Raw genomic sequence first — 72,089 nt, forward strand, 5'->3', positions numbered from 1 at the left:
ACATAGTTAATTTTCTTTTTTAAATGCCTTAAAACAGAGAGTCTATTTGACTGTAATCAAGTGACAGAGCCACGTATATCTGTGTATCATCTAAATAACTATGGCAATCAGTGTTGTTGTTCTGTAGGAATTGGCCAAGAGGGAGCATATAACAATCAGAAAGGGGTCTGAGACCTGATCCCTGGAGGATTCTGTATGTCATAGCCACCCTGTCAGATTCTTAGCTGCTAATCACGACAAAGTAACTCTGGCCTTCTAGGACCTGAACCAATTAAGAGCTGTTCCAGAAGGTCCCACCCAATTTTCCAACTTGTCCAGAAGTATTCTGTGACTCACACACTGTAAAAAGTGGCTTGTCAGATCTACTTAAAATCCGTCTCACATCTAAGGAAGACGGGAGACATGTGTAATTGTGTAATACAGAAGGACCCAGACTTCTCTTTTTTAAGAGTGGCTTAATGGCAGCTATTTCTAGTGATTTGGGGAAAATGCCTGATAGACGTGAGCCATTAGCTGTTTGCTGCAAATCAAATGCTACATCACTGACATGATTTAAGGTGTCAAAATGTTTCCTTTAGAGATTTTCGGTCAGTTGTATCAAATTGTGTCAATCATCAGGATATTTCTAGGTAGTCATGGAGACGGCATAGTTCCATTATTTGATGGTGTTCATCAGAGAACATGGTGTTGGTCAGTAAGTAGTTTTGTCGGTATTTTTAATGGAAAAAAGCAAATTCATTACATTTCTCTCTGTCTATTTTGGCATGTCAGTAACTCAGTTTTAATCATGTCAAACGGTTAGGTTTGTGGTGTGACAACACTTAGGGGCACCTTGTACCTTTTCTGGAGACTTGGAGAAAACGTATGTCTGAAGTTTCCTAAGATGAACAAAGGAGCTCAGCGTGTTAAATCATATTTATACCTCAGTGAAGCAGAAAATCAATGAGTTTTAGAACAGGGGTTCCCAAACTTTTGCAACTTGTAGCCCACACAAACAACCACAAAAGTTACAGCACACAAGATTTAACCGATCATGTAACTTTTTTTCTGACTCACCTAATAAGAGCTGCCTGTTTGGCAGCTACTGAGTGCTGGATTCCAGGCTGAGAAGAAGAAAGATTCAGACAAGAGTTCTAGCTCAATTTGACAGGTTTATATACATATTCGCTATGTTTAGGCTCCGGATGGTGATGTAAATTCAAGGCTTCATTTGAAAAGACCTCTGAGCAAACAGCACAGAGCGGTAGCAGCAGTTTTCTTTTTTTTTTTGATGAAAAAGATGTATTTCTTTAATGCAGTACCTTACTTAAATTTACATTCATCCCATTTTTAAAATATATTGCGTAAACAACAATGCCGTTTTCTTTTTAATGGTTTATTATGGCCAATCTTTAACGGATAAATTCTTGATACATTGTCTACATTGTATTTATGCCATTATACTCTTGGCATATGAATTAGTTATTAATCTTTATTATCCAGCAACTACTTTGAACCAAATATGTAGTTAAGGCTTGTAGTTACAAGAGAAGAATGGAATTTTGGACCTACTAGCATATACTTTGGGTTTAAGTGGTCAAGATAATGTTAAGCTAGGCTTTCAAACATCCCAGGAAAATATTTTATGCATGGTTTTATTCTAAAAGCATGTGTTACTGACTTATGTTTCTGATGGCATTATGACAGGACTCGTGGGTGCGTGTGGGATCTCAGTTCTTTGCAATCTTTTGAGAGTTTACTTGTTCGTTGAAGCGCAGAGGTAAGAATCTTTGGTGTTCTATGACAAAACAAATCAAAATACAAGCTAAAGCCTTTTTTTAAAAAATCATGCCAAATTTGTTGATGGCAACAATTGTTACCAGTAATTGTCATATTAATGTCTTCATAACACTCTTCTTGTTTTGCAGTATTGCTGACAGCAAAGATGACATTAAAAAAAAGAGTAGTCATGGTGGTCTTATACAAAAATTACAGTTCTGGATCCTGACAGTGATTCTCGGCTTTGTGGGCTCTCGAGTTGCATCACTAGTGGTTCTTGAGTTCTGCCTTCGAGCAGTGTCATCACGACTAACAGCTCCATCCGTAAGACACAATATAAATATGATTATCTAATGATCTGCTGAAATGTGCTGTCAGCACACATTATCCTCTAGAAAAAATATATTTTTCCACTGTTCTTCTAGGACAAACTGGGCGACTCTTTACTACAGTTACTCGTCCAGTGCCAGTTCTCTTTAGGATGTGCATTCAACTGTAGTCTTCATTTTCTCCACGAGGAGGCACCACAAGCCTGGCTAAGTCTCCTCCTTGCTGCAGGCCTGAGCTGGTTTTTGGCCAGCCAGTGTTCTAGACTATGGCATCATGTAAAGGCGATGTACCCAATACACAGCACTCAGCGCTACTGTGGCGTCTGTATTGGGCTCCTGACTACTGGCACCTCCATCTTACCCTTCCTTTGCAGTGCCTTAATCCTGACCTTTAGTGTGGCTAGTATTGCTGCTATATCAAGCATCAACCAACACTTTCTGTCAACTACTGAAGCCTTGAGGTTCTGGACACCTCTTACAATCTGCTACACTCTTCTGATCATCTATATGAATGGTGAGAAGTATTGGCTGGAGTAGGACTTATTACTCAAGTATCAAACTCCTATTTTAGTAGCTGGAGAAGAAATGTAAAGTGTTTGTATCGTCTCAGCTATAAAATTCTGTTATTATTTCAGATGAACAGCACCGGCAGCCGAGCGGTCAGGCCCTTCTGAACATGGTGATAGTGCGGCTAGGGGGCCTACTAGTTTTAATGCTTACTGTAGGAAGATGGGCAGATGTGCTCCACATCCTGGTGTGCTTCATCGGTGAAGCTGCCTGTCTGTTACCAGCTCAGGACCTACTGGACAGTGCATTTAAGGTGAGTGGGACTGTCTCGGTATGTTGTAATCATCACGCTGATTCTTGACGGTAACACAAACTTCCTAATATAGTTTTTTTTCTCCAGTATTTTAATTATACTTTTAATTTTGTGCTTGAAGCTATGCAAATACTTCATGTATCCAACATGTATCCATGCAGGACGTTGCAGATGTTTCCAGACGTTCTGTGATGAAAACTGAAAACCAGAGAAGACAAAAGAAATTGGACTGAGCCTTAAAGACTCACCAATTACTGTGTGAAATGGACTTTGGAAGAGAAGACAAGAAAAGTTTTCAGACTCCAAAAAGAGACTGTTGTTCAGGGGGAAAGGAAACTTCTAAAATACCCAGTGTTCATGCCTACAATCAAAAACTGTTCAAAGTAAATAACAGCAGTAAAAGTAACTTTTCATTACTTGTAAAAAGTTGACTACATATCATAGTTGTCGGAACAAAACCACACGTCTCCAACGTAATAGCTTTACAGGAGAAAGGAAAAAGCCTTCTAAATGCAAGTTTAAGTAAAAATGCTGTTTTTCAAGGATATTGGACCATTTCTGTCGCTCAACTCATGATGAACTTTTTACATAATGTGAAGTGTGTTCGAATAATGTAAAATAGTTAAATAAATAGTAAACAACAAAAATGGAGATACAAGGTTTTGTCCCAACAGTGACAACGGGCTTCATTCACCAACTGTTCTTAAGAAGTAACCCATTTACATGGTTTTAACAAAATCTGTGACATTTACCAGTGTTTTCTTTTTTGAGATTTGTTCTAAGGTATTAACAGAATCCATGCACATCAAACAGTTATGTGGCTTAAGAACACGCCAAGTGACACAGACCTGGGACCTTTATCAAGAACAAATCTAGATAGCTTAGGACGATACTGGTGAGTAAGGCCCAATGTCCTCACGCCTGTCTATTGACATATACTCATCCACCGCTGGCCTGTTCGACTTTAATGGCTTTTTTGTTAGAATGGATAAAATAGTGCACGTAGCTAAAAAAGACTGCATTCAAATATACAAATATATGCAAATATTACGCACATTTTTCTGAGTACATCATGTGAGACCTTATGAACAGTACCCCATTATTTTTATGATGAATATATTTTACTCTGTCTTTCTAGAGGTAGTGAACGAGCACGTAGTTTTAGAGAATATCCATTCTGTCAACGTTAGCCTAAATTTTCATCTCGGAAACAGGTTAAGAGTCTGAGACTAAACCCAGTCAAGCAGCTTGCAGGGTGGGACTCCGCTCTTTCAGAAAGACTGAACTGCGAGAAAAACGCTCTTATAACAGCAAACTGTCTACGCAAAATGGGACATGGGCTCAAAATATGTAGTGTGGTCAATTCACCAGACTTCAGGCACGAACAAAATGCAGCACAATAGCGGGAACAGATGTTGGACATTTTTATTTATGAGTTCACGCAAAGCAGCGTGAAGAGCACGACACGTCTTTCCGTAAACACAAAATGGCTGCTGTCTGCGGCCGATTGTTCTCTTATCGTGAACGCTACGGGAGATCATGTTCAAAATGGCGTCATATTTCAGACAACAACTGGTTCGCCTTGGACAATACGCCATTTGAACAGAGCCGGGTTACCCAATAGCCCTAACAACCGAAAATAATCTGCAGGCTTTTATGATCCACCTTTGCTTCTGCACAACTCCTTCACCACAGAAGACGCAGCCACACAAATCGGAGCGGAAAGCGCAGCCATAGCTCTCGGCTCGAGCCCACCTTAGGATACGAGTTTATGTAGCTAGCTGGGCTGATCTTACACTGAAATTTGGTATTCTGAAGTGGACCCCGGAGCTGAGCTGGCCATTATCCTCAGTGACTTTTCTCAGACGAAGCTGATTTACTAGTCACTCACCAGCTTCTTGTTCCAATTTCGCCCGTTCCACCTTAACTGGTGCAGCAGTTAAATTCTGGCGCCATTTAAGGTGGAACGGGAATAATCGAATTCGTTTTTCTCCATGTAGTTTCTCCGTCTGCTGATGAATTTAAGGGAAAGCGAGACTTATCTGTTGTCCAACACAATCCAGGTCAAAATTATACAACTGCTGATCTAGTTGTTGTCTATCCTGATAAAACCAAAAACAGCAGCCCAAAAAGCGGCAGCAGACTACGTTTGTATTTCCAGTGAGAACATTTGGATGTTATCCAGTCCCAAAAGCCACTGTGTTCAAGGAAATAACAGCTTTATTTGTTTTCTTCCGTGAAGGGCTTTTGTAGATCCAAATAATCCTCAACATAAAGTCCTGTGGTGGTTTTTGTTTGTATTCTGTGTAATCTGTGCTGTTTGTGGCTTGTTCAACTCGCCTTTCCAGATCATGTTTTCCAGAATTTTCCTCCGCTCCGCAGCGCGCTAATCGCTCTTTGTCAAGTCCCGCCGTGGGCGTGCCGCGCGCATGCGCACTCCATCCACTGCGGTCCTGGGTTTTTGCCGCATGTTGACGCATGCGCACTTCAGTTCGCGTCTGAGCCTGCGTTTATTAGCAGTTCATTACAGCTTGTGCGTTATTGGCAACAGCGTCCAGCGAAAAACACGCAACCGAAATCCACTGTAATCCATACTTGTTATTGCTTGCTTGCTTTAATAGCAGTAATAGTCAAGTAACCCTTTTACAAGCAATATTTATTTATTAAAGGCAAAGAGCCATATGAGTAGCATAATCATGTTCACAATAATATTAATAATCATCTATGACTCAGTTGCCATCTCTGCAGGGGCAAGATATAAAAGCTGCATGTTTTGCATTTTCTCAACAGTGTAATTTCCTTAAAAATATATTTTAACGTCACCTGAATCTGTAGTGTTTTTTGTTAAACCACATTACGACTACTAAATTATAAAGTACCAGACTGTAGACATCATATCACGTCATTTTAAAACCATGCTTTTTTTTTCATTGTTTATTCTCAGCACAGCAGCTGCCGTTAACATTATGTGAACATCTCCTGATGAGTGGTTCAATAGAAATAGTTACATATTTCTTAGAAGAAAAATCTCATTGCATGAACTTTATGATTTATGAATATTTTCCTGCTCCTGTTAAGCATTTTGGACATACGTGCTTTGGGCAGCGACAATATGTTGGTTTACTGTTTGTGACTCATCTTTTAAACTAATATGTAATGCAGAGTGATTGTATTTTGGTGAAAAAAGGGTTTTAAAAGCAGTTATATGTCTTTTAGTGACATATTTCACATCCAGCAGTCAGTAAAACCAAAATAATCACATTCCAGAGGGCATAGGCTGCTAAATAAGATGTCTTAAGGTTGCATAATAAGCTTGCTTACAAACAGATGCTTCCTGCAATGTGAGGCTAGATAACTTAGATAAGATGCCCTTTTCACGTTCACTACCTATTCTAGGCTTTTTTTGCATGAACTGAATGTAATTTGAATGGCACAAAGAAGCTGCTTGTTATCAGTAGATGAAAGGTTTGTATTGTTAACCAGTAATAACAATGCAGACACATCAGTCGCAGCTCCAAAGCATGCTTCATATTCCCACTATTATGTCGTGGAACAGCTCTGTCTGAGTTGGTATAGGAGGATATAGGACGTGTGCTGAAAAATGGTGCCTTGAAATGATAGGATTCAAACATGTCCAGTGACTGCACATGAAAAAAAAAACATTCTTAACCACGATAAATTAGGATATAGTGTACTGATGTAGGATATTTTATGCATGTACGACCTCTTGATATATGTGAACCATGTCATTTCAAAGCAGTTTTCAGTATACTTCCTATAGGTTCCTATACTCATTTTAATCGTGACATATTTTTCACTGTATGTACAGAATTAAGCAAATACTCATGCCAATTTTGGAAGCTGGCGTGCATGCTCCATCGTTGTCCTGCAGTTATTGAGAGCAGGTTACCTTCAGATCACTCCTATAAATAAACAGTCCAATAAATATAGAGGGTCCAATGCTGGCGGTAACAAACTGGTCTTTGTTTACACCATCTGGTTACCAAATGAGCTCCTGTTTTAAAGAGAACATATAGTTTGTACATATTTAAGTGAAGAAGGGCAAAACGCCACGGTTTAGACAAAAACCCTACGCAGCCCAGAGCGTTATTATTACATGTGGTGGCCAGCAGCCTCAGCCTGCAGCCTTTTTTCTCTTGTGGCTGCAAACAGTGCGCGTCCTCGTCCAAGAAAAACCAGAGCGCGCTCCTCGACAGCAGTGCATGCACAGGATCTCCCAGTTTCCGAGAGCAAGCTGCTCCAGTAGTAGTGGTGGTGTCGAGTCGCAGGGAAGGCTCAGTGGTCAGCTTTCAACACATCTTCTTCTTTAGCAACTCTCCCTCACGCATACACACACACACACACACACAGTCGGGTCGGATTTATCCTAATAAAATTATCTGTATGATTGGGAGACACAAACGCGCAGTATGGTCCGGGAAACCAGACACTTATGGGTGGGGAATTTACCTGAAAATGTACGAGAAGAAAAAATTATCGAGCACTTCAAACGGTGAGTTATATTTTTTTGCACTTATTTCTGCAAATCTGAGACCGTACTGGCTATGTGTGCTTCAGCCGTAGGGTAACGTTTATACTAAAAAAAACAGCTTCACAGCGCTTCAACGACAGAAATCTGTTATGCAACTCCGTATACTAACTGCTACATTAGGTCCATCTTATGAAGCTCATTCTTGCTGGCTGGCTGCGGTTAGCTTTTGAGAAACCGTCTGCTAGCAAGCTAATTAGCATGCTCGGCTCATGACTGAAATAAACACGTTTTCAGGCAGTGAAAAATGTCAGCAGCGCTGCTAGCAAAATCGCCATGTCTGAGTATGACTAGCCAGCCAGCCTGGTCAGAACCCAGTAACACTGGCTAAAAACATTTTCAGTTTAGCCGCCAAGCTAACAAGCACCTTTATTTCTTTAACGACAGAAGCGCGTGATAACAAGAATGTAGCTGGCCCGCGTAGCCCGTTTAACGTGTTTTTGTGCCTCCCATATGTCAAATTTAATATGTCAAGTCGGGCAAGTCAGCAATGCCTAATGCAGCACTAACAACAGGCATGCTTAGCTAACGTTAGCTAGCTCTCATGCTTCAGTTGTGGCAGCATGGAGACAGTTTACGTGGGTTAGCTAGTCATAACGGGGTCACTACGATGTTGTTGAAAACGGTTTTAAGGCTTGCTAGTCTGCTAAACAGAAACTGTGGAAATGATACGGGTTAATCTGCCTAATAGTGAAGAGATAGCTAGCTGGATAGCTAGTCTAGTTGCAGCAATGTCGTGGCTGTAAACTGTAGGGCTACTAGATTTAACCTTACAGTTCATCTAACTGAGCACCGCGTTCAGTCGAACACAAGCCCAGCACAAGTGTAGCCAAACTGTGTCTTAGTGGTCATTTATGAAGAACAGGTTCATGATATGCTGCTAACGTTACATGTTAAAATACTGTGTATCATCTTGACAGAATCTTTTAGATTCCCAAGAATGTATGGTGCACCCCGTCTTCTTAGGCTTTATGCTTACAGGCTGTAATGGTTTTATGCTTACTTAAGGTTTTAAGGTGACTGCACCTCTACCAGTGTTGAGATTGCTCAGTACCTCTTGAGCATTAGTAGTTTTCAGAAAGGCAGATGTGGCAAATTAAGATTAATATAGTCCAGATTGACTTAAATGTCTTGCTCCACAGTCTCAGTCACTTTCAGACAACTGCATGAACATAATAATGTGGCACAATGATCCCACAAGAAGAAACAAAACAATTCAGTAATCACGCAACATTGATCTCTGCTGATGTTTGGGAACATAATGTTGTGTTTGTGCACAGTCACAGACATTCTGGTGCAGCAATGTCCTGCACATGCATTTAAACTGGGAATTCTACTGGTTTTTCAAAGTTTATGCATAATTAAGTCATTATGATGTAAACAAAGTCATTCAGAGTGGTTTGATGTGAAATCCTCCATTCTAGAAAAAATGACAGAGTCAGAATTGTTCACAGTGGTGGTGAATGGAGTCAGATATCTGAAGCATTTAGTAACATAAAAAGATTACGAATTAGTTGCCTGAGTCTGAGACTTTATTTTACGATGTTTTTAAGAACAAGTTTTGGTCTAAAATGCTTATTTATTATCCGTTCATTGTGGATGTGCAGCGTGTTGTAAGACAAAATAGTACCCAGAGAAAGCTTATGTGTTAGATGCGCTACCGTTTAACCATTATTATTATTATTACTTAGAAATCTCAGAAAACAAATGTAGGTAAACTGGTATCTCTGAATGACTTTCTGGCTTTCAGAGAATAATGCTGCGCTACCTGGCCTTGCCATATACTCATCTTCTAGTTTATTCCCCTAGCTTCATGTAACGTGAGAAATTATCAAGTAAAAACAGCTGGAGACTGGGTATTGTCTAATATAAGCAAGCAAATGTAAGCCACACATTGGGTTCAGAGTATTATTGATTAAATATATGCATCCAGAGCCTACAGATAGTAGAGTATACCTGTCATTTTCACCCCACTGTGCAACCAGGCGTTCTTATATAAGAGATTCATTTGAGCATTGATGTGATAGCAAGGCGTTTCATTTAAAACGTTGCAACTCTTCTCCACATTCATAAGTGAAGGGCTCTCTCCATACACTGTATGTACAAAAGTATTTAGACATCTCCTCTGATTAGTCATATCAGCTACTTTAAGGTGCCCCCATTGCTGACACAACCATTCAATTGTGTACACACAGCTTGTGTAATCTCCAGAAGAAGGCATTGTGAATAGAATGGGATTCCTGGAGAAGCTCTGTGTGAGTCTAAGGTCACAATGCTAAGTGTCAGCTAGAGACGTATAAAGCCCCCAGCATTGGGCTACGGAGCAGTGGGCTTGCCTTCTCTGGAATGATGAAGCTCCATCCAATACCTTTGGCGTGAGTTGGTGTGGCGTTTGTGATCCAGAACTATTTATCCAACATTAGTACCTGATCTCAGTGATGCTCTTATGACTGAATGCAATCAGATCCTCCCAGCAATGTTCCAACATTTATTGTAAAGCCTTCTCAGAAAAGTAGAGGCTGTTATTGCAGCAAAAGGGGGCAGATTCCTTATTAATACCCTTAATTTTAGAAGAAACATTAAGTGAGCAGGCGTTTTCAACCTGACAGCTGAGATAGGCTCAAGCTCCCCCCACGACCCAGAAGGAGAAGCGGCTTAGAAAGATGTGTGTGTGTGTGTGTGTTTCAACCTTTTGGCCTTGTGGTGTATATATAGTGTCAGCATGGTATAAATATCACTGGTTAGGTCCCGGAAGCGAAAGGGATAACCTTATGCAAATAGATGAATCTCGGTTTGAAGGTCTGCTGGTTCCTCGATCTCACTCTGAGACGTTCAAAATGTTTTTTTTTCTTTCTTTTTTTCTCTTAATTTTCCACAAACACAGACCTTGGTTTATGACAAGCTCTTCGGTCATAAACATCGGCATTTATAGAGCATTATTTTAGCTCAAATCTTGAAAAGAGTTTGTTTAGTTCTATAACTGTATGTGAGACAGTTTGAAAAACCATATGCTTGCAGCACATCGTCCAGCTTCCTGTTTTGTGGCTTTTAGGCTGATGATCAGTGTGTAGCATCAACTATCCTATGTGTCTGCATATCATACTACTATCAGTCACTGTCTCTCCTTCCTGAGACAGCTTTCCCCTGTTTGTTTGCTGTTCTGTCAAACTTTAAATGCCTGCAGGCAGCTGCAGCTTACAGCTGTGTGATGCATGAAGTTAGGCAAGTATGAAAATGTGAACATAAACAAACTGAACAGAGAGTAGCTTGATCCTAAAATGACACTGTCATAGATGTGCTAAAAGGACTACTATTATTATCACTAAGGGATGCACAGATCATTAATTTTTATGGGGGGATACCCCATTTATTTACAGCCAGGTTGGCTGATTTGAATTAGCCTTTGCTCACACTGTATGGGATAAATGAACATTAGTCAAACGTGCAATATAAACTACATTATTTGCTCTTATCACAGGCAAAAAAAATCAAGGCTATTTCCCCCATTTTAATTCAGTTATCTGTTGCTTAAATAACTTGAATCAAACAAAAGTCTACATCAAAACTAGGAGGCAACGGCTATGTAGCATATGTCAGGCATAAATGTGCTGCAACGGTTTGGTAGAGGTACAGTAGCAGGATTCAAATACAGCGCGAGAGCACTTACCTGCTTCCCATTATTTACGTCATAAATAAATGGCCAGTTGCAAAACACATGTGCACACCTCAAAAAGTTCTCCATCCTGAACTACAAACCTGGTAAAATGCATCAAACAGTAGGATTGTTCTCAGACCCAGTGTTGCGATTTTAGTGTGTGGTAGTAATGGCTACTGTCACAACAAACAGTTAATAACTGAACAAAAAAAAAATCAAATAAAAATGTTTTTGTTCTTGTTTGTCTAAATTAAAATAAATATATATTTATTTCTTTTTGTAGCCTTCATAGAAAAAACTGTTGAGGTAACGCTGATTGTTTCTTGTTTTTTTTTGCTTGCCGTTCTGATAAATGTAGCTGTTTTTGTATTTCTTTTCTTTTGATTTTACATCACAGTGAATGGTGGTTTTGAAATGTTGTATTTTGCTGCTTTCCCAAAGGAAAGGTTTGTTTGTTTTCTGATTACACATCCAAATAAAGGTCTGTGCTGGCATTACATCCAGTCAGACACAATGGTTTAGGAATAATGATTGCTTGTCAAATCGTCATCATGCATCATTTTATGTAAAAATCGTGCAGCTCTAGGGCAGTGCATTTGTTTTTTTCTTTTGCACTGGCCAATATTATGATAAAACTGAACAAATAGTACATTGTGCAGCCCTACATTACACACACCTGTTCATCCTCTTTCACTTCCCTGTACATCTTTAGAAATTAGGTAGTCAAGAACAGTACTGTTAGTATGAAAATGAAGAGGTAAAATAGAATTAATTACACAATTTTTGGCCTTTTTTGTTTTTTTCCCTGTGACATTTTGTGTCAGCATGCACAGAGAAAGATCAGAGTGATGTGAGTCATTCTTTTTTTGACTCTTGAAGTCCAAAAGAGCAACTTTACATTTTCACTGCAAACTGATTGCAGAAGCAGGGACATCTATGATGTCTTAGCGTTGCCCAGTTTCCAGATTGGTCATTTTTTCTTACTAGCCCTGATTTGTCACAGTGGAAGAGTATCATTGAAAATAGAAGTTCTTTTTTACGTTGGGCTATTGTATTATTTCATGAGGATGCAGTGTGTGTGGAAACATGAAAAGCAGGCAGTATTTTCTAAAATGTCAGTGAAGATCGCTGAACACACACATAGCTCTACCCAGTTATTTCAGGAGCATCTTTGAAATTTGTAATTCAAAAAGATTTTTAAGGTTTTAAAAATATTATATTGGTAACTTATTTTTAAAATAAATTTGTAACCAGGACCTGATTGACAACTACAATGTTTCTCAGAACTCACTGTGTCGGTCAGTTTTGCATGTCAGGAAGAGGCTTTAACCAGAAGTCCTAATCATGATGACCTAAACAATAAACATACTGTGTGCACATTACATTAAGCACCTTATCTACCAAACATCTAGCAGTTTCACAGGACAAACACCCCCTCAATTGAAAGACAGACCATTTTATATGAACAGTCAACCATTTGTATATATCAGTTAATCAACTAGTGATCAGTTAATCAGCTTAAATGTGGCCTGAAAATGTGAAATGCTCTAAAAAGAACGTATCTGGCATTGTTCTTATAAACTAAGGGAGGTACTTTTCACCAAGCGCTAAGTTGCCACCATATGAAAAGTATGCTCAATAGGCAATTGGTGAGCTGCTGCCCTCTTTAAGTCATTGGACATCACCTTGAAAATATAAATGAAAAATTGGAAATCTTTGTTTACCAATAAGCCCACTGATATTATGATTAATAACACCTTTATTAGAGAAATAATAACTGTTTTATTTTCAGTTGTTATTCTTTTCAATCCAATTCAAACAGACGTGCAGCAATTTTGAAATAAACTTTTAATTTATGGTTCTGATAAATAATTAACAAATGAACATTTTAGTGCTCAGTAACAGCGGCCAGTATTTTAGGCCATTGTGTAATATTTAAAGTGCTTAAAAAAAGAGAGAGAAACAATTTTGTGTGTGTTCTCATAAAATATCAAAACCCTAAACCCAGGGGTTTCTCACATTATTCATCCTTAATCTATAGCTCATGTGAGCTTTTTATTGACAGACTTTTAATTCTCTGGTATCACTTGGAAACATGGATGAAAGGGAAATTTTGCTATAAACTGTATAAGAAATCTGTAATAGAAATCATGACATTTTGGTGCGACAGAGCAGTGCCAGGTTCAGTGAAATACATATATGCTTATGCCTTTTCTTTTCTTTTAATAGATATGGACGTGTGGAGAGCGTTAAGGTCCTTCCAAAGCGTGGATCAGAGGGTGGAGTCGCAGCCTTTGTGGACTTTGTGGACATTAAGAGTGCTCAGAAGGCTCACAATTCTATCAACAAGATGGGGGACAGGGATCTGCGGACCGATTACAATGAGCCAGGGACTATCCCGACGGCTGCTCGAGGTCTGGACGATAGCCTGTCCATAGCCACTCGCGGGCGGGACGTTTCGGGGTTCACAAGGGGGGCGGGGGCCCCAGTGTATGGGACCCCTGCATCGCTCCACAGCAGAGAGGGACGCTATGAACGCAGACTAGACGGGTAAGTGGACATTTCTCTGAAGGCTAGGGGACCATTTGTTTCTTATAACTCATCTCTCCCTTCCAAGCATTTTTTCACATTAATATTAATTAAAAGACAGGGCCCAGAAATTAAATTAATATTCTGGAAAGAATACATGTAGCAATCACTACTGACTGTAGAGCTTTAATGCTCATAGACATTTGTAGGCAGCTTGTAGCCCTTTAAGCATGTTAAACATGCTTACAAATGCATACTAAGTATGTGGTGTTTAGTGTACCTCTCAAAAAGGATTCTCTCCGAGTCATAAGCCTCTCAGTTGGATATCACAGTGAAGAGAATCAAGGGCATGTTTCGGATATCGTAATATCCCGGGATTTCTGGAAGCGAGGGGAGAGTCCACTTTGTCTTGCTCTTACCTGGGATTGCCCTGATCTGGAGTACAGTACTGCCCATGGTGGATTAATGTCTTACTATTTTTGTTTTTTTTTACTATATCACGATTATTGTGGTGTTCAGTTATGACATGTTAATTGGTAATTGGATTAAAGGGGAAAAAAAAAGAAAAAAATGGGTAAGCGATTTCCTTTTCTCTGGACTCTCTGGATGGTATTCACTGGATGGTTATTCACAATGGATTAATGCTGACAAGCACAAGGATATTCTATCGCTGCAGAGGTATTGTTTTTTTGTTTTTTTTTTTTTCCTTTGGAATCGTGTGTGGTATTAGATTTCTGCCATTAATTACTTGGGAGACTTCTGCCATTGATCATCATGGCAGAAACTGACAGAAACAGTGAGCAAACCTCTTTATTTCCTCATTATTTATTTTTAGACCATTTTCATTTTATTTCTGCTTTGTTATTTTTTGCTGATAATCTTCAAATAATGAAGGAGTATTGGATTTAAAGGAGAGTACAGCCCAGTCAACAGAAGATGGAGAATAAAGCATTTTTGGATCAGATTTGAAGATGAAGGTGTGGTTCTGCACTGGGGCTGAAGATAACAGTTTTCACGTCGGATATCAGACATTTCACTGGATTACCAATCTCATTCTGGATCTAGAGCGACACATGACTTTGGATACAATGCTCACAGGAACAGAAGTCTAACAAAACAAGGATGCTTTCCTGCATCACCCAGTGGACTGGTCCTTCTGGTAGTGGATTATATTTACATATATGCAAGCTACTAGTGGGAAATTACCATGGGATTAGTGAATCCAACTGCCATCTTTTCAGAAATGGACTTGGATTATTACACTTTTTGAGACACTTTTGCTATGCTGGCTCTCAGAGGATTTCTGCAAAGTGGACCTTTGTTTCCAGCTTTTGGATTTACTTACTGGAGTGAGAAATTAAGGACCTAGGTGTGTTTTACTATTACTATTTTTTGGACTTTGACATCTTAAAGAAAAAGAAATTTGATCTCCTGGAGTTCAAAAAGAGCATTTTTTGTTGAAATACCAAAGATTCAGCCTTAGTTTCAGCCAACAGAGGTGAAGAATCAGAATTTTCACCAATGTCAGTATTTTTTTCCAGAGCCAAAGTGGATTTATTCATTTTTTTGGACTTTCACTGGACTTAATGTGGACATATACCTCATTCTTTTTTGCCTCCATATGTCTTTCCTAACTGTGACTATATTTTTGGAGTATATCTGGATCCGCTACTAAGCCAGCCCCAAGAATTGGATTACTCCTTCAGTTTTTTTTCCTACCATTTTTAAAAACATTCTACATTTTTAACCTTTTTTTTTGCTCACAAAGTTCTGTCTCCCTAAATTGTATTTGGAATTGTAGGTCGGGTTACCGCTGTCTGAAAAGGTTGGTATGTTCTGCCCTGTGTATATTAGCCGTTCTCTAACCCCTAGTTTGATCCCCCTGTCTTTCTTTTCATCTCCCACTAACGATTATAGCTGTTAAAACAGGCTGTTTTGATAGCTAATGGCAACTCACTTTGCTGTCCCTTTCCTTACTCTCACTCTGTCACACTCCCTGGCTCTTTGCCTTTCTGCTCTCCCCTTTGCAAATCTTCAGATACATGTATACCAAGAATAAGAAGTTAATGTCCAGATGTTCAGCTTGTTAAATAGTTAGCTTGAATATAGTTATTACACATTAGACATATGTATATGAACAGAGAAGAGGGCAAATGAGCTGTGGAGTGTTAATTGGTGCAATGTGTCACCTATGTTTGTGAGTTTGTGCTTTTTTTTTTTCTTTCTTTTTTTTAATTACAAGAGTGAACTTTGTTCTCCAAGGGCTGCTCACAGACAAGTTACACAGTGAGGTCAAATGTCATGTCCAAATCAATTAAATGTTTGAGGCAAGCAACTTTAAGATTCAGTTTACAATATGATTTTAGGCATTTACTGTTTATAGGTGTTATAAATCTTTATTCAAACTGAACAGTTCACTTCACACATGTACACCTTTGTGTACAGAAACAATGCTTATGAATGTTAAGCAAAGCAAATGACACGTAGCATGTAAAAGTTCAAAATTAGGATTGGTTTTCTTTTCTAAAATTCACATCTTAATATGTCAGGTTGCCTGTGTTTCAGACTGCAACATAATTGAAAGCATGTTTTCTGCATGCATGTTTAACTAAAAGCTGTTATGCTTGCCGCAAAGAGTCTAAAGCACAGCCTGTATTGCTTAGTAGAGTGCCAAACAAGGGCTGTTTTTTAAAAGTTATTCCTGTTAACTTGGTATTAGGCTGCTAAAATATTGAAATTTGAATGTTTACAAACATTTGAGATGTAATAATCATCGGATGCATTAAGTCTAGCATTTTCTGAAAAATAAAATTACGGAGATTAATTTGTTTTTCAAGATTTTTCAAAAGTAAATCAGTTTAAATGCAGTTGATAGGAGATGCATAATAATAACATTTATTAGTAGCCCAGTGTTGCCTAAGTGTTATGCTCTTCTGGAGTTCAGTAAATCCATCATCAAATACTGGTTTGAAATATTAGTCACATCTAAATATTTGTCCAGTGTACATATCGGTAGATACCAGTATGATTCTGAAATCATTGTGCATCACTACAGTTCACAGGGGTAAAGTGTCCTGAAACTGGATGCAGTGGAAACTTTATAAACGTAATATATTTTTCTAGATACCCAAAACAAAACAAATAATATGCATTTAGAAATATATAGAAATTATATAGAAACCTTACTGCAGACAGTATACAGGAGAGTTACACCAGTTGTTCCAAATATCTGTGATTGACTGACTAAGATGTAAGCAAAGTCATTCAGAGTGGTGAAATGTGAAATGATCTGTTCGAGAAACAGAGGTCGAATTGCTTACTGTAGTGGTGATAGTAACCAGACATCTGAAGCATTTATCTTACAGAAAATTATTACATGAAATGTTCATGAATGTGTTGCCTGATGCCTGAGACTTTAAGTGAAATTCATAGCAGAGATGTACATGACATTGTGAGGCAAAGATAATACCCAAAGATTTTTTTAGATTTGTTGTTAACATATTATTGTAAACATTATATAACACTCAGAAGACATGTAGGTTCAGTGATCATTTTGTATGGTAAATAAAATGCCTATATTTGCACTGTAGACATTGCAATCCCTTGTTCATGTCATCACTAATATCAGTTTCTCTGCAACCATTTCAGATTAAACCACTCTTAATGACTTCTACATCAATAATGTGATGAAAATGGAATTACTACAACTTTGGTTGTGATATTAAATGACCTTTACTACTTCATTATACAGGATGAGAGTGCTATGTACCTCTCCCTCTAAATTACTGGATATATTCTAAATATCCAATAAATAATGGCAATGTAAAAAAGGTCATATTATCATAAAGCTCTAGAACAACTACCGCACTAAAATACAGCGTTTGCAACATTACCTTTACAAGTACATTGTTATAAGATAGTTCAGAGATTAACCCTTTACATGGTCAGGGCCCACTGGCGGGCACAAAATTTCATCACACACTTCTATAACCTAAGAATAGCTCAGCCAGTTTGTCCTGAATTGTAGTTACTGAATTATAAGTCTTCATTTGTAATAAGCCTGGGATGTTGATGAGTTAAACAGTTTCTCAGTCTGATCTGGTTTTAGGTTATATAAAACCAGCACAAGTAAACCATTATAATGTTGTGCATCTAGAGCTTATAGCCAATAATATTCCTTTATAATGCCAGGAATGTGCCATCCAAAAATAAGATTATTACTATAATTCGATAATGAATAACAGTGAGTAGTAACCAGTTCTTACTACAATATCAGTTCCCTTTTAGTTTTCAGTCATTGTTGGCAATATTAATGTTTTTTGTTTTTCTCTCAGAACCATTTTTCGGTTAAAAAATATTCACACCATTTTCCACCGATTCGTTCTGTTCTACAGTTCTCAAATCTTCTCCAGTATCTACTTGCAGCAAAATCTTCAATTCAGCCATGCGCCATGTGCTTGGCTCTGTTATAGATCTGTTTAATTCTTGCTTGCAGAACTGACGATTACACATGAAATTGCCTAGCAGAGCTAATTGTTATTTCCTTTAATACACAATCCTAGTCTCCTCAAGCCAATGTTGAAACAAAGCCACAATACATTTGCCAACATGTTTATGACTTAAACTGTCAAAACATTTTTAACAGACATTCAGGAGCAGTAAACTTTGGACTCTTTTCTCATGTATATACATTTTTATGTTGATCTGATACACCCCAGTTCAGCTTACTTGGAGGAAGACTTAGTCATAGAAAAGCCTAAATCATAAACAATCTGATCAAGTAATTATATTTTTGAAATAGCATAATATTACCCATATTAATATATGCACAAATGTAGAAATTATTTTAGTTTTATATTATGTGTGAAGCATCACTAATGAGCTCATGCTAATGACGTCAGTGGTGCTACTGTTGTGTATATATATATATATATATATATATATATATATATATATATATATATAGTGGCATGGATGCATTTAGTTCACATGGTTGTAAACAGTACACCTACATTGAATTCTAAAATATTACAGTGACATGGTTTGGTGTAACTTGGAATGTGACCCACCGCAGCATGCATGACTGTAGTTATGCATAGCCTGATGTCTCACTTTTTTGGAATTTGGCTGTAAATAAAGAAAAAACTGTAATAAGTTATTTTTTCATACTGTCTTTCAGTTACTCATCTTTGTGAGCCCAGAGTGTTATAGTTCCAATAAAACCTTGTCATTTAAAACTTGCAGCGTATATTTAGATTTATTCATGTCAAAAACGCATGCCACCTGACACTCAAAGAGGCACACATAGCAAAATAACTCTCCTTTCATTCTCTCCATGTTCCCCTTCCATCCTCCATCCTTCTCCATGTCTCCTAGGGCTTCAGAAAGTCGGGAACGCTCTTACGATCACAGTGCCTATGGACACCATGAACGTGGCAGCAGCAGTAGTTTTGAACGCCAGCGTCACTATGACACAGACTATTACCGTGACCCACGTGACCGGGCGCTCAGCGGAGGTGGTGGAAGCACTAGCTCTTCTAGTGCGAGTGCTGGAGGAGCTTCTTTAGGGGTCACTGGAGGGGTTGGAGGGACAGGATCTAGCAGCAGTGCTGCTGGGGGCAGCAGTGGAAGCACTGCTGGAGTAGGAAGTGGAGGATCCACATCAGGTGCGGTTAGCTTTTACGGATCCCGGAGTCGGAGCCCCAGTCGCTTTGAGACTACAGAGACTCGATATGAGGCCCGTGCTCGTGAAGCCTTTACACTGGCCAGCGTGGTGCACCGGGATCTGTACCGCGAGGAGAGAGGCAGACGTGGAGACAGGACTTACCGCCACAGTCGTAGTCGTTCTCCACACTCCTCGCAGTCACACAACATTTCTCCACAGAGGCTAGCAAGCCAGGCAGCAAGACCCCCACATTCCCCCAGCGGCTCTGGCTCCCGCAGCCGCTCTTCAAGCTCAGACTCAGTCAGCAGCACCACCAGCAGCAGCAGCGGCAGGTCAGTGGCAGGTCACACAGAAAATGTGATGTGTGTCTGATTAACCTTGGTTTATGGTTATATTTTAGGGCTGTCATAATTACAATTAAGAAGTAATGAAAGAAATAAATGAATTAAATATTTTCACTGATGAAGCAGCAATGCTTGATTGGCAGTTTGCATTTCTTCTGCAGGTAATTAAATTCCTCCTACAGGTCTCTGAACGCCAACCACTAAATTACATTTTCTGAGTAAAAATAAATGAACACATCATCTACATGATTAAAAATAAATGCATAAAATAAACAAAAAAAGTATGCAATTTTTCTAAATATTTTAGTGTACAATTTCTATTTATTTGACATATTATTAGCATATTGAAAATGTAAAGCGTTTTACCCAGGCCACATGTAATTTTTTTTTTTTTAATATACCAAATTTATCAAAAAACACTAATTGTGCATAACAATGCGCGGAAGTGTGTTCTCTGTAGAGAATATGTGCTCACCCAATCTTTTGCATATGGATGTATACATTATGTTTTTTTAAATTCTCTATTTTTTCTTTTTTTTAATTTTCAATATATTCCAAAATTTTTAAAACCTTTGAAAGATTATGCATTGTTTATTCCTGTAGTAACCATCCTTTTAAATGTATTTTTAAATTTAGGATAACTGTTGATACCGTATGGAATGCAGCGTTTGGACTGCTCATTTGCTTAATTCTAATTCTTTTTTTTTTTTTTTAATCAAATTTGGCCATAAATGAGTGAAGAGTTTACAGTTTTGTGCTTCTTTCTGCTCTTATAGTTTTTCTTATAAGTATATACTAACTAAAACCCCAGGGAACCTAAATCTGTTTTCTTTCTAAGTAGGTTAATCTTGCTCTTGTGGGCACAGTAGGCATGTACAAAGTATGTCCTGTGAATAACTTAGTTAATGTATTTTGCCATCATTCTCCTCTCTCAGTTTGAAATGAGCAGTCTTAATCATGGTTAGTGCATACATAAGCAGGATGACAATCATAAGGCTGATGTGGGTTGTCCTGCCCACATGTTCCCCAGTGGTCTTCCTCTCTCTGCTAAAGTCGGAAAAACTTACCAAGAGAAAGATCATGATGAACAGAAGCTAACTGAGCAGGCAAAAACATCCGTTTGTGTCTACTTTTGTTCGAACACCCGCAACAGCGTTCCCTGGATGCACATGCAGCAGTAAAGCGTATAAGAACTTAGAGATGCTTAGCATCTCATACTGGATGGCCACAGTCATTGCATTTTGATGAAGGTTACTTGGACATAGTCTCAGGAAAGACATTTAGACATTGCTGCAAAAATGCAAGAGAGGTAGTATCTGTTTTTTTTACTGTTTTACTGACATTTAATGTTTACAGTAGATCAAGATGATTCTGTGAAAAAGTATTAAATATTAAGTAGCGTACTTTTTACTCTGTTGTCTGTCACTACTTTTGTGAAACTTGCAGCAGTGGTTGATTGACAGGCTAAGATACCAACAGCAGAAACAAACCAAATTAATCAGTACATGTTGTTTAGCTACTGATAACCTTTACAGATCATCTTGGTTGCGCTTGGTTATTTACGCTTGCTATGTCCCTCATCTTTAAACTTTGGCTACATTACTTCTGTCATAGAACACCATGACTGTCTTTCAGCTTAAAATGTTAAGTTTGTCAGCATGTTTAACAAACACTGCATTAACAAATAGATCATTTGGAATTTACTGGAGTTCTACTGAGTGATGCAGTCTAGATGGCTGCATCACTCTACAATAGGATGGGGTGGAATCTGTTTTGATAAACCAGGAAATGTTTGTGTGAGATCAGTTCATGATGGTGTCTATATTCATGAGATTAAAGGGGAAATGTTTTCAAATTTCCAACATAAATGAAATCATTCAGAGTGGTACAATGTGAGACTTTGTAGAGACACCAATGATTTCTTTGTGGTGGTGGTAGTTACCAGTGGTTGCAATGTGTATAGTTCAAATACAGCCATTTTTTATTATCTGAAACAACCAGTGAACCTACAATTGTCTTATGAGTTTGTATATGTAATATTGACAATGGTAAAACAGTGGTAAAATCTGGAAAAATACACTATATTGCCAAGTGTATTCATTCACCCATCTAATTCATTGTATTCAGATGTTCCAATCACTTCCATGGCCACAGGTGTATAAAACCAAGCACCTAGACATGCAGAATGCTTCTACAAACATTTGTGAAAGAATGGGTCACTCTCCAGTGTGGTACCGTGATAGGATGCCATCTGTGCAATAAGTCCAGTCGTGAAATTTCCTTGCTACTAAATATTCCACAGTCAACTGCCAGTGGTCTTATAACAAAGTGGAAGTGATTGGGAATGACAGCAACTCAGTCATGAAGTGGTAGGCCACATAAAATTACAGAGCAGGGTCAGCGGATGCTGAGGTGCATAGTGCGCAGAGGTCGCCAACTTTCTGCAGAGTCAATTGCTACAGACCTCCAAACTTCGTGTGGCCTTCAGATAAGCTCAAGAACAGCGTAGAGAGCTTTATGGAAAGGGTTTCCATGGCTGAGCAGCTGCATTCAAGCCTTAAAACGCCAAGCACAATGCAAAGCATCGAATGCAGTGGTGTAAAGTGCCGCCACTGGACTCTAGAGCAGTGGACACGTGTTCTCTGAAGTGACAAATCACACTTCTCCATCTGGCAATCTGATGGATGACTCTGGGTTAGGCGGTTGCCAGGAGAACAGTACTTGTCTGACTGCATTGTGCCAGGTGTAAAGTTTGGTGGAGGGGAGGGATTATGGTGTGGGGTTCTTTCTCAGGAGTTGAGTTCGGCCCCTTTGTTACAGGGAAAGGAACTCTTAATGCTTCAGCAGACCAAGAGATTTTGGACAATTTCATGCTCCCAACTTTGTGGGAACAGTCTTGGGACGGCCCCTTCCTGTTCTTCCATGACTGCGCACCAGTGCACAAAGCAAGGTCCATAAAGACATGGATGAGCGACTTTGGTGTGGAGGAACTTGACTGGCCTGTCCTCAATCTGATAGAACACCTTTGGGATGAATTAGAGCGGAGACTGCGAGGCAGGCCTTCTCGTCCAACATCAGTGTCTGACCTTACGAATGCGCTTCTGGAAGAAAGATCAAAAATTCCCATAAACACACTCCTAAACCTTGTGCAAAGCCTTCCCAGAAGAGTTGAAGCTGTTATAGTTGCAAAGGGTGGGCCGACATCATATTAAACCCTATGGATTAAGAATGGGATGTCACTCAAGTTCATATGGGTGTGAAGGTAGACAAGCAAATACTTTTGCCAATATAGTGTAAATTATTTTGTGGACTGTTTTATCTTACTAAAACGACCAGTGAAACCTACCTTTGTCTTTTATTTTTTCAAACGTAATGTTGATAATGGTAAAGAATGGAAAATCTGAAGAAAAAAAAAAGGTTTTCTTTAGGGACTGTTTTGCCTTATAACACCCTGCATGTGCCTGTCCACTGTGAATGGAGTTAAAAATATGTTTTAGGCACAAACCATATCTCAGGCAACAGGCTGCATGTTGCTAACCATTTTGTGTAATAACTTTCTATAAGAAGCTTTTAGAGGTTTTAAACACTTCAGGTGTCTGGTTCTTACCACCATGAACAAGTGTGTAAGTTTCTCTAGATTCTTTTTCACATCAAACCACTCTGAATGACTTTGTTTGCATCTTAACCAATGAATTATGTAGAAATGTTGAAAAATCTGTGATATTTCCCCTTTACCCATGTGATTACTTTCAATGTAGAAACCTCCATCACTTAGCTTTTTGTTGATTGGATCTGCTGAGAAAAACATTTTGCCATGGACTAAAATTCTCAGTTGTATGTGGTTCTGCTTGCATGAAGTGTCAAAAACGTTTACCTGAGCAAGTTACATATATCCATGGAACCACACCTCCCCATCTGATGGCTTAAACATTTGGCAGGAAACCTGTTTCTGTCTGTGTGGCCTTTGACAGAAGCATGGGAACATGCACCCTAATTATTCTGTGGATTTTGCTCCTCAGCAGGAGTAACATCTCAATGTTTTATTTAACTTCCTTTTGTCACTGATGAACTGTGGTCAGTGGCTCTAGCCAGCCATCACTTGTCATTTCCATATTTCCATAGACCAACAAGACTGCTATACACTTTAGATGGCACTATGGTTGGGCAGTATATTAACAAAAAGTATACCACAGAATTTAAAATTGATGCTGGAATTTAATAATTGTTATCATATTTCAGAAATATGCGTGTCAAATTTCTGTTCCTCACCAAGACCACCAAATAAACATGTTCCACCCGCTTATATTGTACAGGGTGGTGTGGGAGGTCAATGATAGAAAGAGGGGAAAAAAGTGTCTGGAAAAGCCTCAGATGAACTAAGATTGATAGCTCAGCGTCAGCATTCGGCCTTCGCCCTAACAAAACCTTTGGTTTGGCCTGCTAACTGAGCTCTTGTTAACAGACCCTGACAACACAGACCAGGTTTAAAATCCTTTCTGCCACTCCAACACCAGTCGCTCAACTTTGGTTTTCTCAGACATTAGTTGTGTTAACTTCACTTGTTTCAGCAGAATATCAATTAGTCAAAATTGAACCTGCACAATGATGTGGGTGGCATTGTTTGGGTCTGTAGCGTGCTTGCTAAAATAACCACTTGCTTGACCTCTCTGTCTCAGAGTTGAATCATTATTATCTTAACTTGCATCGTTGCTTTAGTTGGCCAGAGTCAAACATGTTCTGTAGTGATCAGAGCTTTTATTGTGCTAGACAAACTAATGCTAACCAGCTCCTCTCTGTTTTAGAAATTAATAGAAAGATGGTTTGACTAAACTAAACGTTTTGATTATTTTCATTTTGAAAATAAAGCAGGAGGAGGCCACACGAAAGTGACATTAATGCATTTATGTCACATACATTTTACATTTTTCATGCTACCGTCCCTCTTGATAATACATTATACTGCAGCATTATTTGGAGAAAGCACTGATCCAACATTGGGCTGATAATAGCAGAAAATGCTTGGATAGGATGTTGAATGAAAAGAAGAGGATAAATCTAATCAAATCCTGTTAAGACGCTAAACTGATGCAGCACAAACTCACACTAAGTGATGTGATGTTAGCCGTTTATTTCTTCCTGTGGGGTCGTAGAGTGTTTGAGTCATTTGAGTAAGACAGCCCACTTTTAGATGTGTATCTTAAATGAAGTGTAACAATTAAAAAGAAATAATTTTGAAGCTTTGGAAAAATAGAATCAGTATCAGCTGAAGCTTGAGGTTTCAATATCAGTGTTGGAAAAGAAATCTCTACAATACACATGATGGTGTTGTCTATGCTTTCTGTTCAGAGTTCTTTACTGTACTGGGAAAGCACTGTAAGACTAATTATTCTATTGTTTAATGTGGCCTTTGTTTACTTCTTTTTAATATGACTAGATTCGTATATTTGGTGTTGCCGATTGTTACTCCTCAAAAATCCATTTAGGACTCGATCTTATGAATTAGTTAGCCGATACAAAATTTAAAATTATTTCAAGATATGATCCTCCCTGCTGTCCCATTATAATGATTTCATTGTAACTGATGTTAAGATTTCCCTTAGAAGTGCTGTAGTTCTCTGATAAATAAACTCTAGGTACATTTCTAAGGAAGCCATAGAACATATTCATCATGCCTGATATCTTCTCATCTGAAAGGCATGAACAATTGCAGAATAAAATTTCTTTTGGGATTAGATTACAGATTTCCTAAAATATCTCTGAGATGCTATCAGTAATTGATTAGTGATAATCATCATATCTGTGAGATTGAGAGCATATTTAACACTGCATGAACTAAGCTTGCTGCAAATGTTGATGTTTATGCATAGAACATCTTTTGTAAACATGAGGCAAATTACAGAGGATTTAGTGCTTATTTTTATAGGGAAGCTCTTGAGCCAGTTTAATGTATTGTTGTCTCTATTTATGCTTCAAGCCATAATCTGCTTTTATGGAACAATAGTGGTATTCTGTGCCTTTTTTTTCCAAAAATTCAGAAGAAAAAAGAAATGGAAAAAAGCTCTATAAAGCTCTAACACAATACTCAGGAATTTTTTAATATTTTTTTTTTCCAATATGTATTAGCACACAGTTTTAGAAGAAGCTGCTGTCAGGTGTGAGGGAAGTGGCAAGATGCAACTAACTAGTCTTATTTTCTTACTGCCCACTTCTGCAATGTGGGTGTGAAGTCCTCCCACCCCCGTGAGATCCAGTTGGAACTGGAAATTTCTAGCCACTGCTGGCTCCCTGCCCACTCCCACAGCCCAACCTCTGTCAGCAGTGTTTCTGGAAGAGAGAGAGAGGGAGGGAGAAAGAGAGTGAGAGTCGGGAGGCAGCTCAGAGATGTGAAGTGACAAAAGGAAGCCATGTGGATTGCTGCGTATACAGGAAAGACTGTTCACTGTTAATAATTCATGCTCAGTAGTAGAGTTTCGTTTGGTAGTGTCCATGGGGAAACACTGGTACTGTCAAAGAAAGTTATTTTATTAGACCCTTACTGAGATAGAATATGTGTAGATATTATTATAGTTGAGTTAAGATTTTTTTTGAGTGTAGCAGCATTCAGGTCTGTCCGTCTCGGATAAAAATAAATAGTATCCTGGCCATTTGAAATTCTGGAGGATTACACAAATGTAGATGCATCAAATCTTTCAATTTTGCCACTCTACAAAATGTCAACAACATTACTATCTAGGCTCAAATAAGATGTAGTATGACTGTTTTGGACAAGGTTACTTTGTTATTAATGTTTTGTTTTTTAAGATGTATTACAAATACATGTAGTGTATAATTGGCACTTTGTGAAATAAAGTAATTCTTAACACCTTGGAAAATTGTGCAGAAATGCATGTATTGTAACAATTGCATTTTGTAAATTACGGTCATATGCAAAACTTTGAATGCTCCTGGTCAGATTACATGCTTTGTTAATTTTCTAAGGAAAAATAAGTTACCACATTCTCTAGAAGAACGCACCTAAATGTCCATTTTTCTGCAAATTAAAAAAAAAAAATTGTACAAACCACATTTTATGTTTTGTTGTATTCCAGTATGGCTCCACTACTGGAAGTGTGCTGGAGTGAACCAAGGGTCAGAATTTACAAATGGAAGATGCAGCTAAAAATTTTTGAAAAGCAATTTTACAAGAAGTAGGGATTCATGTTTTTGGCTGATATTAATATCCAGTTTTTTAAGTGCCTGTCTGCCAATCCTGAGACCAATGCAGATACATACATATTTATCAAGTGTAGAAACTGTGACGAAATCCACCTGGATTAGCATTGCAGAGAAACATATTATTTCTATAAGGTCACTAATCTAGTAAAATGAATAGAATACAGACATTTTAGCACAGTAGCTCAGCATCACCCAAAATGTTCTGCTTTCCAGAATGCGATAAATACATAATCAAATTTTGGTTTGAAATATCAGTCAAATCTGATCATTTCTGATGCTGATGTATTTTTTGTGATTATCTGCCTATACTGATATTATTGTGCATTCCTAGTATATTATATAGCATATTATAAAGCAACATTGTAACCGTTTTCACAGAACTGTCTTCTGCAAGCAAATGTAGAAAATATAACTGCAGCTTTTGTAATAAAGGTTTCCTGTACTCAAGAAATTTGCTGCAGACTGACATTACAGAATGCTTTTCAGTGATATACCATTTCATAAAAACCTTGTTGTTGAGAAGAGACAAAATTAGTGAATATCTTTTTAATTGTTAAAAAGGAGCCTAGTGGCTCAGGTATGTTTTGCACTCACATTTGTATTAACTTTCTCAGAATCCATTTGAAAGATCAGTATACTTATGTTAATGCACAAATGGAAGATGACACCATTAAAAATGTTTCTTTAGTAAGGGCAATGATTATGTGCAGACATTTTGCGTGGTTAAATAGATCTTGGATGAAAAAACCTGTTTTATATTTGTTGAATATATATTTGTTGGGTATATATTTTGCTACAATATAGAACCCTTTTTGCTAAGAGTGTGAGTGTTAACATACAGGGGGAGCCAAAGTGGTTTTATGTTACACAATTTACGATTTTCTGCCTTTGACCTTTTTTATCTTAATGGACCCCACAGATGTCTGGGGCACCTTAACATTACCTGTTGATATTAGCAATAGAGATTTTTTTTTGTTCCATTGATCTGGGCTTGCAGTAGCTGTGACTGTTCACCATTCACTCACTCAGTTTTTTGTTATATAACTCACTGAAAACAAAGCTAACAAATCAATGACTCTGAGCAAAAATGTTAACTCCAGCTAAACTCTTATCACGTTAGTATGACATCTGATTGGCTCCTTGCAGCAAACACCGCAGAGAAAAGAACAGACGTCACAGCTGAAGAGGTCCAAAGTCTGGCAGTGCTTTTCAGAACTAGATGGCGACAATGATACATGCCTTAAACTGATAACTGGGAGATTTGTACAAGTGTGATGAAGTAATGTCATTCAGTTACTCGCAGTGGTTTTGACTGCAGGAGAAACAGCTCTCCTCATCTCCATCCTAGACCAAAACATTGTTGTGCATGGAACAGCAGTAACTGTTTCATGACCCTTGCAGTTCAGTTGCTAAATTTCTTACTTTTTCAAGATAAAAATATCTAGGTTCTAATATTTTGTCATTATGCAGATAATGACAAATGCTTAGACTTATTTTTGGCTTAAGTTAGCATTACAACTTGCTTGTAACAAAAAAGCTCATTCATTTGTACCCATAGTTTACTTTTTCCTCCTTTTTTGTTACTTAATTTTTTAATAAGTACTTTCATCACTAGTAGAAGGAGCTGTTAAGACTATGTTCAACACAAGTTTATGTGCATGTCTGACGTTGTCACTGTTTTCTTCTTTGTCTTTTTACATAATTTGAAAATGCCAACTGGCCTTTACATTTTGTGAAAATATGATGAATGTGTGTGTATAGAAGTGGCCCAATATTCAATGTAATAAACTGTTTTAGTTTAAAAATGCTTTTAATATTAAATGTTAAAGATTTTTTTTCTTCTTTTTTTTTTCTTTCAGTGATATTCACTGTTTGCTATTGTTACGCAGAGGTCATTACTTTTAATCAGTATTGAATCCAAATCCTTGGTATCAAATTTAATATAGATTTTTTTTAAATGAGCTCCATTCCTTAATCCAGTAAACAACATCTTGAACTTGTAAAATATCAGTACACATTTTAATTAAACTGTTTAAATGATTGGGAACTGGCCCATTCATAGTTGTTGAAAGTAGACAAAGCACATATAGAGAAAAAGAAGTCTCTTTATTTCTTTCACTGTCTGTGCATTGCACTAATTGAAGGAGGATGTGAGACCCACAAAGCTGGCCTAACTGTGTGTTTCACAGAAATATTTTTGACATCTAAACCTTGCCTATGTATTTTCTAAACAAACCTGAATTACTTTCCATGACTAAGCTGTTTTTGTGATCTAGTATTACCTGTGCTTTCATCAGATCAGGTTACTGTATTAGTGTGAAACTTACATAGCGATTTAAAAAACAGATTATACCCCTTACATGCACTAACAAGACATGTTTATCTCCTTTCTTCAGCTTTTACATAAGATATGCATAGTTGCTAATAGCATTGCATGCTTTTGCATAAAAAAAACTTTTGGTATTAAATTATACACAATTATTGCATTTGATTTAATAAGGAACATGTTTTTATTATAGCTTAATTGCCATTAAAATGTGCTCTTGTTTATTTATTTTGCTTATAAGTGGCTTTATCTATGCTGGGTACTTCTGTTTTGAATGACTGATTAGAATTGTATCATAATAGATTTTATAAATAAATATATACTGTTTATATATATATATATATATATATATATATATATATATAAAGAGAGGGATGCAAGACTTGATGTGGAGAAGATGGTCTTATTTTTAGTTTCAATTTTTGGACATATTCTGGTTGCTTTAGGTAATAGTGCCACTCATAGGTGATAAAGGGCATTGCATCCTGTATGGCACGGAATTCATTTTTACTCCTAGATATATGCCGGGCATCTGTGTTGTACATGGATAACAACTCATTTGATCAATTATTTTAAAGATGCCACTTGGTTTAATGCAAAACGAAAAAGATTTGCTTTAGGAGAAACATTTCAGGTGTATCTCTGTGGATCTCCTCTTCTATATTAGTAAAAGCAGCATTAAATATTTGTGAATGTACATATGTTTTGCTCTTTCTTCATATCCAGATGTTTTTGTGTTTTGTGCTCTATTACCAGTGATTCCAGTAGCAGTTCTAGTGATGAGTCCCCAGCTCGATCTGTTCAGTCAGCTGCTGTACCTGCCCCTTCCTCTCAACCCCTCCCTCCACTAGACAAAGATGAGCCTCGTAAAAGCTTTGGAATTAAGGTGCAAAACCTCCCTGTGCGCTCAACAGGTAAAGTTCTGCTCAAAGTACAATTATTGGAAAATTATTCTGTAAAAAAATGTATGTCTTTGCAGATAAAAACAGGTTAAAACATCTACAAATAAGTGGAAATGAGAAGTAGATTTAAGATGATTTCACTTTTCTGAAAACCATTTTTGCTGTGTTAATGTTGATCATTTTTGTGGCAGCTTTGTCCTGACTTGAGCATATGCTTTGTAATCTTTATTGCATGTTCACTATACAGTTTTAGTTTAGCTACAAGTTGCTTGGTTTGGATTTGAATAAAATTTTTCTTAAAATATTATTTTCAAATAATGTGTATCATCTAAATTACAGATACAAGCCTGAAAGATGGTCTCTTCCATGAGTTTAAGAAACATGGCAAAGTGACATCTGTGCAGATTCATGGTGCTTCTGAGGAACGATATGGACTTGTCTTCTTTCGTCAACAAGAGGATCAGGAGAAAGCCCTTAGTGCATCAAAAGGGAAGCTTTTTTTTGGGATGCAGATTGATGTTACTGCTTGGACTGGCCCTGGTGAGTTAGTCATTCTGAAAACAACAGATATTTGCTGCTTTACTGATTACTGATACTAGGCTTGGGGGTTGATTAGTACAAGCAGTTGATGTTGAACAGTTTGTGCTAGCAATGCATGGGTGCTTATTTGTGACTGACATTGCACACGTTTACAGATTATAGATCTTCACACATCTTCAAATCTTCTCATAAATTCTTAAATAATATTATGTATATATACATAATTATTATGTATATAATAATAAATACATCATGGCATTTACTCTCGTACTGCTGATATTTATCATTCACAGTGAAGGCAGTTATTGATGAGTTTTATTTTTTCATCATTGTTGGTTTAATTCATATTTGAATTACCATCCACTCCACTTTTTTGCTAGTTTGACTGTTTTCTCAATTATTCTCAATTATTCTATTGCTTTGTAGAAACAGAGAGTGAGAATGAGTTCCGACCGCTCGACGAACGGATAGATGAATTCCATCCCAAAGCTACACGGACTCTGTTCATTGGAAATTTGGAGAAGACTACAACCTACCATGACCTGCTTAACATTTTTCAGCGTTTTGGGGAGATTGTTGTAAGTTGAATTTTGATGATTTTAATTAGATCTCTTGCCAGAATTACTGTCTCATATCAAGAAATTTGGCAATTACCATGGAGAACCAAAGCCATTTGTTTCATTTAAAAACTAACCATTACTGGCATATCTGTCCTTTGTAGGATATTGATATAAAGAAGGTTAATGGTGCTCCACAGTATGCCTTTTTGCAGTACTGCGATATTGCTAGTGTCTGCAAAGCAATAAAGAAAATGGATGGTGAATACCTTGGGAACAATAGGTTAAAGGTAAGGATAAAAATATAAATCTTTTTATTGAGTTTAAAATAAATGAACTTGATAGGTAACTGCATACGTATATAACAGAAATGTTAATGTTTATTTTATTCTTTTGTTTGTTTGTTTTTTTTACAGTTGGGATTTGGTAAAAGTATGCCTACCACATGTGTATGGTTGGATGGCCTGGCTTCCAACATTACAGAACAGTATCTTACACGGCACTTTTGCCGTTATGGTCATGTTGTTAAGGTATACTTTCTTCCTAGGAAAATTTTCAGAATAATTTTAGTCTTGTTATTAATGTTTCACCTGCATTGCTCTCATTGTCTGTTCCTCTCTTTTTTAGGTTGTCTTTGACAGATTAAAGGGAATGGCTCTTGTCCTGTACAATAATATAGAGTGCGCACAGGCTGCAGTAAAGGAAACCAAGGGCTGGAAGATTGGGGGTAACAAAATTAAGGTGCACAAAAAAATTTGGCTGTTAAAGCATTTTTTATGTATCACTTTGTGTTCTTATTTGCTCATGAATCAACAACATTACTTTTCAGGTTGACTTTGCCAACCATGAAAGTCAGATGGCTTTCTACCGTTCAATGCAGGCATCTGGACAAGACATCAGAGATTTTTATGACCTCCTATCTGAGCGGCGGTTCGTGATGCTGTTTTTTTGGCATTAATCATTGCAAAATCATTTTCTTATTTTATGTTTGATAAATCATTGAAGCCTACTTTACACAGTATACATTCTTTCTCCCTTCTACAGAGATGACCGCAGACCATCATATCATGAATTCTCCACAGAGCGGGCATATTATGAAAATGTTAGAACCCCTGGAACCTACACAGAGGATCCACGTCGCAAATATCCTGCCAGAAGTCGGGAGTTTTACACAGAATGGGATCCTTATGCCACAGACTACTATGACCCACGATATTATGATGAGCCCCGTGAATACAGGGATTACAGAGACCCTTATGAGCAAGACATTAGAAAATACAGCTACATGCAGCGAGAACGCGATAGAGATAGAGAGCGCTTTGAAACAGATCGTGAACGTGATCATGGTCGACGGACGATTGAGCACAGCCAAAGTCCATCTCATCCACGTCGCCCTGCTAGCCCTGCTGGTTCTCCCTCACTCTCTGAACGGTTACCTAGTGACTCTGAGCATCATATTTACAGTCGCTCCTCTGAGCGAAGTGGCAGCTGCAGCTCAATTTCACCACCACGTTTTGAAAAGCCAGACAGAATTCGTTTAGACCGATATAATAAAAGTGATAAACTTGAGAAAGAAAGACCACTCTTTGAAACAGAGCGTGGAAATGGGGGAGAAAAAGAAAGGCGTCTTGGACGGAAGGATAAAGGAGACAAGGACAGAGTAGAGAAGCAAAAGTTAAGGAAATTAAAGCTTGCATCTCCTAGTGTTCCATCATCTGAGACTGAACCTGAACCTGACAGGGAAGTAAGCCCTGATACAGCTCAGCGTAATTCGAGCAAATTCCAGCTCAGAGAAAAAGATTCTGGAAAAGGAAGACTGGATCTTCCACCTTGTGTTGTCCAGCTAACACGAGTCAAAGAAAAAGAAGGGAAGTTAATGGACCATGCAGTTATTGAGAAACAAAGGGTAAAGGCTGGCTGTGATCCTGTCAAGTCTCCACCCCCACTTCACTCAGCTGACCACAAGACTATGTCCCTTCGAATAGAAACTCAAAATAGAGAGGTCCTTAAACATGGAAAAGGTCCCAAAGATAAATGTTTGGCTAGCCAGGTGGAGGTTGTAGACAAAGAAGGAAAAAACAAAGGCAGACAGTACATTAAAGCTGAGTTAGCATTTGATAATTCTGCTATGGATAGTGATCGTTTAGCTGCTCGAAAAAGGCGCTTTGAGGAAGCAACTGCAAAAGCTAATCGCTTAAGACAATTAACACAGGAAGAAGACGAACGAGGGGTTGGATTAAAAAGGCTGGGTGATTGTCATTTGTCAAAGGGGATAGATGGGGACAGAAAATTCTCTCAAATGGAGGTCATTAAACGAGAGAACAAAATTGCTAAGACAGAGAAACTGGTTACTGTAAATACCACAGGAGATGGGTCAGATGTGATCAGAGATCTTGGTCTTAGCCCAGACTTTCAATCTAGACTTGCCGAACCAACAGGGGAGGCAACACTTTCTTTAAACAGTCATGACCAGAAGATACAGGATTTTGAAGCAGAGAGCCACCCTTGCCTCAATCCTACAGTGTCTGATGAGGGAAACTTTGAAATGGAACACTCAAGAGAGCAACACTTAAGACAGAGCAAACCTGAAGGATGCCCTGTGTTAAATGATAAAGATACAGTGGATAGTGAAGGAAGATTACTCTTCGATATTGACCACTCCCAAAGCTGTAGAAAGCAAATGGAGAAAAGCCGTCGTCTCCAACAGCAGCTGCAAGAATGTGACAAAACAGATAAAACTGAAAGTACACCTAGCACTGATGCTGAGGACTTTGATCGCCGAAGTCTTGTACATGAGGTAGGTAAACCCCCTCAGGATGTCACTGATGACTCTCCTCCGCTAAAGAGAAAGAAGTCAGAGCCATTTGATTATGATTTCAGCACTAATAGGGAGCGCAAATATCGGAGTTCCAGGCAATTAAACAATGAGACTGAAAGGAGGTTTACCTCTGCCACAGTTGACGAAGAGTCACCTGCTGACATATTACATTTAATGTCTGACAGAGAGATAAAAGATTCACCAAAAACAGAAAACAAGATTACCTCTCATTTAGATGGACTAAAATGCAATGATGACAATACTGTCACAGATGCAGAGTTATTCAAGCTTAAGAAATCACTGCTTGGTGAAGAAGAGTTGTGCTGGGAGAGAAAAATGAGGCAAGATACACTGAAAGTAGAAATGAACTTTCCAAGCAGCATTGTGAAACGTGAGAGCATTAGAAAACGCCTTGTACGTGAACTGGAGCCTGGAGAGGTTCAGTCAGACTCTGATGATGATGGAGGTGATATTAGACATCTCTCACCAAAGCTGGATACTGCCTTCAAAAGAGAACGTGAGGGAAGACTTCTAGACCTGAAGCTCTCAGGATCCCTAGAGAAAAACAAGTTTTATGAATTTGCACTGGATAAGACGATAACACCAGACACAAAAGCTTTGCTTGAGCGTGCTAAGTCTCTCTCTTCATCAAGGGAAGATAATTGGTCTTTCCTTGGCTATGACTCAAGGTTCACAAGCTTTCGGACTGTCACTGACAAGGAAAAAGTTGAGCCCACACCAAGGCCTATTCCTTCCTGGTATATGAAGAAAAAGAAAATTCGTTCTGACTCTGAAGGAAAGCACGATGACAAAAAAGAAGACCCCAAGCCAGAGGAACAAGAGCGCCAGGAGCTATTTGCCTCTCGTTTTCTTCACAGCTCTATCTTTGAGCAAGACTCCAGACGTCTTCGACATCTTGAACGGAAAGACAACGATCCTGAGGTTCGAATAGATAGAGATAATGGTAAGACTAGTGTTACTGTGGAAAAGGCTGCAACAGGAGCAGATATTTCACAGGAGCCTGTAGTGCTTTTCCGTAACCGTTTCTTGGAGCTACAGCAAAAAAAAGACAAAGACCAAGAGCTACACACTTCTGAAAAAGCCAGTATGACTGAGACAGTTGAGAAAGGTATTGTACCAGATCAAGAGCTATTGCAGACCCCTGAGATGCCTGATGCAGTGCATGGACTTAAATCAATGAGCCCTATTTCATTGGCACCTCACTCTATCCCCAACCCCACAGAGACATCTTTTCAGCAGGAAAAGTCAACTGGGCCAACTACATCAACAGAGTTACCTATGACATCAACTCTCCATGAAAAATTAGAAGAGACTCAGACAATTACCCCTCAACTGCCAAGCCAATTGAGCAGCATCAAAGTAGCTATTCCAGTAAGCACACCACCTATGACAAATAAAGACAGCACTGAAGCTGAGTCTAATGAGGAATTTGGTGAACCCAAAGTACCAGCTGCAAACACCTTAGCTGAGGAGCAGAACCTCGATGTGAAGCCTCCCACTCCTGGTGCATCCTTAAGTAATGCAGAGCCAGAGTCTGCAGAGTCACTTTCACCTAAGTTTGAAGATGCTCAAGAGATTCCTAAGGCAGAGCTTTCAGAAGATAAAACCGAGCAGCTTGAGTGTAATTCTAACCAAACTGCAGAGTCATCTTTGGAGGTGCAGCTGGCAGTCTCTGAACCTGAGGCTGAACGAGCACAACCAACACGCAAACAGCCAAAGAATAAAAAGGCAAAAGCAAACCCATCAGCGTTAATACCCACAATGCCAGCTCAGCAAGCTAACAGTGAGAAACCAGCTATCCGTAAGAGTGAACGCATTGACAGAGAAAAGCTGAAAAGGGCGTCATCACCAAGAGTAGAGGCCACAAAGGTCCAAGCTGATTCCAAAAACACATCCAAGTCTCCTATTCATGCAGCAGATTTGGAGCAGGCCAATGATTCAAGTCTGCTACATGGCAGAACACGGCAACGGCGAAACGTTCGTTCTGTATATGCTACACCACCTGAGGATGAAGCACATCAACAACCAGGCAAGGATGTTCCCGAATCCTCTCGCTCTATGCGGAAACGAGCTGTTGACAAAGAATCTGTGCTGCAAGATGTATTGCCTACACCAGCTGTCACAAGGAGAGGTCGCCCACCTAAAACACGTAAAAGAGGGGATGATGTGTCTCCAATGAAGGTGGAGCAAACTAAAAATTCGGAGGGTGAAGACACTGACAGCAAAGAGTCTGGAAGTGGTGGTGAAGTCACTAAAGTTGCAGAGGGTTGGCGCTCTCCTCGCTCTCAGAAGACACAGTCAGTAGTTAGAGCTGCACAGAGTAGAAAAGCAGCTAAAGCAGACAAGCAGTCACACAGCACAGTGTCTAGTCCACATAATATCTCTGAAACCTTGGAGTCTCAGGACAAAACAAAAGATGAGACTCCGTCAGAAGTTGCAAATACACTGTCATGCATAAAGCAACCAACAACATCCAAAAGAGAGAAAGAAAGTAAACATACTGAGAAGAAATGTAGTGTGGAAAAACTGGATGAAAAGGCAGAGACAGATACTGTGGAAAAAACACAGACGACCGATAGGAGCGTTAAAGGGAAGGTGCCGAGATTGACCCGCAGCACCAAAGCAGCTCCAGATGATAAGGCTGTTAACCTGAAAAATCTTGTCATTAATCTAAGTGGGGATACAGTTAAAGAAGCCTTGCACTCTGGAGATGAGGACAGTGAACACTGCCAAGAGTCTTTGAAGAAGACTAAAACAGAAATATCTGTTAAAGAAGTGTCTAGAACACCAAGTTACTTCAAAGAAGTAGATGATCTCAGCCCAGACGAAAAGGAAGACCCTCTGTCTGATTCAGAGCCACCTGCTGAGCCAGAGGCTGTTTTACTTGCCCGGCAAATGGAGCTGGAAAGGGCAGTGGAAAATATTTCAAAGCTAGCAGTTGAGCAACCACCAACACCATACAAAGAACCTGCTACTCAGCCCTCTACCGTGTTACCACCTGTTTCAGCAGAGCCTGAAGATGAAACAGAAGTGGAAAAGCCTGCCAATCCTGCAAGTGAAACTGAGCTTGCTGCTGCAATAGATTCAATCACTGCGGAAGATATTTCTGGTGATGCAGATGGATTCCATGCTCCTTCTACGTACACAGCACTCCTTCCCACATCAGAGCCATTAGTTTTATCCACAGCAAATGAGGTTATGGAACCGGAGACAGACTTGGCAATAAATAATATTATAGATTCTGAACCATGTAGTAGTTTGACTCCTGATGCCAAGTCATCTGAACCAAGAAATGCTATTGAATGTCCCCCATCAGAGATGCCCAAGAAGGGAGGAAGAGCGCGGCCTAAAACGCCAAAGAAATCCAAGGGTCGAAAGGTTTCTGCTAACAAAAGAACAGATATCTCAGTAGGTACACTATATGATGCTGAACCTGCAGCAGTTAAACTACCAGAATCCATTCCTGAAGACATTCAAACTGTCAACCCAAAAGCAGCCACATCATCAGCAATAGCTACTGTTGTCACTGTTGCTGCTGCATGTAAACATGATGTGGCATCAACAGTGACTTTGGACACTCCAAAGGAGGCAGAACAGCCTGCTATAGACCAGCCTGAACCTCAAGAATCAGCCTTCCATTCTGGAAGTAACAGTCCTTCGTATTTCAGATCACCAGAACCATCCTTACAGCCAGTAGCTCCTGCACTTAGCCCATCTCCAACTCGACTAAGTGTAGCACCAGCTCGTTTAGCTAAGGTACCGCTCACAACCCCTGATTGGAGAAACAGGACAGAAGAGAAGGGTGCACTGCCTGCACCCCAAGTTACAATGTCTGCATCAGCACCAACTGTAGGAGTAGGGGGCCCTTCAGCAAATCCTCCAGTTCCCCCTGACACAAAAGCTTCTGATATTGATCCTAGCTCTAGCACTCTGCGAAAGATCCTGATGGAGCCAAAATATGTATCTGCTTCAAACAGCAATGCTGTTCCAAGCACACTTCTTACAACCACATTAGCAGACCCTCGGATGTCTCAGAATGAAAATTCATCTGTCGTGAAGGCAGCACTTCCTGAGGATAGACCCAGCCCTATAACACCAGTTACACCACAAATGGTACCTCCACAGCCACCTCCCCAACCCACTGAGACCCTGCATATATTCAAGGAGAAAATGGGGAATTCAGTCATCTCTTCCACTGCTACCTCAGTTATTAGTCGGATTCCTATGCCCTTCGATTTTGATGACACTCCTCGCATCTCTTTGAGCAACCGCAGCTCTGGACTGTCTCAGCCTAAGCAGAAATATCGTTTAGGTGTGAATGAAAACAGTAGATACCACGGACTCTCAATTTCTGATGAAGGGCGAACTGCTTCTGATAATGCATCTAGTAACACAGGTTCTGGGCCTGGTTTAAGAGTAAACACCTCAGAGGGGGTGATGGTACTGAGTTATTCAGGTCAAAAGACAGGAGGACCTCAACGTATTGTTGCAAAAATTAGCCAGATCCCACCACCCAGTGCAGTTGACATTGAATTTCAACAATCTGTTTCAAAATCTCAGAAGCAAGAGTCACTTCCAACTCAACCCTCTACTCCTAAAGGATCCCAGACACCCACAGGTCAAGGACATGGAGGTTCTGTATTAAACAGTCAGGGGTTCAGTGCCCAGCCTGTCATTTCTTCCATAAAACAGGACATTTCTGTTTCTGACAAATCTGAATTACCATATCACAGTGGTCCCCAAGGTGCTCCAGTTAAAGCTTTCCAACAGTCAAGTTCCAATACTCAGATTCTGAGGTATAACCAATCTATGTTGCACCAACCACACACCAAAAAAGCATCAATAGCAGAATCTGTTTCATTGAAAGCTGATGTAAAACAACCCCAGGCATTCAATCAAAGTTCTGTTTTAAGTCCACACCCTTCCACTTTAGCAGGGAATCACATTTCTAATCCAAGTACTCCTAATGACAGGTTGATCTGTCATTCAAAACAAGAGCCACACTCTCCAAGGACATCAGGCAATTCAGCCTCCCCGTTCTCTAAGGTTTGTCCCACTAGTACCTCAGTAGTCCTGGGTCCGAGTGGGCCATTGCCTCAGTATGTGACAAACGTACATCACCCCGAGCAGTCAGTCATCATGCCCCCTCATAATGTCTCACAGTCAGTGCCCATTAGTCATTTGCCTCAAGGAAATGTCAGAATGAATACTCCATCACTCTCTGGAATTAATTATGGAATGCGTACAGATTCTCTCTCCTCCCCACGATCCGGTCCTCAACAACGATCTGCCACACCCCAGCCAGCAGTAATCAGAGATATGCTGCTTAAATCACACGCAGGTCAAGTGAGTGGAGCAAGTGATGATGATGTGCGACACTTCCATCAGGGAAGTCGTAGGCCATCTGTGCCTCAGTTACAGTCAGATGTCATGGTAATCCAGCCTGAGTACAAGGGGATACATCATAGTGCATTGCGTCTGGATCAGTACAACAGAGACGTGCGTATACTTATGCACCAGCAGTTGACAGACCATCCTGGAGTTATTGAAGCCCACCAGACCCAAACACCAGAGCCCCCATCAATGTCGTCTTCTTCACACATCTCTACAGCATCCTCCAAAACTCCCCCTGTTGTTAAGAACTCTCCACAAGCTATGAGAGATGCATCAAAAGCACTGGATGTAAAAATGCCACGTTCTCCTCATTCAGAGAGTAGAATAGTTGGCCATTCTTCTGGCTCTGTGATCGCTCCTCAAGGAGTGCCACTGCTGCATCCTGGCAATGCAAGCTCCATACCTGAGTACTACAGAGAAATGCGTGGCTTCCATTCCCAGTTACCTAGTCATTCAGTAATTGGAATCAATGTGGCCAACCGTAGCATCACTCCATCTCAGGTGAGACAATAAACTGATAATAAATGTCATAACAATAATAAATGTAAATTATTGTTTTAACTGTTTTGGTCAGTGAGACCTGTACAAAGTACTTACTTTGAATATAAATATGCAGATTAATCCACTGTACTTTCAAATTTTTCTCTTTATCAGGGGTCTCAGGAAGGTGATCACAGGCCCAAAGTTTCCCATATCACATCTGGTGGGCCACTTGCTGAAACAAAAATTGACATCTCACATGTTAGGCATCCAGGCTCAATGGATTTATCTCATGTAGCTCGAATCCAGAGTGAGACTGCCTCTCCCTCTTACACCTCTCCAACAACCATTACACCCAAATCGGATTTATCACCCTCTCTGCAGAAGGGACTTCAGAGCATAGCATCAGGGCAGCTTCCACTGCACTCTTCATCATCTTCACAGATACGAGCAGATATAAAACTTGACCATGCAGCACATCCTTCAGTTGACATGGTGCATCTCTTAAAAGTAAGTTATATTGTATAAGCAGTTCTGATCAATTCTGATCAGTCAGTTTAATTATTATAACAAAGATTAGCATATTGCTTAGTCCATAACCGGTTTCCTTTGTGTTTTTTCGTCTTTGTACAGAAATATCCTATTGTATGGCAAGGCCACTTGGCACTGAAGAACGACAGTGCAGCTGTCCAGTTGCACTTTGTATCTGGTAATAATGTACTGGCTCATCGCTCACTGCCACCACCAGAGGGAGGTCCTCCTCTTCGTATTGCACAGAGAATGCGTCTAGAAGCTTCTCAGCTTGATGGAGTTGCAAGGAGGATGACTGTACGATTTGCTTGCATAACTGGCTTCATAATTGTAGTTACATCTGTAATATGAGCATATTTATGATTCAGGAAATATGAGGAAGATAAATTTCCTTTATTTTGGCTCTTTTTTAGGTTGAGAGTGATTACTGCCTCCTGTTGGCATTACCTTGTGGCCTAGACCAAGAAGATGTTTTCAACCAGACTCATGCCCTCAAAACAGGCTTTATTACATACCTGCAGGCAAAACAAGCTGCTGGAATAATCAATGTTCCCAACCCAGGCTCCAATCAGGTGAGTGGACTTGAACACAGCAGAAGAGAAGTGTGCATGCATATAAATTAGTACATATTTAAAAAGGTTCTAAGACAGCTGTGATCACGTGTTGTGAAAAACGACACATTCGTTTGCTGAGCAGGGAGTTTTTGTCTCCCCATTTATACATAGCGTTATTGGTTACCTTCACAATATTAGCTCTATTGGTAACCTTCACAATATTAAACGATATCATTATGTTCAACAAAGGGCCAATCCCATTTCACCCTTTGCCCCTACTACTTAGCCCTTAGCCATCCGTTTTGCGTGTTTACATCTAGGGTAAGGGTGTCTCAGTTTTGGAGATAGAGGGGTAGGGTGAAGTGTTGCTACATGGCTCTCCAAACAGAGAGTTTTCAGAGGGACACTCCAAATGGAGTGTCATGAGAAAAAAAATAAATATCGGCAAGATGGCTGTGCGAGCAACAAAAGAAACCCACAAATATAAGTATTTTTTTCTCTGTTAACAAACACAACAAATTGCTAATAGCTTGCTAATGTCTCGGTAGCTAGCTAGCTAACTTTCCCGTTCCACCTTACAGTGGTGCTTGAAAGTTTGTGAACCTTTTAGAATTTTCTATATTTCTGCATAAATTTGATCTAAAACATCATCAGATTTTCCTAAAGAAGTCCTAAAAGTAGATAAAGAGAACTCAGTTAAACAAATGACACAAATAAATTATACTTGGTCATTTGTTTATTGAGAAAAATGATCTAATATTACATATTTGTGAGTGGCAAAAGTATGTGAACCTTTGCTTTCAGTATCTGGTGTGACCCCCCTGTGTACAACAATAACTGCAACTAAACGTTTCCGGTAACTGTTGATCAGTCCTGCACACTGGCTTGGAGAAATTTTAGCCCATTGGCTGACCACTCCTGGTGAGGGAAACAATGGTCTTGAGTTTCCTCCATTTGTACACAATCTGTCTGACTGTGGATTGGTGGAGTCCAAACACTTTAGAGATGGTTTTGTAACCTTTTCTAGCCTGATGAGCATCAACAATTCTTTTTCTGAGGGCCTCAGAAATCTTTGTTCGGGCCATGATACACTTCCATAAACATGTTGTGAAGAGCAGACTTTGATAGATCCCTGTTCTTAAAATAAAACAAGGTGCCCACTCTCACCTGATTGTCATCCCATTGACTGAAAACACTTGACTCTAATTTCACCTTCAAATTAACTGCTAATCCTACAGGTTCACATACTTTTGCAACTCACAAATATGTAATATTGGATCATTTTTCTCAATAAACAAATGACCAAGTATAATAATTTGTATCATTTGTTTAACTGGGTTCTCTTTATCAACTTTTAGGACTTGTGTGAAAATCTGATAATGTTTTAGGTCAGATTTATGCAGAAATATAGAAAATTCTAAAGGGTTCACAAACTTTCAAGCAACACTGTAAATGGCAGTATTGACACCTGAAGCGCCAGAATGTAACTGCTGCACCATTTAAATTCGAACAAGAAGCTGGCGAATAGCTGACTTCAGCTTCGTATCACCAAAGAATTAGGAGTGGATGATAATAAATAATTGTCTTAAACCCCCTCTTTGAAAGCATATGATGCCCTAAATGTAACTGAAGCCCAGCAGCGAGGCTGCAGAACCTTTCCCTTCTCTGCTATCATTGAAGACGGGCAGTGTCACCTGCAGAATAGCCTGTTAATGAAGCAATGTTTTTCCCATTTCGTAGGGCAAGATTTCAAACACTACACCTTGTAACCCAGTTCCAAAGGGTTAGGGTGACACTCTTAAACAAGGGGTAGGGGTAAAAAGACAAAATGAGATTGGGCCAAAGAATATTGGTCCTGTCCTAATTCTGTACTCTGTCAATTCCTAATTACCCTGATTTTTACATATAATTTAGAAACCTAAGGTGGGAAAAGAATGAATTAATAAATGTTATTTCTCTTTTGTAGCCGGCCTATGTTGTCCAAATTTTCCCTCCATGTGAGTTTTCTGAGAGCCACTTGTCTCACCTTGCTCCGGACCTTCTGAACAGCATCTCCAGCATCTCTCCACATCTCATGATTGTTATTGCATCTGTCTAAGACTTTCCTGGGAGAGCCCATTTTTCTAAATGAGCAGTATGCCAACACCAGCTGAACAACATTCTGGAAAATGCCTCAATGTTGAATGGGTTTACTCCTCTTTGGACATGCATTCATTTTTCCTTTTTTCTTTCACCGGATCCTTAACTCATTCTTTTATCTCTTATTCCATTTAACCATTTAACTCTCATTTGAGAGCGCACACTAGTAAATGGATCTAGATTTGCAATGATCAATTTTCTGATCATTCATTTTACTGTTTTCATTGCTAAAGTTTTGAAGGTTTGTATCTATGGTTTTTTAACACATTAAAGATCAAATCTTTTGCGGTTAAAAAGGCATGGGACTGAGAAACAATTGTTTTTTATTTCATTGAAATGATGATTGTGATTTATTATTTTTTAATTTTCTTAAAAATGGATCAGATCAAGTCATTGCACTATGTTAGGGAAATCAAAACATGGAAATCTGTGGACTTTGTACAGATCCAAATATTGAAGTGATGCATATTACTTTGACATGCCTCTGTCACCAGCCATGTGTGGAAAAGAAAAGAAAAAAAAGCTGGTGAGAAAGCATTTTGTGAAATTTCTTTGTGAACTGTTCGAAAACAGTGTATGATAAATCAACTGTTTATACTGCAACTACTGTTCTGTCACCAGTCAGCTATTTACTTCCATGTCATTTTTTGAAACGGCTCTCAATGTGCTCTCTGTTCTTTCCTAAAGGGACTGAGTTATTGTGAGTCATAGAGTTTACACTTGATGCCTCAATAGGGGATTGTATGTAAATGTTTTCTCTTTCTATTCAAGACTTGAGGTTACTTGGGTTAAGTGGGACTCTGTAAATATTATAAATATTTAAATACGTTCAAAGCTGTCAGGAGACCCTGTGGATTACCCATAACAATGGAAACAAGATGTTGCCATCAACCATAAAAGTCAGTGTAACCAGTATCACCTGTATTGCTTTATTTGTCTGAATCAGTTCAGTGCCAAATTCTTTTGAAAAGAAAGAAAACGTTAATCAGTTCAATCAAATTTTATTTTAATACTTGACTTTGTATTTGTCACTGGATCTTTTACAGCTCTGCTTTCACTTTGCCTTGTTTTATATATTTATGGTCCCCTACCTCTGTTTGTTATGTTTCTTTTTTATTTTTATTTTGTCAGATAAATGCTCTGACAAAGATTGTCATAATTGGGGGTTCTGTCTTGTATGAATCCTGAAAGTGTGTTCTTAACATTTTTGCTTTGTGTTTTAACCTTTTATGTATCATTTTTGGCCTCTCATCAGATATGCATCTCAGTACTGAGATGTGACATGCAGATGGTCAAAAATGATTTGTTTAAAAAATGAAATATGTAAAGAAATCTGTACAAATCTGTAACTTCACTTCCCCCTTTCTTCGGGTGTCTGTCATCTTGAGCCAAGATGTAAATATTCATTTTAGTCCATGTATGTCCTAATTTTGTTTCCTCTTCATTCGGTATCTTTATTTTGTTTTGTAAGACAAAACAAAGCAGTCTGAAGAAACAGAACCAAAAGTAAAGCGATGCAGAAATTAAACCATGTGTCTCACTCTTGCAGTGTGATTGTACTGACTGCAGACTGATGGCTCATGAAGACATTATAGGCACTTATAATTTTGACTTATACAAATTAAAAATCAACATAGCAAAATGGAAAACAAGCAGATCTTAGATTTCCTTTCTGATTTATTTTATGTCATTGTTCTGTGTGTATTTTGCTGTTCCTCTATGAGGACATTTCGAAATGTAAAAAAAAAAAAGGAAATTGTTGGGTAACACTTCTACAGATCATTAAATGGTCACTCATTATCTACCTTTAAGTGTTTGCTTAAGTTTTTTTTATGAACAGTGAATCATTTTAAAACAATTGTAATGGAATTTTGAAAGTATGTGTTGATATGTGTAATTTAAAGGAGCGTCTTTTTCCAGTTAAGTGCAGATCTGTATGTCTATATTGATTCTGCTACTTTACTGTATTGCTTTCCAAGGAATCATGCAGTCAGATTTTGAAGAAGAATGTCAGTAAAGACACAGTAAGTCTAAGAATCTATGGTACCCACAATAAAATCCAGAAAAGGCTGTTTACTGTTCTCCAACAGGAAAATACTGAAACATATGTTTTATTTCAAATGAAATTATTCAAATTTTATGCTTTAAAGAATACTTTCAAAATCATATCCCTGAAAAGTGAATAAGCATAAAACACTTAAATTGATGCAATAATACAAGGTCACAGATCAGACATCACTGGTGCATGTCTGGGTGGTCAGAGATGGTAATATTGGAAGTGGAAGGGTTCTGCAGTTAAGAATTGTACATTTTCTCCTTTGAACAACTATCAAACCATCTTGGGAGCCTCAGCATTTTACATCCATTTTACCATCTTGGCTGTAAATATGTCTCAGTCAGTCTCAAACAGGAAACAGAAGTGGAACAGTCTCTTGTAAAATGTCTCTCAACGTTTGATTTTTTTACAAGGCTGAATTCGGTTTCTCGTTTCCTCCAGCTTCTTGTTTGAATTGTCCCGTTCCACCTTAAATGGTCAAGACCCGCCAGAACATAACTGCAGCACCAAGTAGAACGGGACAATGCGAACAAGAAACTGACTACATATTCGTGAGTTTTTGACATTTTCTCGTTGCAGATGAAATCTATCAGGAAACCAGCTGTGGGAGCAAGTCACTAAGTTGCAACTCTCAAGTCCGAAGTCAAGATAGTCGAGTCTTGTTTTAAGAGTCAGTACAGGTGAGTCTAAAGTCTAGTCCCAAGTCTGTAGTCCTAATCTTCAAGTCCTAAACAAGTCAGTATGAATTCTTCAGCTATTTTGAGGTCATAGCATTGAATAGTGCTAACAGTACTATAGGCTTGTAATGACAGCATGTTAGCAGTGTATGGCTGTATATAAATGTTTTATTTTATTTACCCTTCCAACTAAAATACAAAATCCATGGTACACAGATAGGCATAATGTTATACACAAAGAGTAGTGCACTGCATATTTTTTACATTCATACATCATTTTTAGAATTGGGCACACAGGAGTCGGTCAACTGAACATTTAAATTTAGACAACAACAAAAACCAAAATGACCGAACTGAACAACGTCTACAGAAAAGACAGCTAAATTATGTTAAATGCTGGAGACTGAAGTTGACTTTTCTTCTCCAGCAAATTTTCCGTTCCCCCTTAAATGGTGCAGCACTCAGGTGCCGGAATGTAACTTTAAAGTACTGCTGCACCATTTAACATTTATGGTGGAACGGAAAATTCCAATATGAAGCTGGTGAATAAAAAGTCAACTTCAGCCTCGTGGTGAAAGTTGCACTTCTTTACATGAGGAAACTGCTGAAGTGGTCTAATTGAGAGAGCTTATGGAGGCGAAGTTGAGATCCAACATGCTTAAGTGTTTTTTTGTTGTTGTTCTTTTGTTTAAGCTTCTCTTGTCGTCTGAAATAAAATAAACTCAGTATAAACTCAGCATAAACTCAGTAACAGATATTTGAGGACGTTGCTGTTCATCATTTTACATAAGGAAGTTAATTCATTCATGTGAAAAGTAACTTAACTGACTGTGTAGAGTCCCATCTGCAGTCAGACTTCTTTCCACGTGTCTTCCAGTTTTGGTCTCGAGTCTTTCTGAATCATGACACTCAAGTCCGAGTCAAAGTCAGAGTCAAAGTGATGTTGTCAGTGGTGTTGATGTCAAAGTCGAGTCCCAAGTCTTTCTCAATTTTATTGAGTCTAAAGTCATCAAATTCATGACTCGAGTCCAAGTCATATGACTCCAGTCCACACCTCTGCAAGTAAGTCCATTCATTTCCAAATGATCTAACTATGCTTGTCTTGAATCTTTGTCTTTGCCGTTTTGTTAGCTACTAGCTAGGTGAAATTGTTGTCTGCGCTGCTATGGTGACCAGCAGTCTGCGAACCAACCTTTCAGGTTTAAGGGTGATTAGTAGATGAAGGCTACATTGACTCCAGTGACAAACATTTATTGTTAATACTGCATTAGAATGATCAGCAGAGCTTTATTTTACTGCAAAGGTAGATTATTTTATTTTTACCTAATTATCTAATTCTGCTGTGGAACAGTTAAAGAAACGCACATTGCCGACCCCTGACCCTGACCACGTGACAGATTCCAGTTGTGTTCTATCGGGTTGAGGTCAGGACTCTGTGCAGGCCAGTCAGGTTCTTCCACACCAAACTCGCTCATCCATGTCTTTATGGACATTGCTTTGTGCACTGGTGCGCAGTCATGTTGGAACAGGAAGCAGCCATCCCCAAACTGGTCCCACAAAGTTGGGAGCATGAAATTGTCCAAAATCTCTTGGTCTGCTTAAGCATTAAGAGTTCCTTTCCCTGGAGCTAAGGGGCCGAGGCCAACTCATGAAAAAACAACCCCACACCATAATCCCCCCTCTACCAAACTTTATATTTGGCACAGTGCAGTCAGACAAGTATCGTTCTCCTGGCAACCACCAAACCCAGACTCTTCCATCGGATTGCCAGATGGAGAAGTGTGATTTGTCACTCCAGAGAACACGTCTCCACTGCTCTAGAGTCCAATGGCGGTGCTTTACACCACTGCATTCGATGCTTTTCATTGTGCTTGGTGATGTAAGGCTTGGATACAGCTGCTCAGCCATGGAAACCCATTCCATGAAGCTCTCTACGCTGTTCTTGAGCTTATCTGAAGGCCACGTGAGGTTTGGAGGTCTGTAGCGATTGACTGCAGAAACTCAGTGACCTCTGCGCACTATGTACTTCAGCATCTGCTGAATGCTGTCATTCCCAATCACTTCCACTTTGTTATAATACCACTGACAGGGGAATATTTAGTAACAAAGAAATTTCAGGACTGGACTTATTGCACAGGTGGCGTCCTATCACGGTACCACACTGGAATTCTCTGAGCTCCTGAGAGCCACCGATTCTTTCACAAATGTTGGTAGAAGCAGTCTGCATGCCTCGGTGCTTGGTTTTATACACCTGTGGCCATGGAAGTGATTGAAACCTGAATTCAATGGCCTGAATGGGTGAGTGAATACTTTTGGCAATATAGTGTATGTAAAAGATTGAACAACCCTGCTAAAATGACATGTTTTGTTGATTTCTTAAGTGAAAATAAAAACATCCTTTATAGGGAACACATTTAAATATGACATTTTTATGAAAATTTTAGTTTCAGTTCCTTTAGTGAGTTTAACTTTTTGGTAGGAAATTAAACAAAATATAAAATGTGCCATAACTTTTGAACAGGCTACATTTGACATGTTTTAGTTTTCCCAGTATGTTATATTCAGCAAATAAATAGCAGCTGTGGCTGTTTAAAAACTGAGCCCTAAATTCTGTTGTCTTTTTTAAGTGTAGATGATATGTACTTTTTAACTTAGAAAATCAACAAAAGGGTGCAAAAAATTTGCATAAGACTGTACAACAGTGTTGTGATAGCTGTTGTGATAGCTGTTGTGTTACTGTAGTGCTACAGACAGCCACTTGATGGCAGTACTATTAAGCAAACTCAATTATCTGTGGTTCATATCTCAACCGGTGAAAGTGGGGAAATTAACCCTTTTTTGGTGGTGGTAGATCTCCGTAAGAATGCACAGTTCCTCAGCTTATGATTTAATCTAGTATAATCATCATATGTTTGATAATGACCTAAACTGTACTTTAAATTTTAAGTTTATACACTGGGAATGTAACACATCAACTCTTAGCCAGGCCTGTAACGATGCTCATGTTAATATGAAGCAAAAGCAGTAGTGTCCATAATACATATGCAAAAAAAAACAACCTTTTATAGGAGAAAGATAAAAATGTATAATAATAGAATAACAATATAATATTGGTCTAGTAAATCATGCTACTATGTTTTCGCTAAACTTTGTATCTTTTATCTTTTTTGCATCCATTTTTATTAGTCCATTCATTATGAAATGTTTCCACCATGTGAAGGCCAACTTATACACACATGTGTGTGTGTGTGTGTGTGTGTGTGTGTGTGTGTGTATATATATATATATATATATATATATATATATATATGTGTGTGTGTGTATATATATGTATATGTGTATATATATATGTGTGTGTGTGTGTGTGTATGTATATATATATATATATATATATATATATATATATATAAAGTTGGAACAAAATTAGAATAAAACTCAAAATCTCCATTTTTGTCATTTTTCACATAATTTGATGATGCCATTTGGCTTTTACATTGTGTAGTAATAATTCATGATTTCAAAAGAAATGGCCCAAAGATACTTGGAAATATGTCTGGTTCCACTGACTTACATTAAAAGTGAAGTATGTTTATTGCTATATATATATATATATATATATATATATATATATATACATATATATATATGTATATATGTGTGTGTGTGTGTCTATATCTATCTATCTATATATATATATATATATATATATATATAAAATCAACTTTATTATTATCATTGTTAGAGCAGCATATGTAAAAGATAAGGATGCAGAATAAACTTGTTCAGTAATTGTTGGTGCAAATATGAATAGTGCTGTAATAGACTTTTATTTCATTTCATTTCATTTCAAGTATGAATAATAACAGCATAGTGTAATAACACTAGGATATAACGTACAGTGCAGTGCAGTGAGTGCAAAGATGTTGTTAAAGTGACGGTGTGGAGTTCAACAGGGTCACAGTCTATATATGTGTATATATATATATATATATATATATATATATATATATATATATATATATATATATATATATACACCCACATATATACATACATGCACACACACACACACACACACACACACACACACACACATGAAACACACTTTACTTTTAATGTAAATCAAAGTAATCAGCATTTTACCAAGTTTTTTTGTTCATTTTTTGGTCCCTTCTTTTTACGCTCAATGTAAAGAGCAGCAGATATAAAAAAATAAATATTGTGATAAAAATATTTGTACATAAATGGCAAAAGTTTTACCCATTACTCCTGTAGCATAAGCATTATCTGTATGTAGCAGCTGTTGATAAATATCCATATGCCATTTCTTAATGAAGGCTGTAGTTCAGTGGGGAATTCAGCATGCAGCTGCGTTGACCAGCCAGAGCAGTCGTGCTGCTGAAAGAGAGCACGGCACAGGCCAGCTGTGCTGCCAGCAACTGCTCCAACAGTTGTATACTTGTTTGGAGGGAGTGACACGCTGCTATTTTTTTATGTCTTTCGTTTTTAAATGTGGGAATAGGTCTGGTTTAAATGTTGACCTAAATGCTTCATAGCTGATTTTACACAGATGATCTTTTGGGGTTATACAGTGAGGAGCCATAAAATCAATTCAAGCTTTAAGAGCTGTTTTTCCACATTAGAAAACAGAAGAAAATAAAGGCTTTAATATACCAACCTCAATTAGCACCCCGTTTCATGTCTATTTAAGGACAATGCTTTTGGAGACACCAATATTTTTCCTCTCGTTACTTCCCGAAAAGAGAGGATATGCGTGTGTTTGTGCAGTTAGATATCTAGCCCAGTGTGCATTTATGTGGGGGTTGTTCATCACATCCTGGGCCATAAACAGAAACGAATGGAACCACTCTGATTTGCCTACACTGAAAAAGGTTCCCCAAGAGTTGTTTAGTAAAGTAAACCATGATAATTCAAAGGACTGTTTTGAATGTTTTAATGGTTCTTTGCATGGTTACATTGTTCTTCCTGATGAAGAACATGCTGTACATGGCTCTTAAGGTAACAGTGGATCATGTTTCAATAAGCAAGACTGGGTCTGTTTCAATCCAATTACTTTCAGAAAGATGAATTACATAAATAAATCTACATAAATGAATAATAAATCGCTGTTGTTGAAAGAAAAACCTAAACTTAAAACCTTGTATTTCAATTTTTGTTGTTCAGTTTTTGACATAATTTGAAATTACCTGTTGCCTTTTACATTGTGTGTAAATTTCATGATGAATGGATCAAAAGAAATGGCTCAAAATTCCTTGGGGAAAAGTCTGGTTCTATTGACTTACATTAAAGTAAAGTATGTTTTTTTTTTGCTTTTTCTGTAAAGCTACCATTTTGGGGATCCGAGGGTTTCTTCGACAACAGCGATATTGAACTTTTAATTTTCACTGACTGTTTATAAGTCTTATAAACAGCTAATAGTAAATATAGAAATCTGTCTAAACATTTTATACTTTTTTTTTTAAGTTCTTACTGTGGCTCTGAGAAAAACATTCCAAGGCCTAATTTGCTTGCTGTCTTACTCAACATGGATCCATGAATCCAAGAGGATAGGAAATAATTCAAAATTAGTTTTTTCATATAATAAGCCACAGAATTAATCACCATCAAATGTCTGGTATTTTTAGCCCACAGAGCGGATTTTTGAAGCGTCAACTTTTTAATGTGTATAAATTCCAAAAATGATTCCAAAAACTCCAAACAATCCAAAAATGTAGGATAGGCTAAGTCATTTTTTTTATCAAAAAAATTAATTCAGAAATAAATCTGCTTCACTTCACTTAAATTTCATATCTCAATGATAACATATCTGAATAGCATACACTCTTTAAAAAGATGCTTCTTCAGCAAAGGCAATGTTTCTATATAAAACCATGAACACTCAAAGAATGTCTTAATGTGTTCTATACATGGTGAAATTGTTCTTCAGATGGATGGAGAACATATTGTATGTGGTTCAATATAGAACCTTTTAGAAAATGCCCATGTCAAGCTTACAATAGTAGGAGAACGAAGTTTTTGTGTAAAAGATTCTATATAGAACCACATTCTCCATCAATCTGAAGAATCATTTCACCATGCAAAGAACACTTTAAGCATTCAAAGGGTTCTTTGAGTGTTTATAGTTCTAAATAGAACCACTGAGACTCATTCACCAATATCTTCTTAAGTTTATTCTTAAATTTGTTTTTGAAAAGTTCCTGAGAAAGTCTCTGACTGATTAATGACATTTGATACATCAGATATATCAGATTCATGATGTTGTTAAACTGCAGAATTGTTGACCCCCTTGTGCTCTTGAGTGTGTATGGATTCTGTTCCCTAAGAGCAAACCCTAAATAAAAAATCATTGGTGAATGTCAGAATCTTGTGTGTTGTAAGAAGAAATTTTGTCTTAAGAATGGTTGGTGAATGAGGCCCCTTGTCTTTACTAAAGAACCCTTAAAGAACAAACTTTTAAATAACAATTCTGAAAATAACAACATATGACATGTAGTTGTTTCATATAAATACCATATAATAGTAATTACCCAAACTGCAAATAAAAGACGCAAAATTAGCCAAAGGTTTTCAGGGTTAAAGGGCCTTTTAAAATGCTATTGCTACAAGTCATAGAACAAAGGTGTCAAACTGAACCACTTAAAGGGCCATATTAAAAATCACAACAAGTCTGTGGGCCAGAGAAAAAAAAAAGTTTTTATTTTGTCTTTAAATTGAATGTTGTACTGTAACATGAACTGGCCATTGTTTATTCAAAATGCACAAAAGCTAAAGCAGTAAATTACAGGCACTGTATTGTAAACTTTCATATATTACATGGATATTCAAAATTTAAATGTCCCCAGGAGCTCAGTCTTTTAAACCTACCTATTTGCTTGAACTAGACACCTGGTGTCTTTCTTTGCTGCAAGTTCATTAATACTTGTGCTCAATTTCTGAGCTGCTGAGCTGACGTTGACTGTTTATATTGAATGAACTGCAGCTGAAATGCAGTTGGTGATATGACTGGTGTAAAATTGTGTAGAATTGACGTATAACCGCTGTCCCATAGACTGTTATTGGGGTAGGAGTCAGAGCGCACATTGCGGTGCATGCTGGGGACTGTAGTACAGCTCACTGTGAAACGAGCTAATATTAATAGAAAATTAAAATAGTTTTGTGTGCCAGATAGGATTGTATAGTGGGCCTGATCTGGTCTGTGGGTCTTGTGTTTGACACGTGGGTCTTAGAATCTTTTTTTGGTACTAAATAGCGATTTTTGGCTTAGAGTGCACAGTGTGTGTGTTTTGCGTGAGAATAAGGATGTTGAAGCCTTTGGGTTTTAGACCAGTTCTTGGTTTGATGAACTTGGTGCTGCCTGAATGAGACTCATTAGCCTTCCACAGAGAATGTGAGGAATTTTCATGTGCAGTGTTTGGTGGCAAGGCCTCCGTGATGCTGGAAGATCCTCTTGGTAGATTTGCGCATATCGTGCGTGGGAAGACACATCACAGCGAGAGGGGCCTCTTCTCGCAGATCATCAAGTTTTATCCCCAACCTCACCGCAGTGGACGTCTGTCAGGAACGCTATCTTCCTCCAAAACTGTGGCTTTCGGCTGAGCCTCTTTGAAGAGACTTGTTTTTTAGAGTAGCTCTTTCTTTTCCTGCCTTATTTTTAGAGGCTTGCCTTGCGATCAAAGCACAAAAGAGAACGGTTAGGTTGGAATTAAACAGATGCTTAAGTGTGTGAATCTCAGAAACGACTGAATCCAGGTTCAAGAGGGGTCAGCATGAAGCCCTTCAACAAAAATACCACTCTGCCCATCTCATTTTTCCATCACAGCAGGAAGAGGGGCGTGTTGGTAGAGAAAAGAGGTGAAGCACAGAAGATTTACAATGCCATGACAGGCCAAGACCAGGAATTTTAATTGACACTCCACTCCCAGAAAGGCAAGGACACAGCGGCAGGAAGCGTGAGTGTGGAAGGCTCGGAGAATGAACCGAAAAGCGGTAGAATCAAGCCCGTGTGTTGCCCTCCTTCTCTTTGATTACAGGGCCAGGCCCGTTGCAAAGGTAACTATGGTACAGTAACTTCTTTGGCACTGCATTCAGTAAGGAGCTCTAGCTGGTGGCTAGAGCAGGAGCAGGCATGCAAATACCTAATTCATTCAAATTGCCCAAAGGGTTATCTTTATTGAAGCCATATGCATCACTCCTGGGTGCATGTGATATGATACTTAAATGATCCGCGCGTATTAAGTTATTGCAAAATTCTTTTAGGCTGCTTGAAGGCAGGCTGTTTTTGATTATTGCATTTCTGCTGAAGTTCCTTTACAAAGATTTCTTAGTGTGAACAATCTGAGAGATATTTAACTAAGGAAAAATAAGCGAATGCAAATATTTATTCATAATACGAAGCAGTAATTCTCTTATCCTTCTACTTTGTGAAATTAAAAGGAACCCTCCTCAAAAAGACTATAATTTGGTAAGTAATTCTTTACTCAAAAGGCTGTTAGGACGTATCCATTCCCAGGAAGTACTGTCTAGCTGGACAAAATAAGATGGCATTCAATTTGTGGCCACATTACTTAAACTTTGGGATGGAGAAGTGGAAGCCTTTAATGAAAAGGTAAGGACAGGAAGGAAATGGTAAAAGTAGAGACTGCCATAGGGCAAACTTAAAACAGAAAACCTTACTGTTACTAGATAAGGGCTCTTGAGTAGAACTGGCCCTAAAAGATGTGTTTTGGTGGGGATGTAATGGAAGACAAGCATTGGAAATACATATTAAGGCTGGAGATATTAACTTCTAGCAGTTGCAGATATGCATTCCCCATTCCTATGTCTAAAGCATAACCCGGCCAGTTTGCTGTGTTTTCCATGTAATTAGTGAATAATATATTAAAATATAATAAAAGTCTCAAAAGTGTAAAGGGGAGTTCCACTACTTTTAATACATTTCCATATAATTCAACTACTGTAATGTGAATAAAGTCTTTCAGAGTGGTTTGATAAGAAATCATTGTAGAGAAACATACTGACAGTCGTGGTGACAGGAACCAGGGGTCACACTGTTTACACCACAAATATAGATACATTATTTGCCATTCGAAAGGCCAGTGAACCTACACATGTCAGAGTTTTTATTTTGTAATGTCGATAACACCAAAACAGTGGTAAATGAATTAAATAAATAAATAAATCATTGGAGGACTATTTTGCTGTACAACGACCTGCATGTACCTTTCTACCACTAATAGGTTAAAACATATTAAAATGCTGTAGGCCAAAAACTAATCTCAAAAATATTGTTAAGCAAAGTCTCAGAGATCAGTCAGTGTATTCATGACCATTTCATATAATAGCAATTTCTAAGGGGGAACTTTTAGGGACATTAAACTCTTCAGATGTCTGGTTCCTATCACCACTACTGCAAACAGTTCTGATGGTTTCTTTAAAATGGAACATTTCACATTAAACCACACTTAACTATTTAGTTATCCAGAACTTTAGAAGAAGTGACCACTTAAGTTCTTGCTAAAGCCTGAGTAGACTGATAAATCAATGTGTTACTGAGTTCTTTTGATGAGATGATCAAAGCAGTCTTCTGAGCAGTGGCCATATTCATAAGTCTTTTCTGAACTGAATTCGAATAATCCATCCATCCATCCAATTTCTAATTTCTAAGCCGCTTCTCCGTCAGGGTCGCGGGGGGGTGCTGGAGCCTATCCCAGCAGTCTTCGGGCGGAAGGCAGGATACACCCTGGACAGGTCGCCAGTCCATCGCAGGGCAGGAATTTGAATAATAATAATGTTTTTTCATTACAAGTACATTAAACAGTAACAGTGAGGAGTAGTGTGAATTAAGTAAAAATGACAACAGCTATGTGATGTATCAGAATGTATTCTGAAAGTATTTTAAATATATTCTGAACATGTTACTTTTTTTTTAACAGTGTATTTAGTATTCATCCATCACCCCTTTTCCAAAGTAACTGTGGGTGTGCATGCACGTGTGTGCTACTGAGTATACATGTGCAAGAATGTGGGCTGAGAATTGAGGACCAGGAGCTTCCCTCAAAAGCTTATGTTTGTGCTGACCTTCATCTTTCTTGTTCTCTATAATTGTATGGGCACGAGCCACACGGCCTGTGCTCCAAGAGACCAAATTAGAAAGGGAAGAAAAATGCAAAGAATTCTGAAAATACAGGGGTTGGCTTTGCCTTTCCTGATAAGTGTCTTTTCTCTGCCAGTCATTTTGGAACGTTCAACACCCCAGCAATGCAAATTATTTCACGAGCTGCTGAGCTGATACATTCCTTATCAGAAATAGGCCTGACATGTGGAGAATGTTCCCTTTTTCTGTAATTTCCATGCACAGGAATGGAAGGCATCTGTCTCTTTTGGCTCAAAACCACACTCTTCCCATCTGAATTGATAAAAAGCCTGACAAAGGAGCTGATAAATCTCGTGTTGTGGTGGTTGTTAAAAAGGACTCCAAATGTGCAAATAGTGGGAACACAATTACACGCAGGCCGGCTTTCATTCTCTCTGACAGTGCTAAAGCACAAGAAACTATTTTGGTTTAAAAAACATGGAAATATTCTGAAAAATTATACAGTGGGTGAAATAACCCTGGGCAGAATGAGAGGTTACTAAGCCCTAAATGATAAATGAGAGGATAGGCTGCAGCCTTGTTGCACTCTCTGCACTTCAGTCTGCATTTTCTGAGCCTGCTTTGTGGACACCAGCAAGTGGGCGAGATAGATAATAGGATAGGAGCGGGCTGTTTCTGGTCAGTCTCGCCATTAACCTCATTAAAAGGAGGTAAGGAGGGGCCAGTGGGAGAGGGTCCCCCTCAGTGACCTCAAGGAAGTGTTACTGATAGCGACTTCTCACAGCTTCTAAATCACAATAATGAGATTACATTCAGGGTTGTAACTAACATTACCTTTATGTTCCACAAACAGTGAAGATAAGCATAGATAAAAGGGAATCGCAGTGATGATTGATGCTGAATTGGATAAAAATACCTTATAAAATCTAATGCATTTCACTGAAAAGTGCACAAGTTTATTAGCATTAAGCACCATCAAATCGGTTCCAATTCCTGTTGACCATATGGGTAGGGTTTCTCTAGAACATCCTGTCTTCTGCCATGGTGTTCAGTTCTTTATGTTTAGTTTATGATTTTTATGAGTGCCTCCATCCAGCTATTCCAAGCATAATTGTCTTTTCCAGTGAATTGGTTCTTCTCATAATGTGTCCAAAATAACAGCTTCAGTTTCTCTCTGTATCAAGTGAGAAGTAAGCCTTGATTTGGTCGAGAACCCATTTGTTTGTTTTCCAAGATACTTTCAAAAGCCTTCGCCAGCACCAAAGGACAAAGGCATCAGTGTTTTTCATGTTCAGCTTATTTACTGGGCAGCTTTCACATCCGTAAAGAACTGCGGAGAAGAGCACAGCCTGGACAATCATGATCTTTGTTTATAGAGAAACATTAATACATTTAAAGATCTTTTCAAGCTCCTTCATCCTTGTTCTAATGAATATAAATATGTTGAATTTCTTCACTGTTGGATTCTTTGTTGCTAAAAATAGATCTGAAGTAGCGAAAAGTGTCCACCATATCCACATCTTCTCCATCAGTGTTAAAGGTTCCTGATTTCAAAACCTTTGTTTTGCTTAAATCTCTTTAATGCTGTTTATAACTTTTCTTAATAAGGGCCCTCAGACCTTCCTGAGTTTCTGCAGTTTGCTTGATTTAGAAGTGTAGTTTCACTTGAATAAAATGCATGACACACAATTATTGCTGAAAGTGTGACAACTTGTACATGAAACTTCTAGATGGACCCGATGTAAACATTTAAACAAAGTAAATTCATAGCACTGTTGTTTTCTTTGTTCACAACAATCAACATTAATAACACATTGCATCCACACAGTTATTGCCAGACATAAGTAAACTGAAATACATCATTTTTTGAAGTGATATACAGTATTTTCTTCACATGGAGCTAACTGAACCTGCATTGAATCAATATGGACACATGCTGTTTCTTCTGTTGGTGAATGACTGCACTGCTTAGTTCACTACTTACTGTATCATTAAATATATGTTTGCTTTTTAAAGTGTGGTTCATTATCATTTGAAATCATTTACTTTGATATGTAACCTCTTCAGTCATATTCAATCAATACAGTCAGTTCTAATTTCCCTCTCAGATCACAGTACACTCCTTAGAAAGTCCCGGCCTTCATTTTATGCTGCACTGGACATTTGATAACATAACTATGGGTTGTGGTCATTTCTCTTGGATGACAAGCTGTGTTTATCTCCTGAGAGCCTTTTCTATGTTTCCAGTTTGACCAGCCTTTTGTAAATTTTGAATGGTAAATGCATATATGAGGAACACAAATATGAATAAATAATGTTTAGAACATTCATGATATTGCAGCAAAGAAATGGTAGCTTCACAAAACTGAACAAAGCAGAGGCAAATTCTTTAAAAGAAAAAAGACAGTGTTTTTCACTCATGAACTTTTTAAGCATTTATCATTTTCCTAAAATTGACACAAATATTGAAGTGGCATTCCAGCCTAAACATATTTATTCATATGTTATTTGACATATCAGGCAATATTCTGAAGTGCAGCATTGCATACAACAGCATCAACAGTTTGACAGACAACAGCATCAACAGCTTGACAGACAACAGCATCAACAGCTTGACAGAACTCACAATTTTGTTTTTTTTGTTTGTTTTTTTTTGTGTATATGTTTATTTAGATTTGTGGGTTATGTTCCATAAGTGTTCTCTCACCACAAAACTCAGCATGTCATACAAAGATTGGGTACCCCCCCACACAGTGATGAAGCAATCCTGACTGCTAGCATAGGCACCGTAGAGGCTAATAAATACAGATGTTTAGTTTCCTAGTTCTTCAAGAGTTCCTCCCACCTTCAAGATACATCACCAGAAGGGGGTTTTCCTAGTCTTCATTTTGTTTATCATGCCCCCTAAATATCATTGCACCAAAGTGAGAACAGAGGATCCTTTAACAGGAGAAATATATATTTCCAGCACAGACTGAACTTGATATGTGTAAATGGGTTCAGTTCTATTTTTACTGCATCATATAGTAATAGGCAATAACTTAATTATAGGGGAAAGCAGGCAGACTCCACCCAGCTGAGAAGAATGGTTAGGTCCATAGATCAGCTTCATCAAATGTTGAATGTCCATAGGCCATGCTGCCACTGCTCTGTCACAATTGCAAACAAATAGCCTAATGAAAGTAAGAAGGTTAATGAGGTTCTACTTTTTTGGTGCTTTGTTGTGATATAATGTACTGGATGAGTTCAGTGATGGATCAGGTGGCGCTGGGGTCCGGCTGCCCTTTGCAGAATAAAAGAAGCGTAAAGGGCAACACCGCGGTAGTAGAGCTCACCTGGTGATTTACACCGAGTCTGTACATCACCTTCCCCTTACATCATCTCCTCCTCTGCTCTTAGGCTGCAACTCGATCCCAAACATGAGCGAAGACGAGCCCTGCACATCATTATATCAGGCCACAGAAAAGTTCCTCATGGGTTGGTTTGGGCAGAAACAGGCCTGAGCTAGCTTCATCTCCGCAGGGTTTCGAGGCAGGCTGGAGATTGCTTGACTTTCCAAAGCAATTAAAAGACAGTTGGCCACTGGGTTTTGTGGCTTTGAAAGATGACGGCGGCTCATCGCACTCTAGCTATAAAGTCTCCAGTGATGAAACCCTGACTCTCTGTGATGTGTGAGTTTGTGACAGTATGTGAGTGGAAGTTGGTTTGGTGTTGAAATCAAGGCCCAAATTTGAGTGCACTGTAAAGATGATGACTGCACCACAAGCCCACGGTTTCCACCATGCTTTAACTACATACTCAGCTTGGTGGGTTGGCAGCCCACATATACATATATGTACGTTTGTGTATATAATATATATACATACTATATCTCACAAAAGTGAGTACACCCCTGACATTTCTGCAATTATTATTTCTTTTCATGGGACAGCATTATAGAAATGAAACTTCAAAATAACTTAAAGTAGTCAGTGTACAGCTTGTATAGCAGTATAGATTTACTGTCCTCTGAAAATAACTCAACACACAGCCATTAATGTCTAAATAGCTGGCAACACAAGTGAGTACACCTCACAGTGAACATGTCCAAATTGTGCCCAATTGTGTCTGGATATTCAACATGGCACCTCATGGCAAAGAACTCTCTGAGGACGTGAGAAATAGAATTGTTGCTCTCCACAAAAATGGCCTAGGCTATAAGAAGATTGCTAAAACCTTGAAACTGAGCTATTGCATGGTGGCCATGGTCAAACAGCGGTTTTCCAGGACAGGTTCCACTTGGAAGAGGCATCACCAGTGTTGACCAAAGAAGTTGAGTCCACATGTTCAGCGTCATATCCAGAGGTTGGCTTCAAAAAGTAAACACATGAGTGCTGCTAGCATTGCTGCAAAGGTTGAAGAAGTAGGAGGTCAGCCTGTCAGTGCTCAGACCATATGCCTCACAATGCAATGCAAGAATATGGATTACTGCAACCATGCCTTGTGATGAGACCAAGATAATTTTGTTTGGCTCAGATGGTGTCCTGCATGTGTGGTGGTGCCCTGGTGAGGAGTACCAAGACAATTCCAGTTGACAGTCAAGCATGGTGGTGGAGGCATCATGGTCTGGACCTAGAGTGCTGCAGGCACTGGGGAGCTGTGGTTGATTGAGGGAAACATGAATTCCAACATGTACTGTGACATTCTGAAGCAAAGCATGATCCCCTTCTTTCAGAAACTGCGCCACATGGCAGTTTTCCGACTCGATAACAACCCAAAACTCGCCTCCAAAATGACAACTGCCTTGCTGAAAGTAAAGGTGATGGACTGGCCAAGTCTGTCTCTAGACCTAAACCCAAATGAGCACCTGTAGGGTATCCTCAAGCGGAAGGTGGAGGAGCACAAGGTGTCTAACATCCACCAGCTCTGTGATGTCATCATGGAGCAGTGGAAGAGGTTTCCAGTAGCAACCTATGCAGCTCTGGTGAATTCCATGCCCAAGAGGGTTCATGCAGTGCTAGATAATAATGGTGGTCACACAAAATATTGACACTTTGAGCACAATTTGGACATGTTCACTGTGAGGTGTATTCACTTGTTTTGCCAGCTATTTAGACATTAATGGCTGTGTGTTGAGTTATTTTCAGAGGACAGTAAATCTATACTGCTATACAAGCTGTACACTGACTAAGTTATAGCCAACCTTCATTTCTATTATGTCGTTCCATTAAAAGATCAAATATTTGCAGAAATGTGAGGGGTGTACTCACTTTTGTGAGATATTGCATATATACAGTACACACACACACACAATATATACAACCCCAATTCCAGTGAAGTTGGGATGTTGTGTAAAACATAAATAAAAACAGAATAATAAATAAAACGATAATAATAATAATAATAATAATAACGAATAAAGAATAAAAACGATGATTTGCAAATCCTTTTCAACCTATATTCAATTGAATACACTACAAAGACAAGATATTTAATGTTCAAACAGATAAACTTTATTGTTTTTTGCAAATATTTACTTACTTTGAATTTGATGCCTGCAACATGTTCCAAAGAAGTTGGGACAGGGGCATGTTTACCACTGTGTTACATCACCTTTCCTTTTAACAACACTCAATAAGCATTTGGGAACTAATGACACTAATTGCTGAAGCTTTGAAGGTGGAATTTCTTTCCCATTCTTGCTTAATGTACAACTTCAGTTGCTCAACAGTCCGGGGTCTCCATTGTCGTATTTTCCGCTTCATAATGTGCCACACATTTTCAATGGGAGACAGGTTTGGACTGCAGGCAGGCCAGTCTAGTACTCTTTTACTACGAAGCCACGCTGTTGTTACACGTGCAGAATGTGGCTTGGCATTGTCTTGCTGAAATAAGCAGGGACATCCCTGAAAAAGACGTTGCTTGGATGGCAGCATATGTTGCTCCAAAACCTGTATGTACCTTTCAGCATTAATGGTGCCTTCACAGATGTGCAAGTTACCCATGCCATGAGCACTAACACACCCCCATACCATCAGAGATGCTGGCTTTTGAACTTTGCACTGATAACAATCGGGACAGTCCTTTTCCTCTTAGCCCGGAGGACACAACGTCCATGATTTCCAAAATAAATTTGAAATGTGGACTCGTCAGACCACAGGACACTTTTCCACTTTGCGTCAGTCCATCTCAGATGAGCTCGGGCCCAGAGAAGCCGGCGGCGTTTCTGGGTGGTGTTGATATGTGGCTTTTGCTTTGCATGGCAGAGTTTTAACTTGCACTTGTAGATGGAGCGACGAACTGTGTTCACTGACAATGGTTTTCGGAAGTGTTCCTGAGCCCATGTGGTAATATCCGTTACAGAATGATGTTGGGTTTTAATGCAGTGCTGCCTGAGGGATCGAAGGTCACGGGCATTCAATGTTGGTTTTCTGCCTTGCTGCTTACTTGCAGAGATTTCTCCAGATTCTCTGAATCTTTTGATGATATTATGGACTGTAGATGATGAAATCCCTAAATTCCTCTCAATTCCACGTTGAGAAACGTTGTTCTTAAACTGTTGGACTATTTGCTCACGCAAATGTTCACAAAGTGGTGAACCTCGCCCCATCCTTGCTTCTGAATGACTGAGCCTTTCAGGGATGCTCCCTTTATACCCAGTCATGACACCTGTTTCCAATTAACCTGTTCACCTGTGGAATGTTCCAAACAGGTGTTTTTTGAGCATTCCTCAACCTTCCCAGTCCTTTGTTGCCCCTGTCCCAAGTTCTTTGGAATGTGTTGCAGGCATCAAATTCAAAATGAGTGAATATTGGCAAAGAACAATAAAGTTTATCAGTTTTAAAATTAAATATCTTGTCTTTGTAGTGTATTCAATTGAATATAGGTTGAGAAGGATTTGCAAATCATCGTATTCTGTTGTATTTATGTTTTACACAACATCCCAACTTCATTGGAATTGGGGTTGTGTGTGTGTGTGTGTGTGTGTGTGTGTATATATATATATATATATATATATATATATATATATATAGAGAGAGAGAGAGAGAGAGAGAGAGAGAGAGAGAGAGAGATTGAGAGAGAGAGAAAGAGAGAGCGAGAGACTATTGAAACACTATTGAAAAACCCTTGAATCATTAAAAGTCATTAAAAAAACCAATGAAAAATGGCCACAAGGGAGATTTGTTTCAACAGTGATGACTGCCTTTCTAACAGCTTTCATTCTTTATTCAGGAGACTTATTTTCAGTTTTTCATACAAATCTGCTGAGATCCATTGGTTGCATTTTCTGCTCCTCAGATTCCTCACTAGGTGGTCAGTTCATTGTTCTGAGAACACCAACAGTTTGATTGACTTTTTTCAGAAACATGGATTTTTTTTTAGATCTGAAGCAAGAGTTCACCAGATGGTGACAGTTTAGTTCTTATTTTCTCTATGTCTTTTACTTTTTTTGTAGTTAATGTCAGTTTGAACTGAAATGAAGAGTAGTGTGTATGTATATGCATATACACATACATACAAACATACAAACACAAACTGACAAAATCGAGGAGTATGAAATAGCATGGTGATGGCATTCATGGTGTTTTAAGATCAGGATATTTGAATTTATCTCTTTTGGCAACGTCAAAAAAAAGTTCTTTTGTACCTCTGCTGTAGACAGAGTACTCATACACACAGGCCAATACATTGCTACAGTCGCATTTACAGTTGCGTTATCAAAGCTGAAAGTCAACTTTTTGACTCTTTGCATTTGTTACAGGTAACAAAGAATGTAAAAACCAGATCAAAGCCAGTTATCTGTTTCTGCATGTTGGAAGAACTCATGAAGGAATTCTTCCAAGATGAGCTAAGCTGAGTGTCAGTAAAAACAGCACCAATCAGAATGCATTGTACACAGAGCTGACTGTACCTGAATGACTACAGTGTTGCAACTGGCACTGCTGTGACTGAATGTGAGGGAATTTCGTTTATTATTCCAAAACGCATTCAGCTTTTGTAACAAAAACATCTTGTTTATTAAGGCCCAATCCCATTTCACCCCCTGTCCCTGCCACTTAGCCCTTAGCCCTCCGTGTTCATACCTAGGGGTAGGGTGTCCTGATTTTTGTTGGGATAGAGGGGTAAAGTGAAGTGTTAGGGCTACATGGCCTTCCAAACGGAGGTTTTTCAGAGGCACACTCCAAACTGTTATGGGAAAAAAAGAAAAACTGGCAAGTTGGCTGTGTGAGCTACCAAAGAAACCCACAAGCTGACTTCAGCTTCAACATAAATAATTGTCGTATCCCTCTCTTTGAAGGCACACAATTCCCTAAATTTAACTAAAGCCCAGCAATGATGTTGCTGAACTTTACCCTCCTCTGCTGTCACTTCTGACTTGCAGAGTCACCTACAGAGCAGCACTAGTAGCTGTTAATGAAGCAGTGTGCTTGTTTATTTGAGGGCTTTCACATTTAATAGGGGACTTTAACCATTACCACATGTAACTCAGTTCCAAGGGGCAAGGTGATACTCGAAAACAAGGGGTAGGGGTAAAAATAAGAAATGGGTTTTGTTCTAAAGCATTAAGAGAGGTTGGAATATGTTCAATTAGGGCTGGTTTTAGTGTGTAAAAATAAAAATAAAGTCCAGGAAAACTACTGAAACTAGTATGTTGTCACTGTAAACAAAACTTTTATCTCCATTTTTAGCATTTTTTTCATGATTTGAAAATGACAGCTGCATCAAGCTTTCATGACAAATGAAGCAACAGAAATTGTTCAAAAAGACTTAGAATAGAAAACATTTACATGAAATTACATTTAAAGTTAAGACGTTTGTTTCTTCCACAGAGCAGTTACTTTTTCGGAGGTATGAGGTTTTGTTTCAACAGTGATAATATAATCAATGTAGTTGATAGTGAGAACTGGAGAGTAGACCTACATACAGGTCCTCAGGGTAAACATTCGGAGAATATTTAAGTGAATCACACAAATAAGAAACAAATAATGACTTTACTAAAATGTGTGCTCTCATTCTATTTTCCTCATGGACTTATTCAGGTTGCATACATATACAGTTGTTTTATGGAACGTAAATCACATCAAATCATATCACACACAAGCAATGCTGCTTTCTCACCATGTCCAAACTAACCACACTAATGCAGGGATGCGTGGGCCGTTTGTTTCATAATAAATTTGCTCCACTGGATTTGTTAGTGAAACCATACAGTGCTTGGCATGCTGGGCCGACAGATGACTCACCTTTTCAAAACAAAGTCACCACGAAAACGGAACCAACCTGTTCTGATAAGCTAGGAATTTAAGAATCAAATTAAAAGTGCCAGGCTCTATTCTAGTGTCACTGACATGTGTGGTCTTGAAGGAATGATATATGGAGAACAAAAAGGGAAAATGTTTCATTGCATAAGTCATTCTAGCATGTTGGAAAGCTTTCACACCCTTCTGAAACACCAATTTATGTGTGGTTGAAGCAGAACTGGTGACGGGGCATGTTGAGGCAAGCACACAAGGAAGAACCTGGCTGCTGTACCCTTACCAGCCACCCTCAGCATAAAGGGTTTTATCACCTGTAACAATAGCAGAACCCAGTTTTCTGCCATTTTTTAAAAAGGGTTCTTTAAAGCAGCATGTACTGCACTGTGCAGAACAGTGCTTCAGGTCAGAGATCATTCGTTGATTTCTTTTCCAGTCAAAACAACCTGTAAGTACAGTTCACTCATTTTATGGTGTCATAAAAATCGCAGGAAGCATGTCACTGTTGTCAGAGCAAATCCGTTTCTCCAAAATGAGAACTTAACAGGAGAAGGAATAAACCTTCATTGCTTTTCATGTACGTCAATGGAAGCAGACTTTTTTCCAAGTCATTTTGAGACATTTCTTTTAGTTGTCAAAAACTGAAAAACAGCAAAAATGGAGATACTAGTTTTTGTCCCGACAGCAGCAAAATTTAACACAGTATTACACAGACCCTCAACAACTGAATATAATATCAACATCTGCAGCATACAATGTGTCTAACTTTCATCTTTATTACAGCTTTCAGGCTTTTTAGGAGGCTTGCTTACTTTCTGGTGATTTTTCCCACACCTCCAAAGTACAGTCAGAAGTTGGTTGCGTCGTCTGGATCTCATGATCCAGGTAATCCCAAACAAACACCATCAGAAAAAAGGTGCTGTGCTGGTACATTTCTTACTCATCAAGGTACAAATGCTGTAAATGTACAGTGGTTTTAAGGCCCAATTGTGTACATTAAATAAGTTTTTCCCAGAGGAAAGGTACAAATCTGTACCTTTTCATAGCTTAATGTTTTAAAATAGACAATTATATGAAAAGGCTGGAGACCAGACTAGGTGTGTGGAGTTAGTACAACTATATATTTGCAATGAAATAGGCTAAAATTACTGAAGACATTCCTTTGATACCACCCCAGTGACAGTTTACCTTTTTTCTGAGAGTGGAATCCGTGGTTCTAAAAACAAATCTTCTTTTTCCGCTTTTTTGTCTGTTTCCTTTTCTCACTAACAGCTTCTTGACAGCTACAACTCCTTTCAAACTCATAGCGCTTAGTTGTGAACAGATGGACAGAAACTCCTGATGGATTTTTTCAGATCTGAAGCAAGAGTGCAGCTTAATTTTCTCCTCTCTCTCAAAACTTTAAGTTAAAGCTTTAAGTGCTGTTTATGTGATGCTGAGTTTTGGTTGAGTTCCCTTATTTCTCAGAATCTTTCAATCATTTTTTTACTTTGACTTTACTTTCTCCTTCTCTTTGAAAGTTTTGTATCTTACATCTTATATCTTACAGCTTACATCTTATATCTCTTCAGAAATTTCTACTGAAAAATGTAAATCTTTTGATTCTGACAATTTTGACCAAGTGTGCAGCATGTTTTCCATTAAGGAGAAGAGCCGTCTAACCATGCAAGAAACCATTTAAATGCTGACCATGGCTTTAACTATTGCCTTTACTAAAGAACCCTTGAAGAATCTCTTTTTAAACAAGAACTGAAGGAGCCTCCACATCACAGCTGTCCCACATATTGCTTTGTTCCACAGTTTGACCCCTCAAAGAGCACTCAGTTAAGAAGAAGACACCTGTTTAGTGTTTTAGTGTTTTATCCCTCTGCTCCCACAGTCTCCCCCTTAACACTGAACTTTCACAGCTGTGAGACGCCTGTCTCTACATTCACGTTATTAGTGGTACTTTCCAGAGGCGGCGTCTGGATAAGTGAATCAGCTCCTTTACCTGTTTTAGGAGACTTGTAAAAACTGCATGTTAACTTTTTTTTACCATATAGCGTCACTGTCATATCAAAGTCTCCATTTTTCAGTTTTATTTTTTACACCATTTGAATATGGAAGCTGCCCTTGAGACCATGTGAACAAGAGAAACTTTATGTTTCTACTATTATAAACTACTATAAACTACTATTACTACTACTACTACTTCTATTACTATCACTACTACTGCTGCTGCTGCTACTACTATTACTATTACTACTACTACTACTACTGCTACTACTACTACTACTACTACTGCTACTACTACTACTACTACTACTACTACTATTACTACTACTATTACTACTACCACTGCTGCTACTACTACTATTACTACTACTACTACTATTACTATTACTACTACTGCTGCTGCTACTACAACTATTACAAATACTATTACTGCTACTATTACTACTACTACTCTTACTACTACTACAACTATTACAAATACTATTACTGCTACTATTACTGCTACTACTATTACTATTACTACTACTACTGCTGCTACTACTACTACTACTATTACTACTACTATTACTACTCTTACTACTACTACTCTTACTACTACTACAACTATTACAAATACTATTACTGCTACTATTACTACTACTACTACTATCACTATTACTACTACTATTACTACTACTACTACTGCTGCTACTACTACTATTACTACTACTACTATTACTACTACTACTACTACTACTACTATTACTACTACTGCTACTACTATTACTCTTACTACTACTGCTGCTACTATTACTACTACTACTACTATTACTATTACTACTACTACTGCGGCTGCTACTACTACTAATACTATTACTACTATTACTACTACTGCTCTTACTACTACTACAACTATTACAAATACTATTACTGCTACTACTACTACTACTATTACTACAACTACTACTGCTGCTACTACTATTACTACTATTACTATTACTGCTACTACTGCTGCTACTACTACTACTACTATTATGACTATTACTACTACTACTACTGCTGCTACTACTACTATTACTACTACTGGGGCAGTCCTGGGCTGGAGGTTAGGGATCTGGCCCTTGACCGGAAGGTTGCCGGTTCGATCCCCAGTGCCGACAGTCCATGACTGAGGTGTCCTTGAGCAAGACACCTAACCCCCAACTGCTCCCCGGGCGCCGTGGATAAGGCTGCCCACCACTCTGGGCAAGTGTGTGCTCACTGTCCCCTAGTGTGTGTGTTCACTAGTGTGTATGTGGTGTTTCACTTCACGGATGGGTTAAATGCGGTGGTGGAATTTCCCCGGTTGTGGGATCAAAAAAAGTATCACTTAATCATAATCTTACTACTATTACTATTACTACTACTACTACTACTGCTGCTACTACTACTATTACTACTACTATAATAATAGTAATAACTACTATAATAATAATAATAATAATAACAATAATAATAATAGTAACAACACAGAGAGACGATAATAAAAGAATAGACAGATAGAATGAAGTGAGAAATGCCAGCTTTTGTTACAACAGTGCCGGTACACACTTCCCAAGTCATGTGCATCAAGCTCAGGACCATTTCTGAACATTTAGGTGTGTGACATCGTACTTGGGGGCTGCCCACCATAATCATATTATTTTGCATTAAAGTATGAGAGAAGATATAATGCATAATTCATTCTTATGAGGAAAAAGGTTTGATAAACTCCAAGTTAAAAAACACAATAAAATAATAATTAGGAAATGACTCATTGAACTACTAAATTTTAAAGTGTAAATAATGTACATAAATAGTCAATGAAATATGAAAAGTATGGAAGCCATCATCATGACAATATCATGAAAGACACAAACAATTTGAAAAAAGAATTGTGGCCTAAGGCCTTAAGCAGCTACATATACCGCTAACAGCCCTGATTGAGCTGCATATAATTTTCTGCAGTTGAGTCTTTCTGTTGGGGTGGAGAAATCTACAAATCTTTCTATGTGACTGGCCGCATGCTGGTGGGTTTAAAATGAAGTGGGCTGTTTTCATCTGGGGAATCACTTTGGGGCTGGACCATGACTGCAGAAACAGACCTGTTCTCACAGTTCTTTAACAGCCCCCCTTGAGAAGATGATGGGGCACACATTCACAGCTCTGTGTAACATGAAGGATCTGTCAGCAAACCAGGGCTGAAGATTTGCAACCTCCATTTCCAACCATAATTTATGAGTCAAATTACATGGGATATTTTCTCACAAACATTTCACCTCCTCATGAGCAGTCCTAATGATACCAGCTCAATCATTCTTTTGAAGAATCGTTTGAAACTCCCCAAAATAACACTATATAAGAAGACTCTACAATAATTTGTTCTAGGCAGTTTTTGTTTTAATACTAAAATCATAAACTCTGGAATTCTCTACCTAAATACCAGAGCAGCTGACACTCTACACATTTTAAAAAGTATCTTATGTCACACTTATTTAAAGCAGCACTATGTAAGTAGCATTGCTGTGTTAGGAGAAAAAACAATGCAATGTTAAAGTCAAAGGCATTGGTTCAGATTTTGCAAAGAGAACTCAGTCAAAACCATATAATTCGTCTTCACATATTAACATCACTTCAAAAAGAAGGTCCGACTTGAAACTGAGGTCTCAAATGCAAAATCAACATTATACTGATGAAGAAATGATGACAATAGTAGATAATTAACTTACATCCCCAGAAGACACATATTGCACCAAGTTTTGACTGAGTTCTCTTTGAATTCTCGTTTAACGTGCAGTAATCATCAGATTCATCCACTCAGGGAAGCATTACAACCTAATAAAACATTCTTCTACACATCTGCAATTACAAATTTCTGCCAGAGGGGTCTCCAAATCCCAAAAGCCTATACAGTGCAGCTTTAACACTTAAATGTAAAATTGAAAATATATTTTTACCTTTTTATATAAACAGAAACAACATCTCCCTGAAATTTTACTTTGTGTATTTTTAGTTAGATTGTTTTTGACTTACTATGATATTATTATTTTTTTCTTAATTATCATTTTTTTCTTTTTTGTATTTTAACACATTTTCTTAATTTTTAATTATTATTTTTAAGTTATAATAAAAATTTTGTTTTCAGTTTATGAGCTTTTTTCAGTTTTGTGTCTTTGTAAAAGTTTTTGCTCACTGTATATGAAAACTGCTCATCTTCTTCTTACTATTATTTTTTTCAGACATTTCTGCTATTTTAACCCTCACCCTTTACTTTACCTTTGAATTCTATGACCTACTTGACCCAACTCATATTTGCTAGCTTTTCTATTGAAGTTCTTATCATATGGATAACAAATTCACATCCGCCATTATCCTCTCCTCCCTATTCTTTACCTCTTTAAACTAATCACTGCTTTGATCTGGCTCTCCCCTTCCTCCTGACCTTATGTTTCGAGAGTAGAATTGTGTGCTTTTCCCTGACCTCCGGCACTTTACACAGCTGTCCTCCACTTTCACTGGGCACTGGCCCCCTCCCTACCTAGCAGAATGAGTGAGTGAGGAAGGAAGGGCCAGTCAGCTGGGAGAGGAGATGGGGGATGGACGTGCCTGACGTGCCTGACACCCACTTCAGCAGGCCACAGCCAACCTCCTGCAGCTCTGTCTGCACAGACAGGTGCTTCATAGCTGTTTGCTTACTAAATGGCAAAGACAGTCCAGCCAGTGAAAACACTGAGGAGTGCTGCTACTGCTCAAGTGACCACAGGAATGCTCGTAAACACACAGTCATGCGTACAAGTGCATGTCAGCATGCACCTACATTCATACAAAGCTTCAGTGCCTTCACAAACATGCAGTGAATCACAAATATGCACTTCCCAAATCACACAAACATTCAATAATAATTTATTCAATAACAGGACGTGGGAGCACATATACATTCCATATCTAGTAAATTATATATACAGAATAATCTAATTATACAGGGCTTTTGTACAGCTGATATGTGGTGTATTCTACCAAATTAGTTCAGACTATGATCCAACATTAAAAAAAAAATAAAAACACAATGAATATTACTAAGATCATCATATAACCTTTTTAAAAAGGCAATAACTGAAAGACTAATAAGCTAAATATATAAAGAAAATCATGATTTATAGGATACTTTTTGTTGAGAGGTTGTTGTTTGAAACTCTAACCCCTAAATTTCATTATTTTTTGTGGGGCTTTTTTACATTTTTTCATTTTTTTTACTTTTGCATTTCTTCTAAAGTGAAAAGGAAAGATTTAGTGCTAATGAATATTGAAATGTGAAGAATAATGAAAGTATCATGAGTTAAATTTAAAAATAAAAACTTTACTAAAAATGTTAAAAACACAAACCGTTTTAATCCATATTTTAGCCAAACCCCTGCATTTTAGAGCAGAAAGTGAGATGTGTATCTGTCCCACATGGCCACATTGTGAGCAGTTAGATGCCATTGTTTTGATGGAAATGGGTCCTAAAGTCTGAAGTCAGTGTATAATTGGTCTGAAAATCCAAGCTGCGCTTTACAATGTGTTAACATTTCAGGATGAATAGACTAATAGAAATGCCCTAAAATTCCCTTAAACTCTACTTAACATTCACAGTTAAGAACATTTTACCTTCTCCTGTAAACTTATCATTTCTGAGATATGAGGATTTGTTGCGATAGTGATGATATAAAATATTATCTTACTCTAATCTGGACCTTGACCCACTTTAACTGTAGCCTTTTAGTTTAAAAGTAATGTTAAGTAATAAACATGTTGGTTTTGTAAAAACGCACTTTATAATGTCACTTAGTGTTGCTTAGTTTTCCCACAAGTAATATCGGTGCATATTGTTGCTGTTCAAAAAGAAAAA

The 72,089-nt window shown here is 38.4% G+C and overlaps 2 protein-coding genes across 2 annotated transcripts in view; both read left to right on the plus strand.

Moving 5' to 3' along the window:
- The window catches only part of tmem82 (transmembrane protein 82), a 5,506-nt gene extending 2,054 nt beyond the window's left edge, over positions 1-3,452 (plus strand). Inside the window, exons 2-6 of the mRNA XM_017708903.2 lie at positions 1,687-1,759; positions 1,908-2,082; positions 2,184-2,601; positions 2,723-2,907; positions 3,069-3,452. Coding sequence (XP_017564392.1) covers positions 1,687-1,759; positions 1,908-2,082; positions 2,184-2,601; positions 2,723-2,907; positions 3,069-3,140 — 923 coding nt within the window. The 3' untranslated portion in view covers positions 3,141-3,452. The remainder of the gene's footprint in view (positions 1-1,686; positions 1,760-1,907; positions 2,083-2,183; positions 2,602-2,722; positions 2,908-3,068) is intronic.
- Positions 3,453-7,117: 3,665 nt separating this feature from the next.
- Positions 7,118-44,937, plus strand: spen (spen family transcriptional repressor). The gene is made up of 15 exons (XM_017708925.2): positions 7,118-7,420; positions 13,341-13,661; positions 19,017-19,637; positions 29,947-30,104; positions 30,432-30,632; positions 31,059-31,210; positions 31,354-31,479; positions 31,606-31,719; positions 31,817-31,930; positions 32,019-32,119; positions 32,234-39,923; positions 40,077-40,412; positions 40,536-40,730; positions 40,847-41,005; positions 42,954-44,937. Exons 1-15 carry the CDS (start codon positions 7,338-7,340, stop codon positions 43,083-43,085), a joined length of 10,503 nt encoding a protein of 3,500 aa, XP_017564414.2. The 5' UTR covers positions 7,118-7,337; the 3' UTR covers positions 43,086-44,937.
- Positions 44,938-72,089: the final 27,152 nt, after the last annotated feature.

The sequence above is a fragment of the Pygocentrus nattereri genome, chromosome 9 (assembly GCF_015220715.1).
Source record: "Pygocentrus nattereri isolate fPygNat1 chromosome 9, fPygNat1.pri, whole genome shotgun sequence".
NCBI classification, from domain to species: Eukaryota; Metazoa; Chordata; class Actinopteri; order Characiformes; family Serrasalmidae; genus Pygocentrus; species Pygocentrus nattereri.

Bases quoted from the DNA above. Each gene is read 5' to 3' on its own strand.
- spen (XM_017708925.2), top strand. From the start codon at position 7,338: ATGGTCCGGGAAACCAGACACTTATGGGTGGGGAATTTACCTGAAAAT. The intron at 13,662-19,016 runs GTAAGTGGACAT...CATGTCTCCTAG, and splicing joins TATGAACGCAGACTAGACGG to GGCTTCAGAAAGTCGGGAAC. The intron at 30,633-31,058 runs GTGAGTTAGTCA...ATTGCTTTGTAG, and splicing joins TACTGCTTGGACTGGCCCTG to AAACAGAGAGTGAGAATGAG.